Source organism: Corvus cornix, chromosome 1, assembly GCF_000738735.6.
Source record: "Corvus cornix cornix isolate S_Up_H32 chromosome 1, ASM73873v5, whole genome shotgun sequence".
Taxonomy (NCBI): Eukaryota; Metazoa; Chordata; class Aves; order Passeriformes; family Corvidae; genus Corvus; species Corvus cornix.
The window spans coordinates 69,179,659-69,251,345 of NC_046332.1; the positions used below are offsets into that span (position 1 = coordinate 69,179,659).

Here is a 71,687-nt window from a genome sequence, read left to right on the forward strand (position 1 = left end):
TCAACTGCCCGTGTATTTACCTCTGTCTTTATGTAAAGTATTGCTTTGAAAGGCATTCATATTTTTGCAGGTTTAATACAATCTGTATTAAAGTAAATGTTCTGCAAGATGGGTGCCAGCTTTAGATCTAAGCACAGATGCACTCATTATTTTTCCAGCCACAGAAAGAGGAAAAATGTTAGAAAATAAGGCGAAAGTAAGTTTTAAAGACGGACCAACATAACCTATGCACTGCACCAATTGTGTCTGCAATTGCAGAAATAGTCTCAAGCGCCTCTTCCCTCTAACTTGCCTGTGATACTTTGTACCATCAGAGGGAATTTCAACCAGCTAGAGGATCTTGTGCTTTTTATATAAATCTGCCAAAAACCAGAGCTTATCCTTGTATTAGCTGTAGCCTGCATCCTTTCCTCTTCTTCGGGTGTTTTCCATCATTTGCATCACACACCTGGGTGTCACTTGACCTGGAGATCAGGGGTAGGGAACCTGCCCCATCCACCCACATGGTCCCTGCTGCAGGATCCTGGCACACTGAAATGATCCTGCCCTCCCTCCTCCACCACTCAGTAACTTTCCTGAGCTGTTTTCCTGAGCTGCTGCTTTTATAACAATCTAGAATTTCAAAACTTTATGCAGCAGGTACCTGAACGAAAGGTCAGTCTCTTCAATGTTTCCTCTCGTTCATCGTGAAAGGAAAAAAAAATCCAGTGGTCGGGAGTGTCTCTTGCCGGGGCTGTGCCCCAAAGCGTCACCTACGGACTGGTAAAGGAGGTCCAGGAGGCGCCCGTGTGAGCATGTTCATTCTAAACCTGAAGACAAAGTCCCTGTCCTCCAAAGAAAGAGTAGAAACCAGACCTGAGAGCCCGTGCATCTTCTGGGAGCTGAACCTGAAAGGCAGAAGTTTAGGTGGGCACGCTCTGAGGGCTGCATGAAAAATTCACTTACAGAAGGGCTTTTTACACCACTCTCCTACACAGACTGCTTCTTCTCCTTTTCCCGGTAATTTTGTGGATCCACTACTTTTGTGGATCTCACGTGGGACAAACCTTGCTTGAAGAAATCATGTGAGGCAATAGGTAGGTAATAGGGCAGATGTAAAAGTAGTAAGGATGGCCAGAACTCTGGGGAGATGATGCTTGATTCGCTAGAAAAAGCCTTCTCCTAAGACACACCCTCTGCGAGGAGATGGCTGAAGGGGCGGACAGAGACCCCCTTTGTCACAGAAGTTGAGCAGCACCTGAAAACCAAATCCTTTGCCGGGGGAAACGTGACACATTCCCCGCTCCTGCCTCAAATATCGCTACCGACTGACCCGAGCTGGTTACACTGAGGGTATAAAAGAGCAGATCAAAAGAGAATTACAGCTGCCTATTCGAGGTACTTTATATCTGAGAGAAATGAAAGGAGAAAGTGTGCAGCAACACAGAGTGGGGTATGAAAAGCTCCCTTCCCCCCCTCCCCGCCTCTCCCCTCTTCCCTCTCTCCCCCTTTGATTAATAGATCCATGTGGCTAACGGCCTGACATATGGTGTGCGAAGCAGCTTGAGATGGTACCTCGGGCGTACCCTACGGCTATTAACATATTACAGGCTTCTGTGCAGCCGCAGACGGACGGAGGGAGAGTCAGGCAGACAGACAGCCGCCCCTCTCCCCGCGCCGCCCGCCGCGGCCCGGCAGAGCTCTCCGTGGTGCTGAAGCTCCGCCGGGCCGCTCCGCTCCTCTCCGCTCCGCCCGCCCGCCGCTCCGCCTGCGCGCAGCCCCCGCTCCGCCTGCGCGCAGCCCGCCCGCGGCGTCTCCGCCGTGGTAGAGTTCAAAAAGCAAGCGTGCACGCCCAGGCGGATTTGAAAGTCCTGCGCCGCTTTCAAACGAAGAGGTGGAAAGCAGCATCGACATTACTCCTTGTACATTATCTAGGGATTTCTCTCCTTCTTTCTTTTTTTTTTTAAATTCTAGATTAAAAAAGGTGTGGCTAGGTATATAACCCCTTTACCACGGAGTACACAAAAATTGCCTTCTGTGGAATCCAGTCGCATATAAAATGCAGTGCCAACTTGCAGTGAAGAAAAGACTTTTCTGCAAATGATCCAAAAGTTAGGGAACTGGCACTTAATGCATGTGGCGGTGTGAGAGAGAGGTTATTCCCAGCCGTGGTATTTGGAAGGAGGAATTATATTAGACAAAAAGATGGTTTAGAATGCAGAGAAACCTGAGGTTTATTTAATCCATTTCAAGCGTTCTGACAGAAACATACATCACTCCCTGCACTTTGCCTTTCAGTCTCCTGTAGATAACTGCCCCGGCTCTCTTTAACTTTGTTCTGCCTGTTTTGTTGGAAAATAAATGCCAACACCAGATTAAACGTTTCAGGTATCTTCATCTTCTGATTTCAGGAAAATAGTGTTAATAAGGAGCTTTGATGTTGTTTTACTTTCAGACTGTATGCCTTAAGGCAGAAAAGCGCATAAAGGTACCTGGGAAAGTAAATCGCCAGAAGCGAAGAGCATCCCCCTTTCAGAATCCTGTAAGTACTCCCTCTTACATCAAACCGACCCTATGCACAGCAGCGCTAGCTGTTTTGAGATTTCCTGGCTTTCACAAATATCTCTTCTTTCAACGCACACACGGCGACGTGTGCTCCAGTGTTTATGTGTGTGCACATTTCAGCATTAGCAGTTGCTGATGAAACTGAAGATTAGGGGGGGAAATACGAAAGCATAATTGCCATAGCTGCTTTTTTATTATAATTATTTTCTTTTCCCCTCATAAGACTACAAAATCCCGTGGGGTAAAGCCTCCTAGAGATTTTCAGTGAGGAGTAGAGCAACGTGAGTAGAGAACTGTAGCTCTCCACCACGCTGAAGTAGCTTGGAATAAAAGTTTCGTATCCTGTATGTGCATTTGGGGCTTTCTTAGCTATTTCGCCAGTAGCCTCCTCTATTCTTTCGGAAGCCCAGCACATCAGCATAGCAGATTCCTCGCACACAATCAATACATTTTGCATAACACGAGTCTCCCTCGCACGCACTCTTCTTCTCTTACTCCCTCTCTATTCTGCTTCGCCTCTCGTCGGTGGCCGGGGTTTCTACACGGGGCTTTTCTTTTAAGAAATTAGCGACGACGATGGAGAGTCTCAAAAGCAAAACCTGCTTGCTCGCATCAGAAATTTCGCTGGAGCCCACCACAGCAACCTTTCAAGCATGCGGTTTGGTTTCAGACACAGCTTGTCTCTCTCCAGCCTCTCCTCTCACCCCCTCCCCTTCTATTCCTCTTACAGCAGTGCTTTAATAAAGTCACATAAGTGATTGAAATTAACATAAATCATTATTAGTTATTAGGATTTGCTCTAAATTACTCTGTGAATATAACACCAAACCCCATCTGCCACTCCTGCTCTAGTAGCAATAGATTGCAGATAAAATAAATGTCCTTACCCCATTAGAATGTTCCTGTCTCTGTAGCCAAAAGCCAAACAAAAGCAATAAATACAGAGCTTTTTTCTCTCCACTATTCAGCTGTGACTGTTTTCATCAGCTCTTCCTCTAGAAAAGCTCAATAGCTGCCTGAAAATATTGCATTTTATATCACCAAAGGGCGATTAATATTGCATTAACTGTATTTAACATTTTTTAAGCGCGAGTAATCTGAAATGAGTAAGTTTCTGTTACTAAATACAGGGGATGTCAGAGCTGGTGAAAACAGCTTAAAATATCTGTATAAACAGATTATTTGTTTCATACTTTGTATTTTTATAATGTTATGGTATAGTGTGCTCTGTTTGAAGTAGAAGAAGCCATGCTAATGGTCTGTTTAAAGTATTCTGACACTGTCTGGAGACATCCAAGTCTCTGCCTTCATTAAATGTTTATTGTCAACACTTCAGTGAAAAAAAAGTCTTGTGTAAGTGAATTTCCACTGCTGGATGCTGTCAACACTTTGTTTTATTCTGATCCGCGTGTACAAAAGTTTGTATACATTATGCTGAAGTGAAGAGAGGCAGAGATTTAGTGAGCTATAGTTAGTTACCAAACAAACTTTTGTTAGTAATTCGGTTTATATAATGACCATAATCAAGGGCTAAGTTATGCCTATCGGCGCCTCGTCTTCTTTCCACACAGCCCGTAAAAAGATGTGCTCATGTTGACTTGCTATCCTCTTGTCAAGGAACACCTTTTTTAAAATAAAGTGAAAAAACAAACAAACAGAAAATCAAACCAAAGGCATTCACGCAGATCTTACATCTTTTAGCTCTGCCGCACAATTTTAAATTTCTTTCTTCCACCCGGGCAAGGGATGAAAAACCCCCTCCGCAAGCCGGTGTTTGCAGCATGAGCCGTCTGTCTGCTCCCGCTGCTGGACCCGGGCTCGGCGCGGTTTGTCCCCGCACCGGGACCCGCCCCGTGCTACAGCCCGTGTGAGCGGCAGGGTCAGTCGGCACTCTCACCCAAGGAGGCACTTTGGAGTCTTTTATGGCTCGCTTGTACAAATCAGTGGGAAGTTACAATTTATCTTCACCGTACCAGGGCCGAGTGCCTTTTAAAAAAATTATTAAATTAGTTTTTATATCAAGCCTTTTAAATACTTCAGTCTTTAGAGTGATTAACGTCTTACGACAACATTTTTTTAAAAGTAATTCTCCCTACCCCCGACTGCCTGATAAATTTTAATTTCATATATATAAAAAAAGAAGTGTTTAACCACTTTTTCCCCCAGAGTTAGAGATGCTTTGGTACACTTAGGTAAGCAGGCTGAAGGAGTTAAAATGCAGTTCAAAGCAGGACGCGTGCTTTCCCAGAGGGGCTGTGACTCCAATTTGGGAAGCAGATTTTGCATGTGCAGCTGTCCCTGCACGACCAGCCACGGCGAGCTCCCGAGCAGGGCTTGGCTGGCGACACGGCCATAAATCCGCACCGTGCAGAGAGCGGGCTCCCTGGCCCCCTATGCCCGCGGAAACTCCGCGCTGAGTCCGCCTCAAAGATACATCTTAAACCAGTAGGCGGAAAGGGACTCGGCGTGGGAGAGCGAGCATCCCGCGGCGCCTCCGCCCCCCGCGAGCAGGAGGCGCGGTGGGGGCCCCGCACCGCCTGCCGCTGCCATCGGTGGTGCGGAAGCAAAGGCGGAAAGTGCGCGCCTGTGCCCGCGGGCGCTGGCTGCCCTGTCCAGCACTGCCTGCCCCCAGCCGCTGCCCGTCCGCCCGGCCGCGGGGCTGGGGCCCGCCGGTGCAGGCGCTCCTTCTGCTACGGCTGCTTCTTCAAAGATTTATATGTGACATCTTATTTTAAATCAACTTTTGAGCCCCGGGTTTCATTCATCCCTCCACGCACCCACCCACCCGCCGCCTGCCTATCTGTCTTGCTACGATGCGAAGAGACTTGCTTGCAGTTTTAGCACCTCGGTCTCATCTCTGGGATCTATATATTCAGCTGACCTATATATTCATCCACTGCTTTTCTCCCAAACCGAGCCTCCTTCAGGTGCGAAGGGGTTGCAAAGGAGGAAAAAAAAAAGCTTTCCAAAAGCGGAAGGGGGAAGGAGGGGAAGGGTGGTGGGGGGGGGGGGGGAAACGTCGTGCAGCACGCCTCCCATCAAGCTGTCTTGACAACAATTACTAAAGTTTTTAATTAGCCTCTTGTTATAATTCATTTTATTAATTTTCTAAATCTCAGTCCATGAATTATTAACGGCGGCCCCGTAATTGTGTTTGCAGCGGCGCACGTGATGGCGGCGGCCCCGCCGCGCCGCGGCTCTCCCCGCGTGGGTCCCCCTCCGCGCCCCGGCTGGGGAAGGGGCCCGGCGCTGCCCGGGCCCCGCGATTTTATCAACTCCTAAATAACATAATTACCGATAATCAGACCCTCGTCTGGCAGGTGGAAACACGTTCCCAAGCGGATTAGAATTCTGCTGCTGATCTTTTAAAAATCAATTAGGCTTGCCTCCGCTTTGGAATCAGCAGGTAAATATAATAAAGCTTAAAAAAAAAAAAAAATAGCGCCGGCTGAAAAGCGAGATATAAATAACTGGAGGGATTTAAAATCGTTTGGGAAATGCCAGAATAACACAGGGCACCACCGGCGCTATCAAGCTTTATGCGCTCTAGTCCGTCAGAGTTAAAATAATTATCTTTCGACAAATCTATTTCTCTTCGGAGGAAAGGGGGAACACGGGGAGGCGGGGAGGGAGGCACATAAACCATAAAGTCAGTGCTGTAGGACACTTCATTCTCCTTCTGGGGAGCCTTTTTACTTGTTGAACCAGGACCGAATTAGTCTTAATATCACAGGAGAGTAAAAATCAATACGACCATGGCAGTGGGTGTCTGTTACTCACTTATGATGGCCTAATCTAAGTTGAAAGCAAGCGGAGAGCAAGTGTTAGGCAGAAATTCCGGGAGCCAAACCGCGTCTAGCAGACTTAGGACTGGAAAATCACACTAGGAAAGCGGCGAGATGCCTCGGTTGTGGAGAAAAAGACCACTCAAGGGATGACAGCACCGAAACGTTCTCGGCAAGGGGCACAGGCTGGAGTGCAGGAGTCGTCAGAGGTGGCAGCCGCCACCCGGCAGCGGCCTCAGCCCCTGGCACAGAGGGAGTGGGGGGGGAATATTTGTATTTTTTTGGTCACTAATGGCTCTTTATGCCAGAGGTTGCCTACTGTTGGGGAATAAATGCGAACACATGTTTTGCCTCTGGGTCTTTTATCTTACTTACTTTCCTCGGATGCAAAAGTTTTAACAGTCCTTAGGTTAAACCTTATAAATTCTTCTTTCCTTTTTTTTTTTGTTTTTTTTCTTTCTTTCTTTTTCTTTCTTTCTTTTTCTTTTTCTTTCTTTCTTTCTCTTTCTTTCTTTTTCTTTCTTTCTTTCTTTCTTTCTTTCTTTCTTTCTTATTTTCTTTTCTTTCTCTCTCTCTCTTTTTCTTTCTTTCTTTTTCTTTCTCTCTCCCCTCGATTTTCTTTCTTTGAATATTTTAAATGAGGCATTTATTAAAAAGGCCTCACTAGAATTTTGTGGTTTTATGAAGTATTCAGATTCATCTGACGGAAAGCAGGACGTTTTGGTTTTGCACAGTTTCCTACCATGAAAAATAGGAAACTCTGCAAAGCTTTTATTTTCACCATCTGTTTTATTAACATATTGGTTTTTTCTTTGTACTCGATAAAGATTGTACTTATTACAAAACAAACTCCTCAATTTTTCAATACATACATCGGCCATTACTGAATGATACAAATCTGGTATCAATTTCAACATTTCAATCATTTGGGGCAGATGAAAAAGAAAACCCAACATTTGTAATTATTTTTATTTGTTCATTCCTGACTCTCCAAAAAAATGATATCCGGTAATACTTTTCTATAAAATAATATTTTTACAAATGCATTTATTAAAAATTCTGATGACATTTCAAGTTAATAACAACAGAAACAAGTCAATTTCCGGTGGACGAGATCTATGGGTTTTTTTTAAAAATACCTTTAGTGCTTATTTTTTAACATCAACAGTTGTTTAAAATCACAGCTTTTTTGAACGTATTATTCTTTTCTGAACATCACGTGTCTTGATTCACAGATTTACCGGCAAAATGAAAAAGATTTGGCTAAAATATGTCTACAGAAGAAATAATCCCAGCTATTAAGTAACTTTTTACATTTGGCATCTGATCTAGTCACAGGTCATCAGAAAATAGAAAGAGGTTCTTTGATCACTTGAAGCAGTAGGTGGCATCCTATACGTTCCTAATGAACAATTGCATTCACAACATAAGGAGAGATCAGTTTAGGATTTTCATATTTATTAACCCAAAATAAAAATAAAGTATCTTGTTACATAATTAAGTGCAATTAGGCCAGTCAGAACAACATATAAACCTGAAACCACCCAAGCTTTTCTTCTTTATACATTTTTGTAGGTGCATAATCCTTTCCAGCACACTGAAAAGAAATACTTCAGAAGTCCTTTTTAAAATTTTACTTTGATTTATATTCTGCAGTTATAGAATAAACTTCAAGAAACACACGCAGCTAATATATAGTTAATTTATTCGGAGCACCGATTTTCACATAAGAGCTATCTCAAAGTAATGATTTCTGGATTTAGCAGAAAAATACATCTCTCACTATTTTCTTTTTGGTAGAATTAGTCTTATCGTCTAACGGCCATACCTTGAATTTACCAGCCGTGTCTCGGAAATATTTTTCTTTTTTTTAAATGCACCCAATAATAATGATAACTATTCTGTTTTCACGTTTGTTTTATTTGTAAGTATGCTGGGACACATCTCCCTGTTGTATTTTGGCGTACAGAAATATTTCTGATAGAAATTAAAGTAATAAAGACACAACCAAGGAGAAAGCTCAGCAAACATACATGGACAGGTAGATTATTCAGTGAGACATTTCAGGATCCACACGTGGTTGCAGTTTGTAACCTTGTTGTTGTTGTTGTTGTTTTGTGCATTAAAGAAAATATTTACAATCGTCTTTCTTATCTTTTTTTCCTCTTTTTTTTTTTTCTTTTTTTTTCCTCTTTTAAATCTAAATACAAGAACGTGACAAGAACGTTTGTGTTTTCGGTGAAAACAGGCAGTTAAACTGTGAAATTACACCATCCACAAAAGATTCTACCAGAAGCTAGTCTATTTAGTGCTCAGTTTCAAAATGCATAGAATGTTTGCGCTGCAAACAATGATACACAAAATAATAATAATAAAAATAAAAATAGATAAATAAATAAATAAATAAATAATATCGAGACTTTATCACGGATCTTTCTATGCCCTTTTTCCCCCTCTTTTCTTTTCCTTTTCTTTCTTTTCCCTTTTTTTTTTTTTTTTTTTTTTCAGGTCGTGTCATGCATAATTTCAGTCTATTATTTGTTTTGATTTAAACAGAATGGTATTTTCTTTTCAGAAATTCTTTTTTTATTTGAAAGCCTCAGCAGTCTCTCGGCAAGAGCCAGAGTCAGAGGTGTCTTCTGCACGTCGCTGCCCTTTTTACCTAACAAGCCCTGATAATTTTGTTTGTTTGTTTTCAATCCGCGAGACATATAACAGACCTTGACGATTATTAGCAATATCAGCATCGTTATTACGGAATAACATCATCACTTCCAATCCAGGAGACTGTGATAGTGCAAATTGAACCCCATACATCCCTCCCAAAAGCCATCCTCTACACAACGTTTATTATTTACAATAAACGACTTTTAAGCCCAAGTGGTTTTTTGTCTTGTGTTTGTTCCCAACATGCACACCCCTCAGAAACAAATGTCATTTCAGACCCATCACCAGTGATTTCTTTTGCCTACCGGGTGCAATAACCTCCAGCCCTCGGAGGAAACCAAGAGAGGACCTTAACCTAAATCCAGCAGATTTGGTGGGGATCCGGGGGGGCATACGGTTGGGAGCAGCGGGGAGGGAGGGAGAAGAAAGAACGTAGTTAACCACGAGCCTTAATGAATCTGAACGTAATCTTTTGGAGAGCATCCCCGCTCTGGCAGGTTTGGCATCTGCCTCCAGATGCATCTCTGCAGAGAGAGGGACCTGTCTTTGGACACAGCTAGAAACGCAAACCACGCAGGCGAGGGAGGAGAAACAAAGGGGTTGTGGAGTAACTTTTTTTTTTTTTTCTCCTTTTTTCCTTGAGCTAGCTAGGATTATTGAGGCAACAACGGAGAGCAAAGGGACTGCTCCCTAGCCTCGGGGGGCCGCTCCCCCGGTCCCGGCCCTTGCCCCGCTCGCACCGTTCCCCCGGCACAGACAAGACCCATGGCCAAAGCCTCGTGCAAAACCGCGTTCGAGGGAAAATCAAAAACAACAACAGAAAAAAAAAAACCAAAACCCCACAACAAAAACCCAAACCAAACAAAAAACCCAAGCCAACCAAAGAAAAAGTTCCCCCGCACCAAACCACCGCTGTCCTTATTCATTACCAAGCCGGGGGAAAAAAAAGAAAAGCAGAAAGTAATGAAAAGAGACCCAAACCAAACGTAGCATCATCATCACCGACAATTTCGCCTTCCGGGTTTGTTGGTCGGTTTTGTTTTCCTTCGGAAAATTGTGACTTAGGTTTCTCGGTTTGTGGTTGTTGCTGTCACGGTATTTATTGGTGGGTGTCTGTGTGTGTTTACGCTTTAAGTTGCTCTTTCTCCCGCTTTCTGTCGGGGGGTGGGGGGCAAAGAGGGGATAGGGCCACAGAAGTGACCCCCATGGGCTTCTAGAGCGTTTTTACCTCCTCTCTCCTCCTTCTTCTCGTTGGTGTTCCGGTGTCTTTTTTGTTTTAATAATTGATAGCGCACCCCCCCCACACGCACGCCCCCCCTCTCCCCGAGTAGTTCGCGTTTAATTTCTACATCGTCCCTTGGTCCCCAGGAGCCTCCCACGGCGTCTCAGGCGACGGTGGCGGTGCGTGGGCGTCCCCCGCGGCCCCGGCCCGGCCCTCCCCGTGCCCCCGGTGCCGGGGCCGCCCCTCCCGCCCGCCCCTAGTAGGTGGCGGAAAATTTCATCCGTTTCTGCTTCTGTCTCTGGTTGCAAAACCAAACCCGCACCACATTCTTTTTGAGGTCCAATTTCTCGGCGATGGCGGCGATCTTCTCGGAGGAGGGCCGGGGCTGGACGGCGAAGTACGCCTCCAGTGAGCGCTTTTCCGGGGCGGCGATGGAAGTCCGCTTGCGCTTCTTCTCGCCCCCGTTGAAGAGCTCGGGCTTGTTCATTTTTTCCCGCTGGGCACCCTCGGCCTCCTCCAGCCAGGCCTGCAGGATGGGCTTGAGGGCGATCATGTTGTTGTGGGAGAGGGTGAGGGACTCGAAGCGGCAGATGGTGCTCTGGCTGAGGGAGCCCACCCCCGGGATCTTCAGGTTGGCCAGCGCCGAGCCCACGTCGGCCTGGGTCACCCCCAGCTTGATGCGGCGCTGCTTGAAGCGCTCGGCGAAGGCCTCCAGCTCTCGCGGGTCCGTGTCCGAGTCGCCAGATGGAGGCCAGGCCGGCCGCTCCCACCACCGCCGCCGCCGAGGCCACCTGCCCCGCGGCGCCGTGGTGCGCGGCCACCAGCCCGGGGTGCGGCAGCCCCGACGGCATGTTCATGGCGGCCGGGTGCGAGAGGTGGCCCAGGCCGTGCATGTGCGAGTGCGGGTGGGCCGAGGTGGAGATGAGGCCGCCGCCGCCCCCGCCGCCGCCGCCGCCAGCCCCGCCGCCGCCGGCCCCTCCGCCGCCGCCTCCCGCCCCGTCGTGGCCGCCGCCGCCGCCCCCTCCGCCGCCGCCTCCGCCGGGCATGAGGGCAAGGGAGGGGAGGTGATGTGGTCGAGGAGGTCGCCGGGCTCCAGCGCCTGGTGATGGTGGTGGTGGTGGTGGTGGTGGTTGCGCCAGGGGCACGGTGGAGGTGGAGGTGCAGGGCACACTGTTCATGGTGTGGTACGTGGCGTCGGGTTTGAACGGGTGGCTCTTGCCCTGCGAGACGGCGATGTCGACGGCGGCCAGAGCCTCGGCCCGCGCCAGCAGGGTCTCATCGAGGCTGGCGAAGATATTGCTCTGCAGCTGCAGGAGACACAAAACAGAGCGGGGTGCGGGGAGAGGAGGGCAAGGGGGCAGAGAAGGGGCAAAGTGCGGAGGGGGAAGGGAACGGGCGGGGGACAGCGTGGGGGTTGCAGGAGCGCCGCGGAAAAGGAGGGGGAAAGTCGAGGGAGGGGAGAGAGAGGTGGGCAAAGTTGGGGTGATGGCCGGGAAGCCGGCAGTAGGATCAGCGTGTAAGGGAGTACGGGATCGGGGGGAAGAGCCGAGTGATTGAGGAAAGCGTGGTATAGCAGGCGACAGCCCGGGGAAGTGAGGGGAAACAGGGGGATGGGGTAGAATAATGGGGGGATGGGAGGGGAAAGAAGCGAGAAGAGGGAGCAAAACAGGAAAAGAAGCGAAGAGTAGAAAGGTAAGGAAGCAAGGGGGAATCGGAAAAGGAGTGAAGGAAGGAGTGAAAGGAACAAATAAATTAATAAATTAAAAGGGGAAAAATGGAACGAAAGGAGAAGAGAAAGGAGGAGAAGAAATGGATCTGTAACTCTCAGCTGGGGAATTGTGTCAAACACAAGAGCACATAAAACGCATTCCTTTTCAGAGGCCGAGTCATAAAAATTAATACAGAAAGTGGATGAAGTCGGAGACTCGTGTGAACACCGCTTTCAAAAAAGATCACAGGCACTCAGATGATTGCAGAGGAAGACATGAAAAAAACATTAAGCGCCGCTTGTCAAAATGTGCCTCGCAGCGGTTTTTTTATTAATGCACATACACATACATGCAGTATACAGAAAAGAGAGAGAGAAAGAAAGAAAAGTGTGTGCGTGTGTGTAAGGGAGAGAAAGAAAGAAGAGAGCTGCAGCTGTCTGTCCCTTACCGGTGGAGTTGGTAGACATGCTCTTCTTATTGCTTCCGAGCTGGAGTGTAGAGAGGGGTATTTGTGCTCAGGTAGGGTGGGATGCATGGCAAAATGAGGCTGTTTGCTGTTCATGGACATCATCTTGAAGGCTTGGCATGTAAATCCACAAACACTCCTAAAGTCGGGGGAAAAGTGCTCTCCGGGCTCTCTCCTCCCACTGGGGGAAGCCGCTGACAGCGGCGGGTGGCGGTGGCGGAGCCGGTGGTGGCGGCGGTGCCGCAGCGGACCCTGCCCCCGCCGCCGCCGCTGCCGCGGTGGCCGAGGCTGGGCTGGGTAGGCGAGGCGGCGGCAAGGCTCCCTCCGGCCCCCGCCGTCTCCCTCGCTCCCTCCCTCACTCAGTTCTCTGCCTGCCGCTGCCCGGCGCCGGGCGCGCTGCGCTGCGCTCTGCCCGCACCTGAGCCCCGCATCCCGTGGCTACCGCCGGGCGGGCTCTCGCGAGAGCGCGGCGGCTCCGGCTTTGACAGACATCAGCTGTCTCCCCCCCCTTCCCTCCTCCTCCCTCCTCCTCCTCCTCCTTCCTCCTCCTCCTCCTCCTCCTCCTTTTCCTCCCGCCGCCCCCGGTCCTTGCCTCCCCGCGCCTTGTTGCATCTCCCGCAGCCCTCACCCGTCTCGCCGGGGCGGCGGCGGCGGGGCCACTCTTTATAGCGAGCGGCACCGAGCACCGGGCGGCTGCGGCACCTGTGGCTGCCACACGTGCGCGCTGCGCGGGCCGCCAGCGCGGCCCGGGGCGCCCCGATGGGCGGGGATGGGCGGGGTGCGGGGCTGGGCGCCCCTTCCCTGCCCTCGGAGCGGCGGAGGGAACCGGCCCGGCCCTGGGCAATGAAGCACAAAGGTGCGCTGCCCCTCCGCGCCGCGGAGCCCCGCCACAGAAAGGGGCGTCCTCCGGCCGCTGCCCACTCCTGCCGCGAATTGTACACCGGCTCCTGGAGAAGACCTGCGGCGGCAGACTTTGTTTGAACCACTCAGAGGCTATTGTTTTCCCTGTAATTTAATTTTCCCCCACCCCGTGTAGTTTTATTGCACGTATAGCTGTGCCAGGCGCGGCAGGTGACAGCCGCTGCGCCCACGCGGGGCGTGTGTTGTGCGTGTGCGCTCTGCACGGGCAGCGCCGCGGAGGTCAGACTCTGCATCTCCTCCTGCTGCCCAGCCCCAACTCCTGCTCCGTGCGAAAAGCCAGGTTGCACTGGCGTGGCCTGAAGCAGAAAGCAGAAAACAATCAAAACCAGTCTTTCTCTTTTCTTTCTTTTCTTTCTTTTCTTTCTTTTCTTTCTTTTCTTTCTTTTCTTTCTTTTCTTTCTTTTCTTTTTCTTTTTCTTTTTCTTTTTCTTTTTTTTTCTTTTTCTTTCTTTTTTTTTCTTTTTCTTTTCTTTTTCTTTTTCTTTTTCTTTTTCTTTTTCTTTTTCTTTTCTTTCTTTTTCCTTTCTTTTCTTTCTTTTTTCTTTCCTTTCTCTTTCTTTTTCCTTCCTTCCTTCCTTCCTTCCTTCCTTCCTTCCTTCCTTCCTTCCTTCTTCCTTCCTTCCTTCCTTCCTTCCTTTCCTTCCTTCCTTCCTCCTTCCTTCCTTCCTTCCTTCCTTCCTTCCTTCCTTCCTTCCTTCCTTCCTTCCTTCCTTCCTTCCTTCCTTCCTTCCTTCCTTCCTTCCTTCCTTCCTTCCTTCCTTCCTCTGTTTCGTACTCTTCTTTCCCTCCATTTTCTGTGGTTTATCCTTAGAATACTCTTGCCTTTGAGTCAAACAGTTAAGGAGTGACACTGTTGGTGTTATGAGTGATTTGGGATTTCTAGAGTTTTAGAGTAGATTCTATTTTTTCTTGTAACTAGTTGCTTACGAAGTCGAAGGCAAAACTATGGAAGGAGTGAATCTGCTACTGTGCCTGTGAGATTAGTACGAATCCTTAGCCAACGGCCCAAGGTGAATCCTGTCCCTTGGGGCACGCTGGAGCCGTCCCTCGGTGACCGACCAGATGCTGCCTTGTTTGTTTCAGCAGGGCTGCAGGCAAGCAGGCAGCAGGGAGAGGCAGCGGGGTGTTGGGATCAGGGATGTGACAGCCTGGGAGTGCATCGGAATTGTTCTGTTTCTCCTGAACGCCTCTTATTTATGCACATAAACACAGCCGAAAGGTCACGCAGGAAAACACACACGCGCACACACAGCACCACCACAACCCCAAGTGAAGTCCACATTTGTCTTCATAAGCCTTTCCCTAGCTCCCCAGCCAGTCCAGGAGGAAGGAGGGAAACGTCTGCCAATTACTTGTGCGAGAGGGAGCCAGGTCTCCATCCATTACCGTGTCCCCTGGGGTGGCAGAATGCAACTTCATCTCTGAAGGGGGTGAACTTGAAACTGGGCTTGGGCTCTCCTTATTTATCGAAATCATCGTATCAGAATCCACAAATCATACTTTATGTGTATTTATTGACCTTTTTTTTTTTTTTTTAAGCCATGAGTTACTCTAGCTACTTCTCAGCTACCATGCATTGTAAAGGAAAACCCTCCTGAGGAAGGGACGGGGAGGAGTAAGGAAGTGGGAGAGATCACAAATTTTCGCCAAAGTTGCTGAAAAGCACCCGGCTCCAGGAGCAAGGCCCGAGCCGAGCAGGCTTTCCCGACCATGGCGAGATCCAGCCAACAGCCGCGGTGCTGCTGGGTTGAGGCCGGCGAGGCAGGGAGGCAGGTAACCGGGACCACGTCCTCGTCCCGTGGAGGAAGGCGTGGGATGCTGTTCCTCCTGGAATGCATGGGTGCTTATCCGTGTGCCTCTGCACGAACCCCACTCTCCAGGATGCTGTCCGGCCAAGTTCATCAGGTTTCCCTAAGGAAAACGCTGAGACAAGGTGCAAGCGGTGGCAAAGGCAGCGGAGAGGAGGGTTTCTAGGCTAAACGGTGACCTGCCTTCCGGCCCACATACCACCGGGCACTTGCTTTGCCTGTGGGGCCGGGTCTTTAACTTCTGAGCTCTCACGGGCTGGGTCAGGGCAGCGGGGGCAGGCAGGAAGTGCAGACAGCCAGGGCAGGCAGACACTAGAGGAATGGGAGCATACGGCTATGGCAGGTGCTGCTGGGCGAGACTTTCTCCTTGGCTGTAGGAACACCAACCCCCACTGGCACTTTTAAAACGACCCCTTCTGTTCACGGGCTTATTTTTGGGGGCCAAAAAGACAGAGAATTCAGCCCTTTTCCCGCCTCCGCCCCCGGCGCCCGAAGGCTGAGGAGGTGAGGACCTTTAGAAGTTCTAAGCGTCCCACCTCCAAGGTGTCTTCTGAACGCTGGGATGGGGGTGGGCACGCCGTCTCTGCAGCTTGCGGGATGCATCCTACTGGACTCTCCTCGGGGGCGAAGCAGTCCCGCCCGGCTGGAGACACACCCCCTGTCAGGGGTTCTTCGCTCCATCACTCAAACTGCCCGGCCGTGGCCGCCCGAGGGACGGGGGTGACGGCGTGCGGGGGAGCGAAGCCTCCGGACTCCGAAGAAGAGGCGGGCTGCTCCTGGGGCTCCTGGGGCGGCTGCTGCCGGCCCCCGCCCGCTCCCCTCTGCTTTCCCGGAGGCAGAAGCCTCCGTAGGGAGTTGCAGCCAAGTCTTCCCTCCGTCTGGTCTTTCAGGAGAAGAGAGGAGAAGGACAAGAGGGGGTTTTTTTGGAGCAGCGTTTGGTCTGTCACTTATCAAGTCCCGGAGGAAAAACTTTTCTTCGCAGTTCTTGGGACTTTTTTTTTTTTTTCCTTTTTAAAGAGCTAAAGCGGTAACTTTACGCTAACTTTTAAGGCAACGCTAAAAATTACAACCTGACCGCAACTCCTGCTCCTGCGGTGCTGCAACCGGTCCCGGCGCCGCCGCTGCCCTGCCCTTCGCCACACCGAGTGGAGGGGCTGCTGCCCGAAGGGGTTCCCCAGGCCCGCCGGGAACCAGCACCCCTTGTCACCAGCCCCCGGCGGCCTCCCTCTTCCTGCCACACACTGCCAGCTCCCGGGGCAGACGGCTTCAGCCAGGCTCAGAATCGCGCGGGCCTGGTAATAGATTTTATCTTAATGTTCGCTGTTATTTCTATTCCTCGTGGGTACGTCCAGCCTCATGAATACTGATGGCAATAAACTCGCAGGCTTCGAGGAGCGAGTTCATTGGCGACACGACCATGCTGTAGCCCTACGTTTAAGGCCCGAGATGCTTAATAAAGCCAGGGAGGTGCACACACACACACATATATGTGTATATGTATAGGTATATGTATATATATACACATTTACTTGTCTCCCGTAGTTTTCTCCGGCTTCAAATGCAAGAAAGAAATGCAGAATTCCTTAATTGACTGACTGCCTATCTCGAGAAAGCAATAAAGTAACCCCTTATTCCCACAGTGAAACGATTTATAAATTAATTACTGTAACCCATTGTATTTGATTTCTCTTTTTAGGATTCCCCAAAGATGAATATACTAAAGCTTATGATATTAACCATTAATGTCTTATCATAGTTTGCTATATATCCCGACTTAAGAAAAAATAGCTAATGTGGATCTCACTGCTCCCTCTAAACCTTCTGGATATTTTCATCTCAGCAAATGTTAGCTTTACATTTTGTAGTCGCGGTATTTGTCCTACCCTGAGTGTCACTGGGAGCACTGAGACAAAACCTACAGTACATACGTTATTTGGTGAAGTTCACAGAAAGTCAATATCCCATTTAAAGTAAAAGCTATTCTCCCTTTAAATGATCAAAATTAACCTTCAGAATTAAAAAACAAAACCCACAACAAAACACAACCAACCCTTTGGGTGAATGCACAAAAAGTATTTCCTTGTCCTAATGAGGACTTTCCTTACATCAGCAAAGACCTGCTAATTACTGATGTACAAGCCGCAATAATTGCTTTTGCAACCAAAGTGTAGAATGTTGTCATATTAAAAATTGAAACGCTTGATGGTAATTTAAGTCCCAAGGTAGTTCACAACGTCCCCTTTCGGGAAAGGAAGGAGACCGGAGCAGCTAGGCTGGTAGAGGTCCGGTGGAAAACACCACAGGTCCTGTTGGTAGTAAAGTTTCTCGCTCTTTCTTTCAAGTGATGCAGAGGAATTAAAAAGCACACCGAGAAGCCCCTCCAGCAAAACACCTCCCAGACCCTGCTTCCTTCCACCCCCGCTCCGTGGGCAAACCGGCTGCTGCCTTTCACCCGCGTCTACGATCGCTCGCGCTGCAAGGACGCCACGTTTCGATGGGGTAGCCAGAAAACGCAGCCTTCCTTCCCCCGAGGGAGGCAAGAGGAGGGCTCCGCGGGGGCAGGGATCGGTCGCCAGCCGCGTCCCACGGCACTCCGGGGTCCGCTCGGCTGCCAAAACAGGGAGAGGAGCGCTCGGCTCCCCCCGCCCCCCCGTGCGAATCAAAGCACCTTCCGAGGGGCTGGGAAGTAGTTGCCTTGTCATGTAACACATTGCCCTGATTTATTATAAAATTTTAACGAAATCATGCATATTTTAACAGCCTTTAATCACTGCATGAAAATTTAATTCATGAACTGTAGCGCGTTTAAATAAATGAAGTGTTAATTCATTAGGATTAATTAATTTGTTAAAGGATTGTGTGCAAGGTTAAGGTGGAAGAAAAACTCTTTGTTAGTTTCGAGTCTTAATCACCGGGTTTTGTTAACAGTGAAGGTGGGGAAAAAAACCGCAGTGAGGGTTTGCGTGGAGCGGGGGAGCCCGGGGAGGACAGCACCGGGGGAGGAGCGAGCCCGCAGCCCACGGACGGGGTACACCTCGGCCTCCCCCGGCCTTTTTTCCGAGCTGGGGACCGTAATCCTGGCCGAGCAGGTGGAAGTCGAGCCCCGGGCGGGAAGGGATGGGCCAGGCGCATCCCCACGACACCCTCCGGGCAGGGCATACGGGCTCCGTGCCGCTTTCCTGGCTGGCAGCCAGCGCCAACACTTCTCTCCCCAAAATCTGGCGACAGCTCTAAGGCGGCCACGATTAAAAGCATCCCCGACACCGTTTTCTGTAAGATGCGTGTGGCCACGGAGCCGCCCAGCCCTGCAGCTGGTCCCCACTGCTTTCCCAGGCATGCTACTACGGGGAGAGTGACTCGGGAAAGGGACAGGGACTCCTCTCATCCGGCCCCTGCGTTCCCCCGGCACTTTCTGCCGGCTTGGAACCCGATGGCCCCATGAGCATTAGGTGGGAGCAGCTTGGCTACTTGTCTGCTTAGCCTCCCTGAAAACCAGCAGACAGCACCCACACAGCCTGTAAGAGCTTTAGAGAGGAGATAATGCTTTCTACTGAGAAAAGCTGAAAAAACCACGAATACTCAACTTCATTTGTTTTACAGCCCAGCTTCATTCTCCCCTGTTCTCTCTCACTACATTCACGGCTGTCAAAGCACACACAAGCTTTCCCCTCTGCCAGCTGTGCTTTTTCCTCCACCCTTCAGCTAATGAAGATGGCTTTTCCAGTTAGAACTGAGGGACACTGAGGCAGCAACTCAACGCTAGGCCACAAACGCAGGATAGACAGACCACCCGTCTAGGCCACGCCTGACAAGCAGGTGGCTCGTCACAGCAGTAGAGGACTGCTGCAAGGGATCAAGGCACAGGGAGGGCTGGACCTGGATTAGTAGCCAGAGAGGCAATTCTTGGAATAACCACGAACCCCTATATTGAGTTACCTCAGAGCTGCTTTTCCCTGATCCAAACCTGGGAAGGAAGCATACAAGCCTTAGTCCATTTACATGGGGATGGCCTTATGCCAAAAAGTAGCAAGGAAGGAGTGTCCATGGCGTGCAAAACTTTAACCATAACCACAGCACAAAAGAGGTGTGTAAGGACTGTATTTCAAGCCTACAGTTGCTGGGAGTCAGAGGCATGACTTGGATGCCGTGCAAGAATTAGGACCAGACTCAGTCAGTTTAAACTGCCTTGAAAGGGCATTATTGGTTGATGGAAACAGTTGTGAAATGAAGAAGGTTGAAGGATGGGAGACCAAGTTAGCACACCCTGTACTGCATATACAAGCTATGCATTGTCCCCCTTGCCCCCATTTTAAAGGTATTTCCAGAAGAGACAATAGAGCACATTTAAAACCAAACACAGCCCAAGTCAGTATCGGGTGCCGGCAGGCAGAGTTGTTCTGGTATCCCCTCACCCAAGGAAGCAATACCAAGTAGAAATGGACTCTCACAAGGCCTTTAGGGAATGATGGATAAGCAGGTCACTTGCCAGACTTTGTGTAGGTAAAACTGTGGATAACTAAGCAAAAACCTGACTTTGGCATCCCTACTCTTAAAAATAACCCAAAAGATTTCACTAGCAACAAACTTAGGTTGGTAGCAAACTCACTTGCCTGAGCTACTTATAGCCCTGGAGAGCATTCTCATGTGTAAAAATCTGCAAATTGCCTTGTATTTAGTACAGTAGGTATTATTAGATGAAGTAAAAATTTTATGAGCTATTAAATATCATTAGACATCATAGATCTCATCTGTACATCACTTTGAAATGTCTATTGTCTTAATAAAAATTCTAATAGTAAAGTTTTAGATCTTGTGAATACCAGTTCTACATTACTACGTAACTAGGTAACTACTGTGAAAAATTAACAGCAATGAACTCTAGTTTAGGCCATTTTATCAAGTGCAGAAAGGCACTTGCAGATTAGGCAAACACAGTATCAACAGAATGCAGCCTGGAGAACTGAAACCCCGCGTACGGCAGAGAAATTTAAACGTGAAGAAACCCCAGGTTCTTCATGTATAGTTGAAATTTTTGAGTTGACATTGCACTGATCACACTACCAAGAGGAATGCAACCTTTTTAGCCTTAGGCTTGGCTCTTCTATCAGCTTGCAAGACATGTGTGGTCAAAACATCCATATTGAAAAGCAAGCCTGTATGTGGTGTTCCAGCTCAAAGGACAAGTAACATGAAAAAACTCCACTGTTTTCCTTTATTCCAGTTTGATTTCTGGCATGATGCCAGTTGTATTCATACTTCTGTAACTGGAAGTGAAACATGAAAAATCAGGGTATAGAATGAAGCCCATAAATTCACTCCCCCCATGCCACAACACAACAAACTCACAACATACAGCACGCACTTACTGTGCGTTTGTGATTGCTCTGCAACCTAAGGATGTTTAAATAAAGTGTTTGTCTCTTCTCCCAAAGAGTTGTAGCACGGCAGCATTTTTCGACTTTTAGGAAAACTAGCACATCATGTAACAGATCATTTCCAAATGGTTTTGAGAACTAATTTCTGAAAAATATATTAAAATTGAACAACTAGATTTTTCTGTGAAGATTAAAACTCAGGTGGTATACTGAAAGCAGTATATGCAAGCACAATGCCATACTGCCTGTCGCCACAAAAGGGTCCTTGCATGCATGGCTTGAATGATGATGTTTTGGTAAAGCTCAAAAAAGGAAAGTCCCATTTTAGAATGAACACATCAATTGCACAAATGTATGCTCACATTACAAGTGTAGTTCTTGTTCACAGTTTACAGAACTTAACTCTACAAGATGAGCCAGTGTATTGAAATTTTCCAAGTGGCTATCACTCTTTCTAAAGGGACAAAAGGCAGCGTATGGATTTTTCATATCATAGGTATTGATGAAGTGAGGACCTCTGTTTCTAAGAAATGCCATCAGAGGCCTATACAGAAAGAAAAAAAACCCTGCATCTTGTAATTAAATATAGCCTTAAAAAAACTTAAAACACAATAATGCAAAGAAACCAATTTTGCTCTGCTGCTTAATTAGGTCTCCTGCCTGTAGCAGGCCATCACATTATGTTGACCTATGCAATACTTCATGGAAGAGTCACCTCCAGAGAGGCCGAAAGCCATTTCCATCAACTGTATCGATGCTGACACTGGAATGGTAGCATGTCTAACAAGAAGGAGGAAGGGAGATTTTTTTTTTGTGAATAAGCTCACGTTTTTGCTTTACAAAACTTAGATAATCTATTTTCCAAATTACGAAAAAAAGTTTCCCCTTTTTTTTTTTTGCTAATTCAATATTTGAGGCAACATCAAGGATTACAGTTCTTATAACATGTTTTATTCAATTCACATAGAAAAGCATGCAGTATTAATGTAAAATGGTACAGTATTAATGTAAGATGTTCAGTGCACATTAGGTAAACAAATCATTAGCATACAAACCCATTTTTATGGTCTATACAGGCATACTAAACACATTTAGGATAACAATGCTTTTTGGGAACTAAATTAAAAATTGTGCCTAACTTCAAAAAAAGACAAGACATAATTGCAGTGTTAAAGAAGTGATGTTTTCTGACTGAAGTGCTGTGACCCTGAAAAGAAAGAGGCTGCTACTTACACCCACTTAAAACAAGAGTTTCAGTACAGTACAGCGCTATGAAACAGTCCAAGCAGGAACATTTCCTCTGGGAGGCAAGTTTTATGGCAAAACTGACAATGTTTTATAGCAATTTCACGATTCCATAGGATATATGGCCAGTAGCTGCCTTACATACACAAAATGTAATCTTTAAGAATGGGAAACGTAACCTTTAAAACTAATTCTTACATAAACGACTAATTTGACAAGACCACTTAGAACTGTCAAGAAGCCATTAGCTGTGCTGACAACTGAAAGATCATGTAATCTGAAAACTTAAAGGGCATCAAAAACTCCCAAGCCCCCAGGTAAATAAAATGCCCAGTCAAAGAAAATAATCTGGAATGGTTCTTCCTTGGGAAAGAGCTTGCAATGGGGAGGGGAACATTCGGTTTTCACACAGTCGAAAACAACAGGATCGGATGGCATGGAAGTCATTAAAAATTAAGTTCACCTGTAAATATTAAACATTTGCAGGTTTACAACTTTGAGTCACGTTTGATTTCCAAGCAGAATCAGTTTTTGGTGGTTTTTGATGGACTAGCACTGGAAAGGCTGTTTTGAATTTTCCTCTTGGTTGACTGACTGACATTTTTATTTTTCCTTTCAGCTGTAAAGGAAGACACCCAAGGAGGAATCTGACCTTGCAGATCAGATGGCATCTTTAAAAAACATGAACTAAACTTCTGTTCCTCAAATAACCTTTGTGAGTTACTGAACAGTACATCTGGGGAAAAGTCCCTTTGAAACAAAGAGTTTGGAGGTTTGGCATCATTAGCCACCACATTTTGGCCTGTAAACAGTGGAAAGTGGTCATTCATATCTAGGTCAGATGGGGAGAGGTTGGAAAACATAGCAGGTTTCCAGCCAGTTCTGTCAGCTGCCAGATCGCTTGTCTCTGGACTCTTCATACTCTGCTCCTCATTCATCTCTTCCAGATTCTTCTCAGTTCCATTCAGAAGCTTAGTGCACTCTGTTGACTTTGAAGAACCTTCAAGATCAGAGGATTTGAAATTATAGCACGGACTCTTGCTGTTGTCTGACTCAGACATCATTGAGTCCAACTCAGAAATTTTATCAAGGTAGGCAGCATCCATAGAAGCCTCGCTGGAGGTTCTTGTGCGGTTCATTTCGGAACAGCAGAGAGTATGTAACCTCTTAGGTAAGCAAGAACTTGTTTTGTCGCTGGACTTTGCTGTTGTCTGATCTGACTCACCAGCTACTGAATTTTGCTCTGATCCATCAAAATCTAGGTTCTCAGCAAAATTTGTTGGGCAGGTGCCCCAAACCCCTGATTTTCCCGTAGTAAAACAGTTTAGCTTCTTTCTGCTATTACAGCTGCTTGTGCTGTGCTCAGAAGAATCTTTGCTGCAATCATCTGAAGTGTCATGAAACTCTTCAAATTTCAGTTTTCTCAGGAATGTTGATGGTTTTCTTGCATTTTCTTTTCCATCAGGAGTGTTCAATTGAAGGCGACTGAGAGACAGAAAAGGAGTGCATGGTGGTGGAAGATCATAAAGTTCTTCATCTTTGTATGGGGTACATTCCTCAATTTTATTCCACTGGTCTTCTAAGCAGGCATCCATATTTGTGCTATTTTCATCCAGGAGAACCCTGTGACATCCTGGAAATAGTCCTTTCTTTGGGGTATTTGAGCTATTCAAGCCATTGTGACTAGAAGAGCTTAAACAAGTTCCACCACTTGTCAGCTGCTCAAGACTGTCAGGACTTTGACTGGTATTCAAAGACTTTTTCTCCTCAGCTTGGGTTTTCAAACAAGTTGTATCTTCACTGCTCTCACCTCCTTCAGCATCTGTGGAAAGCACTCTCTCACAAACAGCACTCACTGTCTGGCTTCCTTTGCCTGCATTTTTCAGCTGTAAAAGCTGACACTCTATTTCTTCTATATATTTATCACTTCTTTCCAGTGCCTTTTTCAGACGGTTTATTTCACGTTCACTTTGTTCCACTTTGGAATGAAGCGCAGCTACTGTAAACCTACCAAACCTGCAGTAAGTAAACAAGAAAGAAAATATTAAGCTGGAAAAAAACATTCTTGTGAAGGTTTGCAAGCTCATTTCAAGACAGAACAAAGCTATTAAACACTATGTAATTTGAAACCAAAAGTCAGAACTTTTCTCTGCTAGTTATGAAAAAAATTACTGAAATCATCACATATAACCAAGCATCACAAATAACATACAGGTGGAGGTGATACATGAAAAGACAAAATGGAAGTATTAGTGGTAGCAAGGCAATAACAAGCAGATTACCCTTCCAGGGGTTGGTTCTATCAATTCAACTCAAATATGCATGAAGAATTATCCCCTAAAACAATGGCAAAGATTTATGATAACATTTGAACAGTGGTCCACATCTTGAAATATTTACATTCAATCATTTTCCTACAGTACAGCAGTGTTTTACAATACATTTCTTTCACAATGTCACCTTGTCAAAAACAAAATGCTGATATGAAATGCCGAAATTGCATTAGTCCTTTGAGGCGGTTTAAATACTTACATAGACCATTTCAATTATGTTCCCATTAGATACACAGCTTTTCCTCACCCATCCTGTGCATGGTAGATCCACTTACTTAAGAGTTACCTGTTTTTCTGAGCTTTACAACCAGAACAATCTGCTTTGTATCTCGACTCCAATACAAAAACCTGCTGCTTGTGGTTTGTGAAAGTTGTGTGCTCGTGAGGTTTCCAGCTTGAGCACATTTTCAACTGCCAAGACAGCGACTTGCCTTCCCCTCATCCTCCACAAGCTTTCAAGACTGACCTTCCCCAGAGGGCAGGTGAAGGTTTCAGCTACATGCCCTGACTAATTCTAACCTGTCACTGACAGGTGAGCACCAGGGAATTCTCTGCTCCATCCAAGGCTTTCAATTTACAGAAAGAAAAAACAATTAAAGTTCTGATATTATTAGAAAGGAGGGAAGGACCTGCAGCCACCCTACAACTCTGGCAAATAAGGTTTTATATCACAAAGAAAGGACAATTCTGTATGTGGGCTTACACTGAATTTCCATTTTCCATCTTGCATCTCCATGTTACAGCACAGGTTTATATTTACTCTTTCAGCACAAACACTGCCTGAAATTTCTACCTTTTTTGTTTGTCTGTCTGCCTGTCCCTCCCTCATAGTCACACTGAATTCATATTCCATTTTCCCCATTCTGTCACCTCACCTCTTCACAAAATGCTCCCACTGCAACTCTTGGACCAGTGAAATCTGAAGGTGGTGTTATCTGTGGCCTGCAACTATGATGGCAAAATAGCCATGGATCCATGCATACATTTCCAGCAATCAAACCATATTCTGCTTCTTCAAGTCATGAGCCCAATGCAGCAGGAAGCTGCTGTGCGTTGACAATTGCAATACAATTAACTGGACAGCTGGGGAAAGCAGTAAGGGCTATTATAAGCCCAAAATGAATCGGGCAGGAGTGACCAGATCTACTGATACATTTCACTGTTCAACTGCTTCTGCATACTTAAAGAACTCTGAAGACTTTGGTGTAGATGGTTTAGGGATGGGTAAGATTCACACAACAGTCTAAGTCACTTCTGTCTAGCAGACCACTTTTTAAATCTGATCAGCCTAAGCTTCACACAGTTTTGGTGTATGCCACACACTTCCTTGTAGACAAGAAATGGCAAAGTAGAAGTTTTATATTTAGTAAGATTTCTTTTTTCCCTTAAAAGAAGCTATCTGGACTGCAGCTCAGTCGAGGCAAGGATCCCCTCACCTCCACAGTACCTCTACCCAATTATCTTCACCTTCATAAAAAAAAGAAGACAGACTGTTTTTAATTCGCTTACTCTCTGGAAAACAAATTTTCCCAATTGCTTATAGCAGTTGGCCCATTTCTAGCTGCACACAAGAGGGAAATAGGAGAAAAGGCACAGAAGACTTTCTCTCTCCCCTATGAAACTAGGTAAATGCAGAATCTCAGCTCAAGAATGTTTCTATTATATTTTCAGGGGAAGGGGGTTACATGAACTAAGCATCCTTACACACAACACATTTTGGCTTACTTCCTCTTTCAGTTAAAGGAACACAGATTTTGGTTTAACATACAGAAGGAGTCACTGTAGCGCAGCAGGGTCCAAGCAAGACCTTTTCCACTTCCTAAGGTGATCCAGACGTATTTATTTTGCCTTTCTCTAACAGACATTCACACAGTCTTACAGGAGCAAATCCTACACTCCTTAATAAAAGATAGAAGATGCAAAAATACAATTTAGCTGAATAGCCAAGTGAGAGAAAGCAAAAAATGCTTCTGTAAAATAAGCAAGATTTTCTGGAGTCTGCTGTAGCAGACACTCTGACATAAAAATTAAAACATGTTTACATTTATATGCATACCTGGTAATTCCTTTTTAATGGAAGAATGGTGTAATATGTTTATTTAATGCAAATAGCATTAGTGACAGCCTGAGATTTGCTTATGAGGAAGAAGCACTGTATTCTCAAGTGTAACTTTTATAACAAGTGTCCTCAGGTTAAAAAAATACAGTATGTTGTTCAAAGGCAAACAGCATCACTAATATGTTAATTGTTGCAGAGGGATGTGCTTGGGAATTTTGGTTTTCAGAAATGTAACATATGACAAGCTGCCTATAAAGTTACTTCTGCAGTTAGGCATTAGAATAGCAGTTGCTTTCTGTTCCTGCTTTAAGACTTGCATATATTTATTTCCCAAATTTTCAAGGCCATAATTTTATGACAGCCAATTACTCCAGATATAGGTGCTTTAGTGCCTGACCTAGCAAGTCAGAAGAGAGTTTAAAAACATTCATATTTTGGTTAAAGAAACCAGAATCCTCCCTATTTCCCCAAACCAAACCCCTCATAAGAAATTTCTTCTTTTCCCATCAGATGTACAGTGAGCTGCGCTATAGCCAAAAAATTATGGACTTATGATAGTAACACCAGAATGCAATACAGTTACATGAAAATAAATTTAAGTTTCACCTGACAATCTAGATAAATTTTATTTCCTGAAGCATTTGAATTATGTCACGCTTGGTAACAAGGTGATTAAATTCTTCAGTAGAACTTAATGTATTTAGTATACATGCAATAAAAAGCATATATATACCAAAAGGAAAGCCATTTCCTCACACATGGACAAAGACTTTTGAGTGTTAGGGTTTTGTTCTTTAGTCATATCACTGAAACAATAACTTTGGATCTCACTGCATTTGTTTCAAGTACATCCTTCATACAGAAAACTGCAAGCTCAGAAAAACAAATTGTCCCTCATAAAGTGAACAAGAACACATTTCAGGTGGGATTTGGATCCTTCAACACATCTAACAGTATTTTACATCGCTTAAAGTCTTTTATATGACTGTTGGCCCCCAGATATCACCCTGGAAGGACGAATCTACAGATCCTGTATTGCAGCTACCAGCCCCAGGAATGCGTAGTGAGTATGTTAGTGTCTGAGGTGACACTGGATGTCTAGGTGAATATTTGAAGCTCATATTTCAGGACCTTTCCTCAGTCAGAGTCCTTTTTCTTGTCCCAGCATGATTCTAACTTGACACGAATCAGAAAGCTGCAGTCATCTCTCATCTACAGTGAGCAAGAACTAATATTGTTGGAGTCACTCTCCTTTGCATTATTCCACAACTGCTCCCTCAGTTATATTTGAGTACTCCTATCCTGCTTTTAGCTGGGATACAGTTACTCTTCTTCACAGTAGCTAGTATGGGGTTATGTTTTGGATTTGTGATGGAAACAATGCTGATAACACAGGGATGTTTTAGTTGCTCCTGTGCAGTTCTTACAAGAGAGTCAAGGCATTTTCTGCCTCTCAACCCACCAGTGAGGAGGCTGGGGGTGTACAAGAAGTTGTGAAGGGACACAGCTGGGGCAGCTGATCCCAATGCACCAAAGGTATACTCCAGACCACAACTCATTATACTTAGAATATAAAGCTGGGAAAAGAAGTAAAGGTGGGATGTTCTAAATGATGGTGCTTGTTTCCTGAGTCACTGTTAGGCACAGATGGAGACCTGCTTTCCTGGAGATGTCTCAACACCTGTCTGCCTCTGGGAAGTGGTGAATAAATTCCTTGGTTTGCTGTGCTTGTGCACAGCTTTTCTTTCTCTACTTAACTGTCTTTATTTTAACCCATGTGTTTTTTCACTTTTACTTCTCTGCTTCTCTGCCCTGAGAGGGGAGTGAGAGGCTGTGTGGGACTTAGTTGCTGCGTGGGTAAAACCACGACAACTTCTGAAGAAGTCCATTTAGAAACTGTTTGGGAAGTTGAACAAATTTTTCAGTTGTTTCTTCTCTTCTTACCTATCAGTTTTGCAAATTCAGCTTTAGAGTTTTATTTTACACATAAAATAACACATCAGTGACCACTAACTGCAGCATGTCTGTCTGGTTGAGTCCTTAAGTCAGTTTAAACCACACAACCTCATACAAACTCTCTCTCTCTGGACAGCAAGCAGCTGCAACAAACAATTTTCTTGTATAACCACTTCCTGAAGACTGGGGCTGCATGGGTGCTATGGAAATTGACTCTCCAGTTCTAATCACCTGATGGCCCAGGCTGGGGACCACCCAGCAGTTCAGGATGCATGAGCATGATCCATCCTCCAAAGGAAACAAAGGGTGGAAAGTGGAAAACGACAAGGTACAGTCAGGGCTTATTACAGTTTGAGATAAGGGCAATGCCAGAGTTTATAACCAAACCCAGTCCCATCATTTCAATACAGATTTTCCCTTGGGTTCTGCAGTTAGATGGGAAGAAAGGCAGGATATTCAAGAACAAACCAGCTGAAAGACCTATTAGTTTCTCCAGTTCTTTGGTGATGTCATGTACCAGCTGTACAAGTTCTGCAATTCTCCTCTACATTACCTATGAAAGGTGATCTGCAGAAATCCCAGGTTTTACACAACTGCCTTAAAAGTATGTCATATTTGCATAGACATCAGAACTAAAAACCAGCTACTGTCAGATGAGGGCCTTTTCCTAGCAAGCGAAAAAAAACCCAAACACAAGAAGTCAAGACATACCGTCCACTGGGAACAGGCAAGTCAGGTACATTGTTTGAAATGAGCTTCCCCTTTCACTTAGGGAATTGGCTGAATTTAGGCAAATATGCAAAGCCTCTCCAAGCATTTTAACATCTTTCAGTGAATCATCCCTGGTCTTCCATGTAAGAAAGGCAGATTATCACCAGGGTCAGCAAATAGCACAAGCTACAAAGAATTACTTCAAAACTACTGAAAAAAAATCCCTACTGGAAAACCCACAAAACCAGAGTGTGATCTGAATGTCCTTACCCACCTGACTAAGGTTTAGATCTTCATGCCTGAAGTGGGCACTTTCTCAGGATTTAATGCTCAAGAACTCAGAGTTGTTTTGAAGGCTATTATATAGTACTTTCCCTTACTTTACTTCTAAGGCCACACTGCAGCTAGTCTTCAAAAATGGTCACTCCTCTGGACCAACAAACTTACACAGTGGTGAGACCATAGCCCAGTTTTCTATCAGGGAAGACACTAATATTTTTACCCTGTGCACCCTGGACACAAGTTTTTAGAAATCTGTTTGTAGGCCCAGTGAAATGCAGACTGAATTTAATAGCCTGGTATGTGCAGAAATAAATTTGAGTTAGGTGAAAATTGAACGTTGTAAAGAATGACCTAGAAAGTCAACAGCTTTAAATTTCAGTGTACCTGAAGTCACAAATCTAGACAAGATAAACAGTAAAACTGAAGAAGAACTGCTCCTCCCCCCCTAAACTGCAACAATAAAACAACTCACAAAACCAGACAAAAGAGATAATGCAACAATTTTATGCATGTTACAGATAGTTTCAGACTGGGATTTTAACTGGCAGAAGGAATTAAATATTTAGGGAAAAGACTCCTAGGAAGCCTAGAAGTCTGGTTCAAGCCAATCTGAATCTAACCATTCATAAAATACACTATACCCGGGAGTAGATGGACTTGCTAGTTATTTTCCTTCAGGTAAAAAGCAAACATCCCTTTGCCAAAAACGCTTTTAGATCCACTGTGTCCTGCCAACAGACCTAACAGTTTTCTATTTCAAGTAGAGCTGGAAGTAACAGGGCTTTATTATCTGGCAAAACTTAAGTTTTAGAAGTTTTTTTGTTCTGTATCGGGAACACGGAAGTCGTTGAAAATTCATCAGGAGAAAAGGTAAAGAAAGAACACACAACAACCACAAATCAGCCTGATTTGCCTGAGAAATGGAAGACTAATGCAGGTCTTCAGTAAGAATCAGAGCAAGAAACTTACCCTTATTTGTCTTTCAGACCTGTGTCCCAACTATATGATGGTATGGTATTCTGGTGAAAGTCTAGTCTCAAAAATGTTTCAAGGAAAAAAATAAAAAGCTAATCAATAAATCAGCATCATCAGTTTAAAAAATGTATAAAAATTCCTGACATGGCTGAAATATTGATTTTATTGGCATACATGACATTCAGGTTTTAATGGATAAGAACAAAGAAAAAACAATTCAAGTCTATGATAAAAGGAAAGTTTTTTATTGACCACTGAAGAAGGCTAATTATACTTTTCCCTGTGATGTAGGAGGTAGTTTGTGTTACAAAGGGATCATTCACCTGCCATTAGTGCTCCCTCTTCTCTAAAGCTAAGTCCACTAAAACAATTTATGTTGTGCTATTTAGCTCCAATGTCATCATGTGCAAAATGCACTACACTTGAGACACAGGGACTGAATACTGACAAAACCTTCACAAAATACTTTGACACCAGTTTTATTCAGTTACTTTAGTTAGTTGTTTAAGCATGAATCCATACCTGAGAATCTGAAGCTAAGGAATGTATGAAAAATGAAACAATGGTGGCGACATTAAATTACAAAGAGCCAATTCAGTAGCTATTTTAAATTGCACTAGAGACTCATTCAAAAACTTTTCCAAAAATTACCTTCTGAAAACTTCTGAATAAAGCCCACTGGCACAACTATACTGTCAAATCCATGTACTTGCACAGAAACATTTTGTTCTAGTGACATTGTTGGGCTCTGATATTTATGCCTTCAATTCTGATTTCATAAGCAAGTGAAAAAAACCCATTTATTGCAAGCCCTGTTCAAAGTGTGAAGGCTAGCTGAAAGACCCTTTAAATGTTAGCAAAGTTTGCCATCAGAGCTGAAACAACATTTAAAAAATGTCTTGATGTTAGGTCTGATTTGGATATTGACCAGACTAGTGACCACAAGGATGAAAGCTAATTTAAAAATTCTGCTACCAACTTTAACACTGGAGAGACTTCTCACCATCTGAAGGATGTACCTGGGATTTGAAAGAATGAAGCTTTATAGTCATCAAAACATCAACCTGAAGAAAGCCAATAAATGGGTTAATTCCCACACTTTGAAAGGGGACATTAAAACCACAAATGCAAAATGAGGTAGGAAGGTAACTTTCTAAATAGCAATTTGGCAGAACTGGCCATTTGTGGCAGAAGTGTCAGGTAAAAGGAAACAACAAAAAAAGGTATTGCAAATATAAGATGTTATAGAAGACAGAAGACAGTTTTTCTACTCTAGTTAGTGCTACCAAGACTTCACTTGTAGTCTAGTACCAGTTATAAGCATTATGACTTCAGAAAACCAACGACACTGGAGATTCTTGAGTGCAGAACAAAACCAAATAAACACAAGTTTACTTTCTCTCTCAAGTCACACGTATCTAGAAGACCTGGACAAATTCAGTATTTCAGACATGATGAGGAATGAATGGGTAAAGGCTGCATGAACCAAAATTGCTAAATTTAATGTGCTGAAGGGTTTCTTCCAGGACAAGTTTTTCCTTGCACATACCTAAATTCTTGTAGCATACCACTGGGCTCAAAGAAAAGGAAAAATTCAATATAGGAGAATCAGGGTACAGACATACAAACTCCTGAAGTGTTTGAACTGTTCCTAGCCCAGTTTAAGCCTGATTCAATTCATGTCCTAAGTCCCATACACAGCTCTGGAGTTACTATGGGCCAAAGATAATTCCCAATAGGAAGGCAGGATGTGGTATTTCTTCAGGAGACTAAAAAAATAATAATAAAAAAATAATAGCAGAGATACAGACAGGCCAATCTAGTGGGCATCTGGATTGCAAGACAGACCCCAGCACTGTCCAATTTGTAATAACATTTGGCTATCTCTGGGCTTCTTAAGAAGAAAGTGACAGGCTATTGTTTTAGGCAACACTGTCAAAAGATGGGAAAGTAACTGGCTTGCAACAAAGACAAGCTCTTCACACGCCTGTCCCTCTGAGGTATATTTTTTTCTGACCATGGTAAAGCATGAACAAGCTAGAAGAAAGGGAAATTGTCTCCAGTGCAGAGTTCACCTGATATCAGAAAAGTAAAAATCAATTTAGTTTATCTGGTCTCTTCTAGCTCTTCTTTTCTAGGATTTATTTAGTTATATCTATTTACTTTTTAAGTTTGCCATCCTTGCCAACTCACTCTTGAGTCTTACGGGAAAACATAATCCATGCCATAAAAGCCATTGCCAAGACTTTAAACTGGGCTCTATCTTATTAGGGGACTTCAGGGCAGAATGTGCTTTCATGTATCCACAGCACAAGGATCATGCATCTTCTTTCCTGTTGTCTCTAATGACAAGCAGTCTGGCAAGTAAGCTCTTCTATAAGTATGAATTTTATCTTGGAGCAGGTGTGTTGCCAGAACTAGAAAAAAATCCAGAGAGCTTTCTTCTCACATTACACAGGTGTCTCCCAACCCCCTTCCTCAAAAGCTCTGTATAAACCTTTGGCCAATATTGCTATTAGCTTTTTAATATCTAAACAAATGAGAGAAGAAAGGTAGAAAACCAATGAAAGAAAGGAAAATAATTTAAAAAATATCAGTATATTGCTTCATAAAGTACTCCCAAGAAGACATACCTTAGAACACAGCTCTAATGAGTATGGCAAAATTTCTGCTTTTTGAGGGTACTGTCATTGGTGTTTTAACTGTTTAAGACAGAGTACTAAACACAGACGTCAGTTCTGGGAATGATGTTCTCATGCTGCAGAAGCTCAATTCTACATACGTGGCCCAGACACAAAGCTATCAGGAGCTTTCCTTGAACAGGGAGCCCAAGCCCACAAAATAAACCTTGAAGGCAGCAAAAGGAAGAACAAAAAACACAAACACCAGCAACACCAGCACTTAGTAACGAACCTTCTACTTTGACCATATACCAGATTTAGAAATTTCCCAATGACAGCTGTAGAATTCTACTAATGAATCCAGTACTTCCAAAGTACCATGTAACACAAGGCACAGTCATATTCCTTCACTGTGGACTTGCTGTGATTCTCTAAGTTGCATTTCTCACCCGCTTGCCGCTCTTCTCTAAGTTTCATTCTTCACCTAAGTCCATGAGGATAAAAATTCCAAAGTCTACCTGGAGACACATATGCAACACCATGCACACCACCACAGTTTTAGGTTAAACAGTCCTACAACAGTTAAACAGTCTATAAATAAAAGATAGTAGCTTTTAAAATATTCACATACTTTTGGGGTGATCTACTATCGACTTCAGCTTTTAGTCGCAAATTCTCTCTTAAAAGGCTATTGTTTTCCACGCTCAGTTTCTTATTTGCCTAAGGAAAAGAAAAGGAAAGAAATAAGTATACAGTGAAACAGAAATGACTTCTAATATTTATAGGACAAGCTGTTTCTCTTTTTTAAAGAGACAGAACTAGAAATGTGCAGGCAGGAAACAGCCTTCAGACAGGGACACCACTTAAAAATCACCATGGGAAATGGTTTGCAAAAATGAATAGCGAACAGACATTTTTTATTTATATTCCCAAAATACATTGCAAGTGTCCTATCTAGGGAAATAAACACAGCTATGTTAGTTAGCACAGAACTTCATTAAGGAGATGTACTAATGGCAATTCCATGTTTTTTTTTCTACATGACTAAATACGTTAAGTACATTAACATTACAATGTGCAGGTATCAGCAAAACCAATGTTGAACAGCTTCCCCCATTCCAAATTAGAGCAAGGTTACTTTGTGGGTTTTTGGCTTGTTTTTAAAGCATAGTTATCCTGTGGATGTAAATCCATTACGACAAGCTATTTGCAGTCTTTCTTCACTTTTTTCCAGGACATTGTGATTAAGATTCCTGATTCACAACCCTTCCTACCCTTTGAATTGAGGTCAATTCCTTCTTATTTCAGGAGACACTCTTGTTAACAAGACACTTCATATAAAAAGAAGTTTTCCTGCACACGTGTTTCAGAACAATGAATGCCACTATCCTAACAAGCAGAATATACTCCTTGCACTTCAAAGTCTGCTCAACCTCCCTATGCTAAAAACAGCAGCACCAGTCCAGGGCTCGTAATTCATAGCCTCAATTAGGTAACGCTTCCACTGCACAATAAAAGCATGATCTAGAGCTAGATCTGAAGAAAGAGCTATGCAACTGGGCTCAGGAGTGAAATGTACTTTCTCAGAATCATCAAACAATGCAGGAAGAGAGGCAGAGAACTTTAAATGCTCATACAAATATCCCTAGCAACCTTGCCAGGTGAGGAGGAGGGGAAAAGGAACAGAAAAAAATAAACAAACACCCCCACTCCCAACACTACAATATTCCTAAGGACAGAAAGAATAACTAGAGACTTGTGGCCAACAACTGAAGGGTGAGCCCAGGGCTGACTGTCAACTACTTGGTATTTAAAAAATAAAAGCACAAAAACTATCCTGAAAGCAATGAATGAGAATTCAGGAAAGCTCAGTTTCAAAGCATCATCAAACCACTTGACAACACGTTGGCCAAGACTTTTCTCTCTTTCCACAGACACAGCTCCCCCAGCTACATAACCAAGTAAAAGATTTCTTTACTTGTGTAGCCCAGGTAGGCAGGGCATCCATGTGGCACATGGCAAGGACTGAACCCCTCTGGTATCCTTCCAGAGAGTGCTCTACTCTCCAAGTCAGTAATCTGCAAGGGATCCCTACTTGCAGCACAATGTCTACATTAATGAGTTCATGTAACTGCATTTTTAATGAGTATACTTAGTCTAGGCTTTCTCCTCTGGAGTTTGTTTCACCACTCCCATACTTTTTATGACTCCACTCGAAGTATTAATGCCTACTTTGTGCATTCCTTTATTTGTCTGCTCTAGAACATTAAATGATAAAGGTGGTTGCTACTTCCTGATTCAGTCTAGTTTTGAAAAAGTGGTGGCAACCACATTTGCTGAGGGATCTTGTCTCACTGGGAAGTGATGTCTGGTTGAAACTCCTGGGTCAGATACTTTCAGGCATAAGAAGGTTTCTGGTTCCAGATAGTGTGTGCATGGGAAAGAGGTCTTGCTGTTCAGAACGGGGATGGGCAGTGCAGGCTTACAAGTGAGACAAGGTCTAAAACAGCCAACTGACTTTAGGTACGTACGGGATTGAGCAGTTGTCAACCCGGGAACAGATGGGAAAAAAGGGTTGGACTCAACGATCTTAAAGCCCTTTTCCAGCCTAAATGATTCTATGACACCAGTTTAAGACTTCTTCCCTAAAACCTATCAAAGCCTCTATTTTTTTGTAACTCTTCACCAAGTTCAGAGATTGCCTACACTTGGACCTCTTTTCTTGCTAAGGCTAAAAATATACTGAAAAAATACCCAAGCAAATCCCTTCTTCAGTTCCTGTAAAATTCTTCTTTTTACTTACCTAGGAAAAAGTTAAAAAACTTAGTCATCACAAAAAAAAAACAAAACAAAAAAACCCAAAAGAGGCAGTACAGCTTAACTTCATAAAAAAAAACCTAACAAAAAAAAAGGCAGACAAGAACTTCCTGCTGCGACTCCTCTTTTGCCATCTACAAGTGAATCTGAAGCTCCTGGGGTCCTAGAAGTGTCCCATTAACAAAATGGCAGACCAGTACAATGTGTGCCTCCAAGTCTATAGCACAGAAAAAGTGTGAACACTATTAATGCTTAAAAAGTTAAAAAAAAAAAAAAAAGTCCTAAACACATCACACTTCAGTTTTGCAGGAAGTAACTCAGGATTGTTAACAGAAGAAATAAAGGCAGCATTTTGAATAAATACAAGTCCAGTTTTTTCCACTCTGATTTCAAATTAATCTGAAATTTCATTCTTCTTCAATATTTAAGGTGATCTTACTTGTGCCTACAGGTATATTTTGCAAGATACTTTTATTCAGATGTATTTTCACATGCCTGTCTCCTTCATCCTTGCTTCTGCAGTATCAGATTTACTTTTATATTACACCAAGATATATAAAAAGGCCGCAGATTTCCAGTAAAGGATCTTCTGGTCATAAAATGCTGAAGTTTGTCTATTTTTGGTCAAAGGGTCAAGTTACTCTGTCTCAGCAAATTGCACCAAAAATATCGGCTAGCAGGGAGGGCAATAGTGCAAAATCTGCCTCAGCCAACTGTACTGTGTCTGCCCACTGAATGTTGTAAAATAGATATATTATATAGATTATTGCAAGCCTGAAAAATCTGGTCATCAATACTGTCGACAAGTGCTACTATAATCCAATTACCCAGTCATAGAGTGACAGAGGAGTTGAAGAAGAGTCACATACAGGACTCACTAGAACAAGCAATAACATCTGACACTTGCAAGGGCTATATGGAAATACTATGATACACCAACAGGCACTGGAATTCAATTGTTTTCCTCTTTCTTCTAGATCTATGAAGTACCCAAAGGTCATGGTAGCTCTCACTCCCATTTAGCTAACACAAAACAGTTATGCTACAAAATAACTGAAGAAATGTGTTTGTTGCATTTATTACCTCCCTTAGCTTTTCCACATTATCCATCAATTTTTCGCACATATCATTGGCAGTTTTCAGCTTTTTGCTCCATTCCTCTGGGGTTTCTGGGCCACTGGTACTTGCTTCCTTTGCTGACTGGCTAGTTTCCCCATTTTGGCAAGACAAAGCTGATGCTGCAGGATCCAGAAGAGATTTCAGCTGTATCTGTAAACTGAGGTTTTTACCTTTCAGATCTTCTACTTCTTTTTGCAGGGATTCTATTTCATCCTAAAGGTGTCAGAAATTCAGAGGAATTAAAATAAATTGTGAGATTAATTAAATAATACTGGCAAGTTCCCACAGCACTTAGAAACATGGGTTCTGGCAAGCCCAGATGCATGCCTTCACTTACACATATATCTAAGTATGCTTATGTATTGTGCTTTAGGCAGGATTTTAATCAACCTGCACACTCAAGCATACTGAAGGTTTTAGTGCAGGGAATCCCTTGACTACATAAAGGACCCTGAACAAACTGTCGGGCAGACCAAAAGCTTCAAAGCATTCAGCAACATGAATCTATTATTAGGGCACTCTGTGGGAGGATTTCCTGTATCAAGAGTGTTAAGGTCATCCTCTGCTGACTCATTTGCTGTTATTTAAGAGTGATTCTCTCATATCATTCTGAAACGTCACATGTTAGGATGCTGAAAGTCTTCAAATTCAAAACAGACAGAACACTGCCTGGAAAAGGCCGCTCCAGCTACACCAAAGCAGCAACATCTTAGGAAAGACTCAAAATGCAAAGAATAAAGCTCTTAGCTGCATCAGTCTGAAGCCACAGGGAAGCAAAAACCTTCCAGAGCTTGTTGTTAAAGGGATAAAAGAAATAATTTATCCTGAAAACATGTCTTCTACACTGTTCACCAATTAAAGTATTTGAGTTGTTCATGGTCAGACTACTTAGGGAGGCCATACACAGCATTTACATAAGCATATTTTCACAAATAATCGCACCCACCCCTGCACCTGGCATGGGAACAAACATTTTAAATTAAGTTTTTTTTTAAAAGAAATTTACATTATCCTATAACTAGCTCTATGAATTTTGAGTTGATTCAACAGAAAGGCAGGAAGCCTCTTTTTCCTGACTCCTTCTCTCACAGAGAATAATAGAACCTGAGCTATAGGCAAGTTTGTCATAAAAGATAGCTCTTACTTCCCCAGTGTTAAGGGTATATAGAATCCATTTCCTTTCCTTCATTCTCCTCCCCACAACAGGTTTCCTCCAAAAATATGTGATGTCTTCACGCTGCTGCTACTGAGGAAACAACAGCTGAGAAAACAAACTAAGCACATTCCTTATTAACAGCTTTTCATCTTCTTCCCAAGAGAGTATTTTTCCAGCAGGAGACTGGAGCATTCAGCTCCACTTTCAAGCATTTACTCACTTTCAAAAAACAATAAAACAATAATGCTAAAAATTAACCTATGCCAGAAGGTTACAGCGGGCAATATTCTTTAACAAGGAATTTAGTCTCCCTGAGTAACAGGGGATTACCTCAGAAAATGTTTGTGTTTGTACTGAAGACAAAACAAAAAGCTCCCTACACCTAATACGTATAAAGAAAATGCTCCCATACCACTTGGGGGTGGAATTCCCACAAAACTAAAGAATTGGCAGTACTTGGCTACCTGTTGTCTAGAAAGACTATTACTGTGACATCAGTGGGACCACTTCAAGCAGCAGCAAATACTCTCTTGTAACCTTCGTCAAAAGGTGGCATTTTAATGCAACTGAGTTTCATGTAGGTACAGTATACACCTTTACTCAAATTAAAAATAGCAGGACTCAAAGCAAAAGGACCATTTGTATGTTGTAATTTAACAGCTGCAGTTCATCTGGAAAGTCACAACACTCCCCCTGTCCTTACCTCATATTCTTTGTGGAGCAATTCAAGCCTTGTTTTACGTAGGTGTTTTCTGACTGTTGGACTAAATATAGCATCACTTTCACTCGTTCCTCCTAAGGCAACATAGGATGAAAGAAGCACGAATATTGTTTCTTTTTCATTCAATTCAATACTAGTTATCCACCTCACAGCACCTTTCTTATTATCAACTACAAATGCAGCTAATATTGGACCAACTGGCTACCATGGAAGATTTAAAGTCCTTTCACTTTCAGAACAGGTTCAACATGAGTACCTACTAGTGATGTTTATTAGTCAAAATCTTGATTCACAACAGGAAGAAAGCTTCTACATTTTTCAACTTTTTTTTTCCTTAACAGAATCCTATGTTATTTAAGACCATGCTAATAAAACAAAGCTAAAGGGAAGGGGCAGGGTATCAAGCATACATTTAATTAGTACAAGTTAGTGTAAGTTTTTAAAGTGAGATTATTCAGATATATTTTTCTCTTAGAATAAAATAGCAGAGCTGATATTTTATGTCAAATAAGGACAGCAGTATCTCCCAGCTCTGAGGAAGTTAAGATTGTCATGCAGCTGTTGTAGCTTTGTTTTATTTCTGTGCTAAGAGTAATTTTCTTAAAAATAAAAAAAGAAGGAAGTGATGAACAAAACAAAACAAACACAAAAAATACCACATACTCATTCAAGATTCTAGATTGAAGTACACTAATTCTCAGCTGAATGCTCTTCTCTTAGGTCAACAGGTTGCAATGCATAGGTGAGAATGCATTTTTAATGCATTTTTTTCAGTTAAATGCACCATCCAACCAAGATTTTAAAACAATCATTAGAGCCATGGGGTACTTATTGTGTTTGAATAACCTAGCCATTAATATACACAATGTCTTTGGAACTTTCCAGTAACATACCTAATAGCTACAAGGTTAAAGATTTAGTTAATTCTTCCTTAGATGCTGGTAAAAAACACACAGAGGAAAAGGCATCCAGACATCTCTGGACTCAAAGCAATCTCCTCTAGCAGTAAATACCAGAAAGTTATTTCAAAGCCTAAACTTGTCCTTACCTATAATTTCCTTGCAGGGATTTTCAGGTGTGATGGGAATCCTGCAAGCTGGGCACTGATTATTGTTCTTCAGCCACACTTCAATACAAATGGAACAGAAAACATGGTTGTTCACACAGATAACTGGATGACGGACCTTTAAGCATCAAAGAGGAAATAAAAAGAAAAAAAAAAAAAACAGACTCTATGAATACCTTAAAACTCCTTCAAATAACAAAATACGAAAATACACAATTCCATTTCTCAGGGCAAGTCTGGCCTTGCAGGAAAGTGACACTGTTGTTTCACAGGGCTAGCTAAGAGCAGCCTCCTGACTCACAACACCAAATTTCCCTCTTATTGAAGGCACCAAAGCTATAACCATTTCTGCAGAATGGAGGTCCTTCTTTCCTCGTTAATAACCAGAGCAGCAGCAGTACCTTTCCTTTACCCCACAACCTCCAAGAACTACAGCCAACCACTCCAGTGAAGTGCATTCGACTCCCAAGGTAGAAGACAACCAAAGTATGTGCATTTTCAAAAGTGAGGCAAGGAGGGATTTCTACTGGCAACATCCAACACTTCAGTGGAAGAGGTATCATTGGAACATAAAGTGTTACAGATTAACTTTAGCCTGCAGACAATCAGCTTCACAGAAATCAGCTTTAAAAAGGATCAGGGCCAAAACCACAGAGCTGAAACATGAACCAGCAATCACTAATTCAAGTCTCCTGCTAGATATGCATTGCTACTAAATAAGTCATTACCCAAGAATGGGGCAGCTAACTGAAGGATTAAATATTCCAATCAGACACAGATTCTTTCAAGCTTTCCCTCCCCTTCCAAAACAGCAGGGTAAACAAACTTTTAGAAAATATTAATGACAATGCATTATTCTCTCTTGTCATTTAACTATAAACCCTGTTTGAAAGTAAATGTGCACAGAGGGACCAAATATGATGAAGAAGAAAAAGACTTTATTGCAGCTTGTTACAGCTTACTGCAATACACACTCTCGAATCTCTTACTTGTTAAAATTAGTATTTGTGTTAGGGGTGTTAAAATAATTATTTGTTTTTCTTCCACTCCTTCCTTTTCCTAGAAATGTATTTTAAGACACAGAAGTGTCAGAATATGTATTACTTTAGATTCTACTGTACTGCACTTAAAACCCAAGTTCAAGAGAATCTTCATCTTTAAATGAAGGCCTTACATCTCCAAGATACTCCTCTTCCATTCTATTAGTAAAGTAGTCAAACTAAAAAGGAAAAATGAAATGTTAGCAGGGAGAAGCAAACACCTCGAAAGGACAGTCAATAATCACTTGGGCCAACAGGTAAGACGTGTCCTGTAGCAATCGTACCCATACATCAGCGTTGCATGAGCTAAAACCCAAGTGTTTTACCACTGAAATATTCATGGATATGAATTAAGGTCCAGATCTGTCAGCTTCTTCTCCAATTCACTATCTATGCCTCTGTTACCTTACAGGAGTCACAGTATTTTTAAGACCTCCAATAAGACAGTCCTGGGATTCAAAGGAATTATCTATACATAAACAGAAACTCAAGTTACTGAAGGCATGAACAGAGAGGGACTGAACTTTCACCTCTAATTAAGGAGGCTTTTTTGTGATTATTGCAAGCATTAGCACACCAATGCTTTGGAAACATTTAAATATTAAAATTTCCATTATTTTTGATTTAAAAAATCTTGTTACTTATTGCTTTCCTTAACAAGAAAAAGAGCTTTCTCACCTGCAGCTAGCAGGAAAAAAAAAAAGAAAAGACTTTTTCTCTAGCCATACCTTTTTCTTACTCTGAAGAAGCCTGAGAATAGTTATATGGATGGTGATGATAAGATACAGAGCAGAATAACACAAAATAATCCAAACAGGACAAGACATTTCATGAGTGCAGGTTTTCCCCCCTGGGGAGCAAGAGACCCTCAGTTACCCCAAACCTGACACAGAAGCACACTTCTTGCACATGAATGATTACTCCATATCTCTAGCAAAATAGTAAGTCACATTTATTACTCTCCAGGGTACACTGCTTCTGATTTACACACCTTTACAAGTTTCATTTCAGGGCTGGGGTTTTACACTTTTGTTGGCTCAGGATCCACAAAAAGCAACCCATGCCACACCAGCAGAAGCTGCTATTGAAATGTCACACAATAGCTGGGGCTGCCACTGCCCTTCTCACCGACTGTGACAAGCCCAGGGGGTGGGGGATCAGGACACACACTTGAATTACAGCACAGTTTCAGTTCCTTAATTGACCATAATGTGTAGAAAGGCTATAGTTTATTTCAGAAGGCTTGATCAGCTAGGCGATTTTGAGCAATTTCCTAATTTTTCCCCTCCCACATAATCCCATTCCTATGCAAATCAATATCCAGCCCTGTACACATCTATGTCACTTTGAAGGCACTTCTGGGCCTTCACACAGCCCTAAGAGAGGAGCAGGAACATGGAAAATCAGACACACTCCAGTGAACCAATCCCCAGACATCCTACACTGTTTCAACCAACACAGAACTTTGTCTCGAGTCCAAGTAACCTGTCTACACCAAAACCAACAAGAGAGACCTTCAGACATCCTGGGACAAGTAAACCTAACAGTCTGAAGCAGATGGCTTCTGATCTGTTATCTAATTAAAAAATACAGTTATGTTAGAAGACAGCCCAGACTGTGCTAAAAGAATATTCAGGTAACAACCATGAAATTGATCCAAGCAATTCACTCTTATTTTAAAGGGTTATTTGTACATTTTGCCAATATACTTTCTGACACTGTTCAATTAACAAAATGGGCTAACATTCCCCTGCTGCCCAAGATTTCAGCTTCATTAAAAACAATGAGTGGCCAACTCATTGAATGAATTTCTCTGCAATATTTCCTTTTTTACCCCCTTACCATTACACACAGTGAATAGTTTGTATTTTGCAGTCAGACCTCTGCAAATTTTGCAGGGATAGCAAGAGATACATTATGAGTTTAGGGTGGGCCTTCTACTTGATTTGAAGTCTATGCTACAAACCACAGGGGTATCAGATTATGTCAACCCTCCATGATACTCCCTGCTCCCCACTAAAAGATAGCAAAACTTGACAAGACTTTTTCCTTAACTTAAACAACTTCCTTCCTCCAACCTTAATCCTGAGAAGATTGGTTGTTCTGATGGAAGTTTTTTAATGAAGTTCCAAGCTAGAGACAAAGATGCGCATTAAAAAGAAAGGACAGTCAGAGCTGTCAGCTTTGCCAACATTTAAACAGCTTTACATGTATAAAAATGAGCGCATTCAAATATCTTTATCACATGTCTCACCAATAGATTCACTTACATAATGTTAATGTATTATCTCAGTGCAAGAGAGCAAGAAAGAGTGTGGAAACCTCTTCCAGTACAAACTCGGGAACATCTAGAAAGGAAGTAGAAGTATGAAACAGTGGCTTGAAAGAACTCAGTGGCTTTATAGCAAGATATGAACGAATACCTAATCAAACTTTTAAGGGCTTAGATCAGAAAGTAACTAGGATTGGATTAAAATAGGAAATATCTTTGTCAGTTTGATTTCACACTCTTCTTTTCACTCTTTCCACTCTGCATTACAGACACAGTACACTTGGGTTCTCCTCCATTTCCATTAGAGAGATAAACAGAAAAAGAAAAGTAACAGGACAACAGCCAGGAAGTCTTGCTCGGCTTCCACAAAAAAGCCAAGAAATGAGTAAGCATGGTTGCTAAAAGTAACACACTGTCAGAATTATGAGACTTGAGAAAAGGGAGATGTCTGACTAGTTTCACTATCAGTGCGACACACCTACTTCAGACATCAAATGTGCTCTTGTTATCACTCCAGCAGAGAAGGTCTGGGAGTAAAGGCCAGGTGAGGTAGAAACAAACCAGACAACAAATGCCAGAGTACAAACATAAAATGCTATTTCTCCCCTTGTAATTATTGCTGTGCTTTAAGAAAAGAAAACAAAGGAAAGAAAAAAAAGAGTAGTAAGAATGAGCAAAGAATTTGAGAAGCAATTAGTGACAGCCATGAAATTAGCTCTGGGGCTTTTAGAGATGAACAGCCTAGCAAGAGCCCTCTGCTTCCCGAGGGAGAAGAGAAAGGAACTGAGAAAGGTACTGAGAGAGGAAGCGGAAACTTTTTCTCCAGACTGCTGCAGTTTTGCTCAATACTTTTTAAATCCACTTGGTTATACACCACGTCTTTGTTTCACTCGTCCTCCGCGATACAGCACCACGCTTAAACACAAGCTCCCCGAGCATTTTATAACAGAGTATCCCACTGGTACCGGGAGAAAACCCCCAAACCTCAAAGCCTGCACCTCGGGAGCCGCATACTCGCCTTTCAGCGACCTCGGGCCCCCCAGGCCCCTTCAACACCTCCCGGGACGCTCCCGCCGGGACAGCGCGCTGTTCCCAACATCCCAAGGGTGCCAGCAAACCTCAGCCAGTGCCGGGAACGGCCCGCCCCACCAATTTCCTTCCCCGCACGGAGCCGCAGAACCTTAAAAGACATAATGCCGGTGGGGGTCAGAGCGTCGAGCCGCGGCGGGGCCTCTCAGCTGCCGCCACCGGCCGGAGCTCCCCGCACCCACCCCCGGTCCGCGGCGGCCGGGCGGCGGCGGCGCCGTTACCTTGCCCAGGCAGATGTGGCAGGTGATGGGCAGCGTGAGGGACAGGGTGACGCTCGGGCCGTGCTGCGCCATGGCGGGCCCCGAGCGGCGCGGCCCGGCGCCAGCAGCACGGAAGTCCCGCGGGCGGGCGGCCCCGGCTCCCCGCCAGCCCCGCTACGGCAGCCGGCGAGGCCAAGCCGCCGCACGGCGGAGGGAAGCGCCGCGCGCTCTGGCAGCGCTCCCCTGGAGGGCGGGCGGGAGCCGCGGCCCCTCACGGCTCTACTCTGCCGCCGCTGCCCCCGAGGAGGTGACCCAGGGGCCCAGGGAGGTCTCAGCCTACGCACAGCATTCATGCGGGGAAGCACAGCACCCTGGGGAGGGCAGGCACAGTGTCCGGGCATGAGGCGGCCGACGCGGTAGCAAGGGTGATCTTTCCTCTGAAAAACCTATGCTGTGCTCAGGTTTCATCATGCTGAATTAAATAAACGGCTGTTCTAATTGTGTTAATTGCCCTGAATCACAGAATCATAGAATGGCTCGGGATAGAAGGGACCTTAAAGATCATCTTGGTCCAACCCCCGTGCCGTGGGCAGGGACACTTTTCACTAGAGCAGGTTCCTCAGAGCTCCGTCCAGCCTGGCCTTGAACACTCCCAGGGATGTGGCATCCACAACTTCTCTGGGTAATCTGTTCCAGGTCCTCAGCACCCTATATCTAATCTAAACCTACTCTATTTCAAAATGAATCCGTTCCTCCTTATCCTGTCACTACATGCCCTTGTAAGTAGTCTTGCCCCATCTTTCCTGTAAGTTCCCTTCAGGTACTGGAAGGCCACAATTAGGTCACCCTGAAGCCTTTTCCAGCCTGAACAATCCCGATTCTCCTAGCCTTTCCTCATAGGAGAGGTGCTCCATCCCTCTGATCAACTTGGTGGCCTCCTCTGGTCTCACTTCCACAAGTCATTGTCCTTCCTGGGACATAGGAACATGTTCTCCCAGAACATGTTCTGCAGGAAACTCCCAGGGCATGAGCTCCTCATCACCTCCAGTCCGCCTGCAGCAGCCCAAACCCGGCTGTAGTCTCACACCTGGCATCGCTGCTGGGTTCCCACGCTGCCGTCTCACTGCACAGACAGCTCGGGCCAGCATTTGCTTCTTGGCCCACAGCATTGCTTGTCAGCTCAGGTGGGATTTGCACAGCCCATGTGGCTTTGAGGGCAACAAGAAAATAAGGACTGGGATAAGCCCCCAAGCCCTGCAAGGTGCTGTGTGTGATGATGCTTGATGACGCCTAGTGGAAGATTCTGATCCATGGAAACCAAGGGGCCAAATTCAAGGATGAAGGTTTTGCATCTCCTGCCCAGCTTGTGCCAATGACTCTCCAAATTGTGAAGCCTTTGTGTTGCATTTTCTGGGCTGCTGGAGAGCATCTGGGAAGCAGTGCTAGTGGGATATGAGGCTCCTAGGAGTCTGCTCGCTTGACCTCAGTCCCAGGATTCCTGTAGTTTCTTGTAAATGTGCCACAGCATGCTGGAAATTATAGACCTGAGTGATTTAACATTGCACCACAAGATAAATGTTCATGATGCTGAGCAGCTAATTCAAACAAGCGTAAAGTTGTGGATGCAATGATTAACAAGGAAAGTATCTTAGACCGACATAGCAGAGTTGCACAGATGCATTTCAATTTGATATAGGTAAGTCACTGCAAATAAAGCAAGGAAACTAATGCATGGTGACATTCCAGCATAGACAAGGCCTTTGGTGGTGATGCAATGCTTGGGTAGGAAAGGACAGGTTTGAATAAGGTGTGCTTGATAAAAATTGAGTGCCTGCATGTTACAACACTTTTTAGTAAACTTCAGGAAGAATTACTTATTGTCAAATAAGAAAAGAACCATTTACCAACATAATGGACATACCATTAATTAACATAGGCTGGAGTGAGTGGGCATCTGCTGTGAGGAGATTCTTTTAGTCCTGGTGCTACTGATGTGCCTCTTAGGTAGAATGGTGCTCAGAGAAATTTTTTCAAGAGAAGTGTAAAATTTTTGAGTTTTTGAGCTTTAAAGAGAACCACTGGAGCCTGAAATTCATTGAGTGAGTTTATTGTGCAGCCAGCAAACTACATGGGAATGCAATGAATCCCTGTTATTTATCTTTCTTAGATTTATTTTTATATTGACTTTTATTGAAAAAATGTGAATAGACAATACAGAGAGTAGAAAGGGTAAATGCATGAAAGAAATCAAAAGCAAGGAAATGCGTCTTACATTTGACATGTGAAACTCTTTTAAATGAATCTGGGATAAAGCAGGAACCCTTTCAAAGACATGACTTTCACTGCTTCAAAAAAGTGTATGTAACTGGAAAGTGACCTGTTAGAGAACAAGGTCTGTTGGGATGAATATATTTTCTCTCAACCGAAAATAACTTGTAAAGGAGTTTATTTTTCTGAATAAGCTGCTAAAAGGAACGTGTTTTCTCTTAAGGAGGTTAAACATATTTGTTTAGCGGATTTCTGCTGCAGTTGTATGCCTAGTCAGTGAAGGAATACTTAAAAAATTATTTGTGATCTAGTAGTGCCTCAGGTTTTGTTGAAATTTATGGGTTGATGTTACCAACTCTTCAGGGGTATGGAAAATACTTAATTCTGTAGTACTGAGAGAGAGACCTCAGAGAGCAAGGAGAAAGGAGCTGGAGGGGTAACAATCTGCTGCAGCTGAGGGGAGCTGAGAAATACCATGTAAATGCAGGAGGTAACAAATGTTTAACAGGTCCAGGCTATTGAACACCACAGTCCACGTAGCATGAAGGATACTTTTGCAAGAGGCCTGGAGCCAGGATGAAACAGATAAAAAATTCCTGGAATGTCTGGCATGCCTCTGCTGAGGCACTGGGACATAAGGATCAAATAGTCAGGGAATTTTCCAGCAATCTGGCCACTGCTGGTAAATCTATAGAGAAAGGGTGGGTTAAAAGTCGAGACTCCAGCCATGAATGATCTCCTAGGATTAGGGCTTCACTTGTGAAACACTTCAGCCGCTTCACTACCTGCTTCCGAAATCTCAGAAATATGAGAGGATTAATAGTGAAAATATGAAAATAGCGTCTGTCACAAAATGTGAAAAGTTCTTTGATGAGAGCTTGAAAAGAACCAGTATAGGAAAAGAAAAACTGGTCAGAGTACTAAACTGAGACAATTAAGTATTTTCTGCTTGAGACATATGTTGTTTGATTCATAAAGATGAATAAAGTTACCATAGTTTTGGCTTAAAGTACATAAGTTCCTGTATCTTGGATCTGTGCATGTTTCCCAGCAGTGTGCAGAGAGAAGAAGGAGCAGGTGAAGGTATAAAATATCTGTCTTCTTGGCTGATTAGCCCAGTGATAAATAATGCAGTTGCATTGCTTCCAGTAATTTATATATATATATATATATATATTTGGATGTGGGGCTTTATGCCTTGAAAACCTAACCTAAAGGTCATTTTTTGTACCAACACAAATAGCTATAAAGCACTGGTAGCCAAACTATCCACCCTCAATGGCCACTTCTGCAACAGTGAAATCTGTTCAAGTTGGCCTTGAAGAGCTTCCTCTTCAAGAACAAGATTGGCTGGATCTTCAGCTTTTATAAAAGGGTTTCCCATCTGGTTTTGCATGATTTAGGGGAATACAGAGTGAAATTCAGACCTGTGGTCATTAAAGGGTGAAAACAGGTTCCCCCTGCTTAGGATTTTACTGTTGATGAGCCCTGCAGAGTGGTGGCCTCGCTGGCTCCTGTTGTGAGACACTGTCTTGGGGTTTCACTGGCTGCCATTCTGAGGCCATTCAGTGGAAATATGTGGCTCTCAGATACCCCTCTCTATGCTGCCTGAGGACTGTAGGCTGCTTTTGCCACCTGCTCTTTGGGAGTTCACATGTGGCTTTCATTTTAAAATGTAAGTAAATTTCATCTCTCTCTTTAAAACAGTGTTTTGGGGTTTGGCTGTGAAAATACTTTGGTATTTCCAGAAAGGAAATAAAATGAATGCTAGGGGCCAGAAGTTTAATCTCTGGCCATTGGGTAAGTGAACTGGGACAGAGAAAGAGAATAACTTTGTTGATTTAATAATGTTTGAGATTGACAGTCTTGTGGAAACTTGGTACAATTAGTCTTCTTCACAAGAAATAGTAAAAGATGACAAATCACTTTCAAAGATAGAGTTTTTATTTTGAGTTTAACCACTGTAAGTTTATCCTTTTAAAGAAGAATATACCTGCTCTCAAGTTCTGTGACCCACAAAGGAATTCAATGTGACTAGCTCAGATGTAGACATCTTGCTCTGAGGCATCCAAAGTTCAGTAAGAAAAACCTCATTCTTCGTGGTCTCTCTTAGATTTTTTGATCTCGCGCTTCTGGTGTTTTCCATTTTTATTGACATGTCAGCAAGGAGCCAAGCAAGTAAATAGATGATGCTGGGTTATACCTGAAGACAGTGCAGCTTTTATACTTAGGACATTATGCTGTGCCATTTTTTCTTTTTGAGGGTCATGAAAGAGGTTGATTTCTCTTTAGACCCTTCAGATATTTTATCTAAACAAACTGTATTATACTAGAATGACATCTGAGGGCAGGAAGAAGCTCCACAAGTATTGTGCTGTGCAGGCACTCTCTACCCCACCCATATGTCTAAGCCTAAGGATGTCTGCATGGACTTTTCACCAGACAGGAGACTGTCTGGTTGAGGGCTGGTTGCAATGAGCCACAGATGTACCAGGTGCGGTGCTGACCATCAAGAGGTATGGATAAGCAGACTTTTTAATCTTATTTGCTTATTTTATTTGCTAGTACATACAGAGCCATTGTGCAACAGGCAATATAACAGTGAAGAGGGGTGAATTTTAGCTACCTTTTATGTATATAAGGTCTCTCTCTAACCCATCCGCATAGATTTAACTGACTTAGGAGACAGTGCTTCTGCAGGGAATATATTCAAGGGCCATTATTCTGAAAATTTTGGTTGCTATTTTATCTCTAGCATTGCTCCAAGTGTTTGATGCAACAGGCCTTGATTTAAATCGTAATTATGAAAGCCTTTCAGAACACCTTGTGGTGGGTGCCTACTGCCAGCAGGGGATCTGTCCCCCCAGGATGTAGTGAAGAATGAAGCAAAACACTGCAAAACTTCAGAAAAGTTTGATAAAGTTGCAGAGATTACAGAAATCATGGTCTCCCCTTCCCTTCCCTTCCCTTCCCTTCCCTTCCCTTCCCTTCCCTTCCTTCCCTTCCCTTCCCTTCCCTTCCCTTCCCTTCCCTTCCCTTCCCTTCCCTTCCCTTCCCTTCCCTTCCCTTCCCTTCCCTTCCCTTCCCTTCCCTTCCCTTCCCTTCCCTTCCCTTCCCTTCCCTTCCCTTCCCTTCCCTTCCCTTCCCTTCCCTTCCCTTCCCTTCCCTTCCCTTCCCTTCCCTTCCCTTCCCTTCCCTTCCCTTCCCTTCCCTTCCCTTTTCTGTTAAGCAAGTGGAGGCTGGAATTAACAGTGTAAAATCTTAATGAGTAGATTGTGCTGAGCAGTGCGGTTCACCTCCGTTATTCTCCCACTCTCAAATGTTTACCAGCCAATCAGAGCATTCCTTAAAACCAGAGATTTATAGTGAAAAGTCAGCCCTAATTGAATTTCTTCATTAAGAACACCATCAAACAGATACAGAACACCTTACACCACCTTGTTTAAATTAGATTCATTTTTCTGATTAATTATTAAAAGGAAAGTTTAAAAAATCATAAAATCTTAAGTGCTATTAAAAATTGATTAGGAATGCATTTTTTCATTGACCCAGTTTGTATTTTTTTTAATTTTTTTTTTGTCAAAGCTAATACATTTGAGTAGCTGCCTCAGACAGTAGTTTGTAATCATTTGGTCATCAGTCAATTAATCACAGCTTCATAAATATTGATCTCAGATTACGTTTATTCTTCATTCTTGAAAGATAGTTTTTTATTAATTTAGGCTCACTCACATACATTGTGGTTTACGCTGAAATTATTTTTAAAAGTTCTATTAAAATTTAATTTGAGCAGCCAGTCAACAGTGCACTGCACATTGTGCCACCTTTTGGCAGGTTTTTCACCTCCTCCTGAAAGGTCCTGAGTGCCCACGGGTCATCCTGTAGGGCTTACTGACTGGCATCTGTCACCCATAAACCTCTTCATGTGGAAGATACACACCACTCATCCCAGCAGGAATAATTTGTGACTAAGTGTGGATTTTTCTGAGAGGAACAAAGAGGGCTCTGATGTTTCTCTTCCCACCCTCAGTGACCATGTCCTGATTCCTGGTAGTTCATCACAGATGGTGGTGTCTTCCTGATTGTCATACAGCACTTGGCTGCCCCTTGGCCTCTGCCAGACATCTCACAAGCCATGTGAGGGGTGTGTTTGTGGGTACATAGGTTGAACATCCTCAGCTCTCCTGCAGTCCCTGTCACAGAGGTCATACATTATTGAATGAGAGCTTTGGTGGATCAATGCTGCGTTTATTCCTCCTGGGTCCCTCGTGGAGACGCTCAGGCTGCGCTCTGCCAGCACCCACGTGTGCACACGATCTCACCTTCGCAGGCGGTCGCGAGCAGCCGCTCACACACACAGTCCATGCACGAGCTGGAGACAGAGAGGCGAGAGGGGCTCTCTGCATGCAGCTCCGAGGTGTTTAATGGCAACACACCCAAAGGGGGAAAAGGCAAGAGGAACCCAGAACTGAAAGCCTGCACCGGTTTTATCCCGAAAACTCCCTAAGGTGGGCAGAGCATCCAAAACCAATAGTCTGAGGGCTAGGGGGCACAGGCAAGGTTGAGTGACATAACAGGGGCCATTGGGAAAAGGGATGGGAGGGGGGAAAGGGCAAGTGACCAGCAGAATGTAGACAAAGGGAGAACTTTCTAGCACAGTGTTGTAGGGAGAGATCACTTTTAGGGTAACTTGGGGGGTGTAAAGTGGACTTAGCCACAGCAACGATACATGACCTGGTGACTCATACTAGGATGGTGAGGGTACCTGGGAGTGCTCTTGCAGGGCCTGCTACTGCCTCTCTTCTGCCTAGGAAAAAATCCAGTACTTTTGCAGAAGTTGTGCTTGAAAACAGAAATTCTAGGAATTTTTGAAGTGAGTTGCTGCAAGGAAGAGGAAGGGTTCTTTGATCCCAAGCATTTGGAGGGAGCACAGTCCTTCCTCTAGCATGTTCATCACACTGAAGCAATACTGAAGCAATGCAAGCAATCTTTATTAACATTTCTGATCCAGTTGCAGCTAATAATCTCCATCTTGACAATTAAATATATTTTTTTTGTGTGTGTGTTTGTGGTTATGCTTGATGTTGTAGTTTAAGAAACAGAGATATAGACATATTAGGGGTAAGAACACATATCTGAAGAGTGACCTGAAGCATTCCCCACACAGGATGCATCATTTTCTACCCCATACTTTGTATTTTACTATGAATGCTATACTTCACGCTGAGAACGACAAATTTCTTGGTTGGCTTCTGCAGTACATTTGGTTCTTTGTCCTATGCTCTGGTAAAAAAAGCATGTCAAAGTCAATGTTCCCTAAAATCTCACTTGACTGAGGACTTTGGAGTAATGGGATCATGTAGCAACTATTATCTTTTACAACTCTGAAAAATCCAATGATTCATCTTTAATGTCTGACATCAAAACTTGTTGCCCATTGTTGTCACTCCAAAACTCTTATTTATTCTGGCACAGCTCTTCTGAGAGGCTCTGAAATACAGCTTCAAATCATGAGCAGCAGAGTGTCCTGGTGTGCTCTTCAGCATCAGTACGGAGTCATGTGGACCCCTGTGAGCATTCCTTATTTTTGCTGACAGAGAATGGATCATTTTTGTGACTATCCATTTATCTAAAGTTGCAAAAAGCTGATGTAATTTCCAGAGTCCTATTCCCCAATCAAATATACTACTCGTTTACCATAAAAAAAGAAATCACACTGCAGCAAGTTATCAGACCCCTTCCTTTAAATCTCAGTCACATGCAGTGCTTTTCTGCACTTTCAGAAAAGTCAGCCTGTAAGTATCATGTGAGAAACACGTGCAGAGGGCATTCAGATAACTCATTTGTTTTACGAATAGCTGTGAAGATTTAAGATGTTTCCACCTCTGAGCTGTTTGCTCCTTCCGTTCTTATCTGTTTGCTGCAGTTAGACTTGTTTTTTGCCTTCATTATCAATGGGCTATCAACTTGCTGGACATAATTTGTTTGTTTTGCATTATGGAAAATCTAGAAGGGCATTGTCTGCTATGGCACAGTCATTTTCAGCAGAGAAATGCTAGCAAGTGTATGTAATGGGGGACATATTGAATTGCTCCAGCTGTAACCTTAAGAAATGTCTGTCTCTTCTCTGTATTGTATTATCAGAAGGGATTCTCAGGCCAGTTGCAGCTAACATCTTCAAACAGGAGGGATGCCAAGGAGATCCAATAAATATATCACCCTCTGACCAGTTCTTTGCAATTGTGTGATGGCTGGAACCAGGTTATCCAGGTTATACAGTTTATTCAGTGGTTTGACAGATGCTACTGTGAATTTGAGCAGTGTTTTAAGTTGTACCGAGTTCGGTAGTCCTGGACAATCTTTCTTGGCAGAAAAGAAGAAAAAGAAAAGCTGCAAAGCAATAGAGAGAGATGATTGTAACAGTGCCCCAGCTCTTCCTGGCTTTTTGCTGCAGACACCTGCAAAATGGCCCAACTGGTGTTTTCCCACTGAAGTATTGTATCACTAATTCACTGCTCAACAACTTCAGCACTTCTGAGAATGAATCTGGTAGTTGAATATAAGCTACCAGCTTATGAAATGGCATCTTTTTTTTTTAAATTCAATCTTTCCCTAAACATGCAGCATTCTTTTAGTCCAGAATATGCAAAGCTGTGCATTTTAATGAAATTATTTGAACTTCAGAATAATGTAAGAGAAAAACAATGTATTTCCTGTGAGTATATGCAGTAGATATGTGTTTCATTCAATTTTGCATTAATTGGATTGAATTTATTAAATTCAACTGATCTTTGAAAGCCTTTCTTGTTAAAAATGTAAAAAAGTGTAGTTTTGCATTTTATTAATATATGTATGGTTATCCTTGGCTCAAAGTCAGAGACCTCTGGAGTGAAGTGGCAACAGGGGCATTGTACATGTCTCCTTGCAGAACTAGGCATTTGCCAGAAAGATATAAAAGATGCTATTGATCCAAATCAGTCCCAGATCTTTCCTTCTTGACTTACCTCTGAAATCCGTAATCCCAGTTTCTCCATCTCTTCATTGCAAGAATGTTTAACAAAGATGTTCAATATTCAAGTAATTTTTCTTCTTGTCTGTCATGGTAATGTCACCGGATTAAATCAGAAATCTCCCACCCTGTTTTTAGTATTTGATGATAGCTTGTCAGACATGACTTCAGAGACTTCAGAGTGCTCCTGGGACACCACAGTTCAGGTAAATGTAGACTTAGCCTGTGAGGCTAGTTTCAGGAAAAACATAATTAAGAAGTAGACTGCTGTATACAGATCTGAAAAAAGAAGAGAGGGAAGGATGTAATATATATCCAGGAACAGCTGGAGTTTTATAAGCTTTGTGCTGTTGTTTTTCAAATCTATCTGAGGGGGGGGTTATGTTAGGAGGGAAATGGAGAAATGGAAGAGTAAAGAGAGAAGTAATTGGAATGAACAACCAATAGGCGGAGAGAGGGGCCAATGAGAAAACTGCAGATACTGTGATGATGTTATCAATATCCATCAATTCTGGCTTGAACAATGGCTGCAGCTGTTCTTGCCAGCTTTGCTCCTTACAGCTCATCCCTGCACAGCTCCCCTCACCCCTCCGTGCTCCTGGGGGTGAAGGAGGAGGTGTCCCAGTAGCCATGAGAGGGGGGATCTCTCGGTGTGTGTGCTCTTTTCAAGGAACCCATAAAGAGCCCTTTGAAGGGAGTGCAGGGTGCACAACTTCCATCTTGGCTGTCTGAAAAATGAGTAAGAAATTTTTTTAGATTCCTCTTCACCCAACAAAAAGATGGAGGTATCTACATATTAGCAGATGTCACCAACCATGCCTGGGAGTCACTGCCAAGAAACAGAGCTTTCTAGGATATGATACATCACATCTTCAGATAAACATCCTAAATAAATTTGATGAATTGTATTCTACAAGCGCCTAGTTTTAATCCAGGGCCTATAAAGGGATGCTAGAGTTGGCCAGACTTCATAGATTTGTCTTAGGGCTGACAAGGTGAATCCCACACTTAGGTATTAGAAAGCTGGGTGAAGAAACATCTGTGTTTCAATTTGACTGACAAAAAAAGGGAATTCTGACCAGTAACTAAAGATCTTGATTTCAGTGACATTTCTGTACTCATATCTTAAGGGCAGTGGGTTTTAGATCCAGCTGTTTATTATCTGGGGAGACACTAAGGCAGACTTTCTTACTATTCCTTTTTCCTGAGAGCAATCAGTCTTGCTTACTGACAAATCTATAAATGAACCATTTCACCAGGTGTACTGCACCAATAGATTTCTTTGTGAATCTTACTTGCTACAAAACATCCTTTAAAAAGGACTGTACTCTGGCAATAAAATTTCTCTTCTGGAACTTTTTTATACATAGTTTATTTTTTTTTTCATCTTATCAAGTATTTTCTAGCATTCAGAGAAAGATCTTTGGTAACTTTAAAGAGTATAATAAAGTTAGTTGATGAATACATGAATTTGTTGAAAGTGCTTGTAGGAAAGCTGGACTGCTGTATCATCTCTGCTGAAATATATGGATAATTAATTTGCTAAGTGCAATGAGGAAAAATCAAGGACTGTTTATGTCTGGCCTTGGTTTTGATTTATGTGTTAATGTTCATTTTAGGAAGTCAAGTGAGAACTTTGATCTTACAGTGTTCTGAAAAAAAAAATTCTAACTTTCACTGGAATTGAAGACTGAGGAGGCAGCCTCCAGTGTCTGTACCTGAAGACCTCTGTGCTCAGAGCTGCTACTGACTTCAGTGGGAATTTTGCCTAAGTACAAAGAAATGAGCAGGAACTAAGAGTGGGAGCAGAGGCAATGTTGCAGTTTCACCAGAAAATTAAGCTTAGAGGGGCTATAAAAATGTTGTAGGTTTATTTTTGTTTGGTTGGTTTTGTGGTTTGGGGGTTTTTTTAAAAATGTAATAGGCTACAGGTATTTTAGATTCAAATTGTACACCTTTAAGCTGAAAGGAGAACTGTGCTTAATAACTGATAACTCAATAGCACATCTTAATGTGTTTTAAAAGACTTCAATTTACCTATTAAGGCCAAATAGACTGTGTGTTAATTTGACAAAATATCCATGTTCCCTGAACTTAGGGCTATAAAAATTGTTCATCTGCTCAGTCACAGGCCATTTAATTTTGGATGCATCATTGCCAGTTGGTTACAGTAATTAGCATTCTCTGTATTGTAGCAGCTTCCCTGAAGCTATGCTAAGTAGGGTTACACTGCTGTATGGAAACATAAGCAGCCTTGTGCAAATGAGCCTGGCCACCCATCTTAGAGACAGAAGCCCTAGCTACAGCTTCTTGGCTCAGGGTGCCCTATATGCCCACCTGCAGATCTTATTTACTGGTTATTAATGACATGAAGTGTAGGCAGCTGTGAAAGGCACAGCATGGCAGCTTAAAGCCTCTGCTCCAAACTATTCTCTCAGCCTTGTCATTTCTTTGAGTGACGTTTAATTTCCCTTTCTTTTTTTTTTTAATCTTCCCCTTTATACTCTCTTTTAATGAAGGAATTGGGCAGAAATTAATTCTCTGTGTATAAGTTGTATATATATATATAAACCTGTGAACTGAGTCATAGCATTTGCTAACAATTACTTGCCACTTAAAACATGGGTTCTCAGATAAAATATTTTGATAAATCCTCTGTTACTATGAACATATGCTGCAGAAATTTTGGTTAAGTATGTTTTTCCGTATCTCCTAATGCCTAAAGTAGTGTTTTTATTGTATTTTTAATGGAGACACTAACTGCCAGCACCAGATTATGAGTAGTGCTGGATTTGTTCTTTTGTAAAGGCTAGAATAAACAGTACAATAGCTAAAACCATAAATAAATTAAAAAGAAGTCAAGATTTTTGCCACTTGTTCTGTAGCCTATGTGCATTTTCTTGTTCTGTGTGCATGTCTATGCTTTCTTTTGGTTTCCTGGGAAACAAGTAAGGGGTGGTATGCACTGCAAGACATACACTAAGAATAATTCTTCCCATTTAATCCACTCTGATTTTTACTTCTTAATATACTGGAAGGTAACTAATATTTAATACCATGAAATGTATCTGTGCATGTTTAATGATTCAATTAATCAGAGAGAAACCTTCTTTATAATTAAATATGGATAGGCTATAGTCTTTGCTTCTCATTGACTGATGCTACTGAGAATAAGGGATAAGAATAATTTTATACCATTATTCTGTGTGCCTTTTATTAGAACTCTGAGCTGTTTGGGTGTAAAATCAATGATAGAAGTACATTTTTTTTTAGAGTTATGCACTCTGTACTTTCTGTATTCCATAAAAATCTAACCATATGAATTTAGATATCAATACTACGAAGACTGAGACGTGTTTAAGCACAAGAGAACTTGAACTGATGCTAATGCAATAACTCACATTAAGTTTAAAGACTATGCTTGAGCCCCTGTAGGACTGTCTCTTTCAATTTCTGGAAGAGGCCCAATGTGAGCTTGGAAAAGATTGTATATACTTGCTCTGTAATTCTTGATTTGATGGTGACTGGCAGCCATAGCTCATTTCCTTATAAGTAGCCATTTTATTAATCTGGTCATGGACCCCTTTTGGCTTGATTACTTAAACAAAGGTTAAAAACCACAGTATAACTTATTCTTCTACATCCATACAAAATTCTATAAGTATAGGCTAAAAAAAGCCAACTGTTGTCAATGCAGTATGCAGATGGAGGGCATCTATTGGGAAGTTAATAAAAGAATGATGTACATACAGGCAGATTTAAATATGGAAATGGAGATTTCCTGCTTCTTGATTTTGTATAAATTGTTGAATATATTTGTTTAATGATTTATACAGAGCCTCAAGCCATAGCAACTAGGTGCTGTTTACAAAAGTTAAAGCATAAGTTACATGCACAGCCTACAATGGGCTTCATTAAATGACCACTTATGCTGCCAAGGGTGCCATATGTTAATAGCCATGTTGTGAGACCACTTTTCAAGTTTGTCATTGCTCATATTTCACATAGTCATTTTTACAACATATGTACCTACCATTTTAATAAGAAGATATTTTTCATTATCATTTTAACAGGGAAATAGTTAGCAAAAAAATCAAATGCCAAAATTTTCCCATATAAGTAGGCTAAGTTTACAATGGGTAGTAGGGTGCCTAGTCTGAAGAATAAAGAGGTGGTCGTACTATTTCTATAGCACTTCCGTCAAGAAAGACCCATTAATTTGTTTTGAGGGTGAACTTAAGCAAGAAAAATTAGTGTTTTGCTCAGTTTGGGTCTCAGTCTGGTTTATATCATTTAAAGTGTTTCTGTTGAGACTTTAGAAACTGTGGACAAAACCCTGGAATGCATGAAATATCACTGAGAAAAGTTTTATTTCTTAGGGGCAGTAGCATGCTGTATTCAGGTATTCATTAGGAAGGTAATATTCATTGAAAAGAAAACTAATAACCTTGTCTGGAAAAATAATCCAGTCAGTAAATAAGTAGGAACTCATGCCAGCTATCACGTTTGGAACACTTTTGTGCCTCAGTGTATCTACTTTAGAGATCAGTTGTCAAGGATTAAAGCACCCCTTCATTGCTGATGTTCCAATTTCTTTGACTGGAGTGAACAACTGAAATAGTGGTGTGCCATTAGAGAGTGAAATGCTGTTGATTGTGAGCAAACATGCCCCAGGTGAGGAAGCCAACAATTACATCCGTCCTGCAGGAAGTTCTTCTGTCAGTTATTATATATACAAACTGCAGGATGATCTAGTGAGGAATTTTGTCAACCTGCGTTTAGTGTAGGTGCAGAGTCAGCAGGTAGCAAAACCTCAAAATAAGGTGTGCAGGTCACCTGCAAATGAATAACAATGAAATGTTTGGACCACACCAAGCAGTCACATATTGGGAAAGAGTTTAAGTCAAGTTATTTTAGGGGAATTCACTATTTTAGAGTGTTCTATGCAACATTATTTACAGTATGTTTGAAATTTTTCCCTTTGTGAGGTCACCTTCAGTAGCTCTTCTGTGAATATGTATCATTGCGTGATTATGTCACCACTTCATTTATGACTATGTCACCACATCACACTACTGGGTGAGAAATGTGTGAAATGTTCCCTTGAAAAGTTGAGGTTCTCCTTCTCTTAAAACTACCATTTCTAGCATGAGCAGGTTGGGAAATGGTGCTTAAAACCCTAACATTTTTATGCACAAAAAAATGTTATCACTTTAGGATGAATTTTTTGCATTTGACTTATGGACATTTGCAATTGTGGTAGAAGTCCACTTTTGGTGAAAATTTTTTTAAAGGCAAATATGACATGACTATTCCCTATTACATGGTTGTGCAAGTTAATACTGCCGGGTAACAAAGGACTGCTTGAGGAAACATCCTCAAGTTGTGCCTTAGATTGGATATTTCTTCAATGAAAGGGTTGTCAGTCATTGGAACAGGCTGCCCAGGGAAGTGGTTGAGTCACCTGAAGGTATTTAAAAGATGTGTAGATGTGACACTTAGGGCCATGATTTAGTGGTGCTCTCAGCAGTGTGGGGTTAATGGTTGGACTTGAAGATCTTAAAGGTCTTTGTGAACCTAAATGATACAATGATTCTATGATTATAGTTTGGATCCAAGTACATCCTGCCTGGGCAGCAGTCTGGGATTCCTTATATTGAACTCAAGGTAATAATAGCAGCATAAAAATGTATAAGACTGCTGCATGCAGTGGCCTGGTGCTCCCAGTGTGTAGTTGAGATACAGCCAGAACATGTCCCTGGACTTTAATAATAGACATTGCTATTATGGGTAGTGATTTCTTCCTGTAAGTTCTGGCTTAAGCAGTGTAAGGGCAAACAACCTGAGCATGCTTTTTTCTGTGGCTCCAACTCCCTTATGCTACTTGCTGTCTTTGCACATTGCTTTGTAAGGAGTTCTAAAGCATGGAAATTGAAATTGAAAACCCTTACACTTTCTTGTGTACAACATGAATCCCAGTGACTCTCAATTCTGGCATTTTCCTGATAGCAGAACATTGCACATATTTTGAACTTGATATTTCAGCCTTTGAATTCAGTATTTGGAATTAATGATCTTTGTATGAAGAATTTTAATTCAGTGTTGGTTGTCACAGAGTTCCTCAAGTGTCTTTCTGGATTTGACTCTGTAGCCACGGTTTCCTAACCTTGACTCCATCATAGAAGCACTGTTCCATATACCAAAATAACAGCCCTGATTTGAATTTGTGGATTCTACAAACCTGTGTTTGGGATGCTGTAAATTCAGCTGTTTGGTTCAGCCTTCTGTGCCACTAGAAATTATTTTATTAATAACTTACCTAGGACCTGCCACTGTTTTTGTCGTATCTCTCAGACAAAGTAGTAAATTGACTCCACATTGTTCTACTCCCAGATCTGTCATTTTTTGGTTTTGAATTATGGTTGTATGAGTTGCATTCCTATGTTTCCTGTTTGGAAAGACTTATATTTCCATTCCTGTGGAATTTTATTAGTTTTGGCCCTCCAGTGAATATTTCCATTACTAGCTTCTTCCCTGCCTTTGACTCTACAAAAGTAAATTAGACTTGCCCCCTAGAGCTTTCTGAGACAGAGGTAATCTTCTGGTGTATTTCATAGTGAGGTTCTTGTATCTGATGGAAGGCTTTAGTTGTGACAACAAAACAAATAGTGAATAAATATGCTTTCAGGCTTGTAAGTGGATGTCAAGGAAAACAACTAAGAAGCAAAATCACCTGCAATGGCACTGTCCCTTTCATTTTCACTGGGAGACAGGGAATCAGAGAAGGGAAAACTCTGGAAGCAAAAAAGAGAACTGAGCAACTGTAAAGACCTGCATCTGTGTTAACAGCTTGCCAAGGAAGCTGATGCCTGTACATGAATCTGAATTATCACAGTCAGTTTTCCTTTTGTAACCAGCTCAATCACAGCATCATGATCTCATTCTTGAACTGGAGGTGAACTGAGCACAGCATGGTGACAGCATTAGGAAACCTAGAGAAGGAGAGAATAAAATTTACTGATACTAGACAATACAGAAACAGAAAAGACGGTGAGACCTGACACAGCTTTCTTTTCACCTAGGTATTAACATCATAATCCTGCTTTCTTCAATTGTCCGAGTTCTCTTTTATCCAAACAAAAATCTCTGCATCTTTGGAGTGTCTCTGTTATGTCAGTTCTTCCTGGCAGTTAATGCTTATTTTCCTCTTTATACGAAGTGTTCTTTTAAAATCCTATCCTAAGTTTCTAACTTGTGAGTAGCAACTCACAAATACAATTTTCCTAGTCATGTATTGAATGGTGTGTTGTGTTCAGCAAATATAGTCCCTTGATGTTGGATTGATGTTGCATTGTAACAGAGATTTAGAGCATTTTCAGAGTCATCCAAAAGTTTGTGAGAGGACAGGGGAATATTTGGCAGTGCAAATACTGAAGATATTAATTGTATTTTGGTTTTGTTTTTTCTTTTTAAACTGCTAAGGCTTAGTGATTGGTCCTGAGCTATATCCAAAATAATGTAGGGAACAAAGCTTTTATTCTTCCAGGATGAGTACACAGTTGTCTGCTACTTTCTCTCTGAGTAAAAGCGGTAAGCTAGCTATCCCCAAAGTAGCAACTGGATTTGTTGGACAGCTATGTTCTGTGGCTGAGCTTAGGTGTTTGAAGGCCCATTGCAGTGGGAAAAGTAACAGATCCCAGATTCTTTCTCAATGCAGGGTAGAAATACTTATTCTCACTTTCAGAAATGCTTGAGGTTTTTTCATCTTTCTGTTTGTGTGGATGTTCAGGTCTCCTATTCCTTCCTTAGGCAGACATCTGGAAAAGCTTGAGAAGTGGGCCCATGGAAATCTCTTGAGGTTCAAGTCCAAGTGCAAGGTGCTGCACCTGGCTCTGGGGCAATCCCCAGTATCAACACAGGCTGGGGGATGAACAGATGGAGAGCAGTCCTGCCGAGAAGGACTTGGGGATGCTGGAGGATGAGAGGCTGGACATGATCTGTCAATGCTCACTTGCAGCCCAGGGAGCCAAATGTGTCCTGGGCTGCATCCAAAGCAGTGTGGGCAGCAGGGCCAGGGAGGGGATTATGCCCCTCTGCTCTGCTCTGGTGAGACCCCACCTGGAGTGCTGTACCCAGCTGTGGGGTCCCCAGCACAGGAAGGACATGGAGCTGTTGGAGCGAGTCCAGAGGCGGGCCACCAGCATGATTAGAGAGATGGAGCAGCTCTCCTATGAGGAAACGCTGAGAAAATTGGAATTGTTCAGCCTGGAAAAGGAAAGGCTTTGTGGTGACTTAATTGCAGCCTTCCAATACCTGAAGAGAGCCTACAAGGAAGATGGAGAGGGATGATTAACAAGGTCATGTAGAGATAGGACAAGGGGGAATGGATTCAAACTGAAAGAGAGTAGGTTTAAATTAGATAGTAGGAAAAAATTCTTTACTATGAGGTGGTAAGACAGTGGAACAGGTTTTCCAAAGAAACTGTGTCTGCCCTATCCTGGGAGGTGTTTGAAGGCAAGCTGGATGGAGCTCTGAGCAACCTGATCTAATGAAGAGTGTCCCTGCCCATGGCAGGGAGGTTAGAACTAGATAATCTTTAAGGTCTCTTGCAACTCAGAGCATTCTATGATTTCATGACACTCAACAGAAACCTTTTCAGCATCAGGTCTGTAGCCACTGTGGACTACCCAATCCCATGTGCTGGGAAGGCTTGAGCAGTGTGTTCCCTTCATCACAGGGCTCTTGGCTGCATATGTACATGTTTTTGTCAGTGTCCTGCGCTATTGTGTCATCTGACCTCCTTCTGCAGGGGTGAGCCAGCTTCTCAGCAGCATCTGCAGTTTGAACTGTTTGGGTTGGTGGCAAATATTTTCTGCTGACATGAGCCAAGGGACTTTGGTAAGCATGGAAAAGTACTTTCAAAAAAGTACTTGCAGACTGAGCTCATAACACGTGGTTAGGATTTTGCAGAGACTTGGAGCTGGATTTTTAAAGGCACTTGGCCTATCTCTTGCATAGAGAGATTTTCCAAATCAACTTGAAGCAACAGAAGCAGGCCATTTGTTTTACCTAACTTTGGCTGTCTAATCAGCTGGCTGACTAGACTTTCTCTGCAGAGAAATGTAAGGACTTGAAAAGAAAGATTGCTTGTCTCAAACACTGTTAAGGCCACAGAAGGACTTTGTCATAATTTGAGCACAGAAGAGAATGACTGGGTGGTGCTGATTACAGGCCTGGCAGATGTGAGATCTGGTTAGCATATCCTGGGTACTTCATCCAGACAAAAATTCCCACTGTGGAAAATTTGTAGAGAAGCAGCTGCTTGCACACACATCACCAGTCAAACAAATATCACCCCAAGTTATGGGACAGATGGCATCTGTGACCACCAACAACCACTGAACCGTCCCCCCGTCTCCCCACCCCTTCAAATATACCTCTGTGGATACCTGAAACTTGGACTGTAAGATAAGATACCACAGATAAGAAAAAGGTGATACAATTGTCTGAGTGTTATCTCAGACCTAGGGGGAGGATAACAAAGCTTGGGGAGAAGAATGCATCACTGATAACGGACACAAAGAATGAGAATTTGTGGGCCACAAGGAAAGTCAACTGCAACTGTGCTGAAATCAGATCAGACTGGGTGAAAGGTAATTCCAGCAGGGGGAGACCATGATCACCAACTCTCAACCCATCTACCCAAGAAACCCACCAACTCAAAAGAAGAGAAAGACTGAACGTGCAAACTGATTAGCATTAGAGTCAAGGAAATAATTTAACCAATGGCATGGGAGAACTGTGTAGGCAATGAGCATGAATTCCTTTGTTTGCTAAAATGTATAAATAGTGAAAAGTTTTGAACAACCTTGGACCCTCCACCACCAAGAAGCCCACAGTGGAGAACTCGTGGGATGCAGCTGCCTCCGTGTGTCGTGACTATCTTCTGCTTAATCTGTCTTTCTCTCTCTATCTCCTCTCTTTTCTTTTTCTATCTATCTCTCTACCTCACATTCATGGTTAAATTAAATCTATACTATAGGCTTTGGTCTATGGTCTTGTTTGCATCTTTATTTGGGCAGAGGCATCTCTCACTAATTGTATCTTAACAAGAGACAAGAAATTCCAGATTTCATCCCAAGCAAAAATAGCTGGGATTAGACAAGTCTCTCATATCCCACTGGGTGACAAAAGTAAGAGAAAGTTAATTTGCAAAAACCCTTCTTGTATTACTACTATCAAGACAAAACCATGGAATTGTGGAATTTTGCCATTTGGAGATTAGGGAGGGCTAAACTTGTTAAAAAACATTTTCTGCCAGACAGTGTTCTTTTTGTGGCTATTGACCGGCCTCCTGTTCTACTCCTATTGCTTATCAACCAAAATACTTACTGCCATTCCTAATATCAATGAGTACTTCTAGTTGAAGGAAAATGCAAATACATTTTTTGTTTTTTTTGAGTTGGATTCATAAAACAGTTTCAGACATAAACCAAACACATTTTTTTTAAAGCTAGCATATATTCAAGTTACATTTTGTGAAAACTCTTTTTTTTTTTTCTTTTATTTCCCAATGACATATAATATCAAACTTTATTTATTTTTAGGTGATTGAGCCAGGAAATAAAGCATGAATGTTTTGCAGAGATCTGTAACCCAGTTATAAACTACTTTTTTGAACTACTTACAGTAGCTTTGCAGGATGATAACTGTTTTTACATTAAAAAATGTTCATGGAGGTTTCACTAACCTGAAAAAATGCTTTGCATTTATTTAAAATATGAGCAAGTTGTGTTCATGCTACATCTGTGCTGGTAAATGGCATTGGACATCTTTCAGCCCATGGTTCTGGCCCATGGCGAGTTACGCTTTCTCAAACTGCTCCTGGGGATGATATGGGAGATTATGAAGGGCACCTCATAATTATGAAGGGCACCTCTGATTCCCAGCAGGCAACTTGGAAAAGAAGGCCACCTTGTTGCAGTGAATAGTAGGGTTTGGGTTTAAACACGGTTACCTTGGCTGTGTGATGCAGGCTGACCACAGTACAAGGGAGTATTTGATTTACTGATGTAGCTGTGGCTTTGGAGCAGTAAGTAGTTAACACAAGCCAGAAAACAGAGAAGGAAAACCTCCCTAAAATGATAGTAATTCTTGTAAGAACACAAATGAATATACAGATAAATCTCATGGCAAGGTTATATACTTAACTTAGCCACAGTGATGGTAACCAGGCTTCCAAGTCATTCTATGGTAATAAGTGGGATTTATTTGTTTGTTTTTACTGCCATGTCCTGTTACAGACAACAAAATGCAAAGAGACATTTTAGAAACCTATATCCCAAGCTGCACTACATGAAAACTTCTCCTAACAGTGAGTGCCTTGGATTCTGAAAGCCCCTTCTTTCTGGAGTGTCATGTTCTTCAGTTTCAGTGGTTTTGTGAGATGACATTGTTCAAGTCTGTCTAAATGGGCTTTGGTTGTGATTCCTTCTTTCTCTTACATTCACGTGGAATATTCTCTACACTGTTTAATCTTGGCCCAGTAGTTTCAATATATATTTGATTTTGTCTTCATTTTCTCATTTTAAATTTTCCAGCGTCTTCAGTTAAGCTCCACATGGCTGGCAGACTTAATGAATGATCTCATTCTTGTGCCAGACAGACAGGTTCTCTCACAAGCCCACCCAGTCTAAGTAATGACTTCCACTTTCAGACAAGTCAAACTCTTTAACTTGCTACTGTACATATCTTTCAAGAGCAGTTATTGAGCTAAACATGTTCTTGTTACTTCTACGTGGCTTTGAGAAAGGAGGCAAGGGAGATGAAAACAGATTTTGTAGAATTAAAAAACCTCCCCATATTTGCACACACACATATAGGTAGGTAGGTGAAAAGTACTTTTAAATTAACAGGTGTGTTATTGTTCATCGCATAAAGAAAAACTGTGGGTTAGTAGGGAGCAGGAAGAAAGGAGTGAGATGGTGACTGCATTAAAAATTCTCCTGCTTGGAGCAATTCCTGTCTCTGGGTGTCTCCCACGCCTGTGTCCTCTGAGCCTGGAGCACCTCTCTTCTGATCTGTTAACTTACCACAGTCATTTTCACTCCACTTACGTAATGGTTTATGGTGACACAAATCTGCTCTGTCCAAAATAGTTTAGATTAAAAAATGTCTGACTCTCTTTGGTGGATGGTATATTCTGAACTCATTCAGGCAGGAGGGGTGACATTAGCAGTTTGAATACTGGTTTAGTACCAAAGATCTTCCATCTTGAGTACAACCTGTAAAATCCATGATCTTATTGTGGGATGAAATACCATGAATTTGAGTGGGAATATGTTCTCTAGTAGGAAAAGAAAGTAAAAGGAAATCTTCTTTAGGTGTTAATTAGAATTAAAATGGTAAATAGCTCTTTGTCCTACTTTGACAACTCTGTTTTGAAAATGCAGCCTCTGACCCATGACTGGTGCACACAGATTTTTTCTTTCTTTAGAGAAGACTATTTTTAATGTTTTAGAAATCTATCACAACATTGGACTTGTTTTGAGCCCCGTGGTGCTGGTGTTCCTCTTACTTCTGTTTGGATGAAATCAGAAGAAAGGTCTTGGGTTCTTTGGTACAAATTGAGTTTGAAACTGAAGGACAAAATTATATATTAGGTCTTTGATCTTATACATGTATCTTCCTACCACCTTTTCCCTTTATTTCATTATTTGTTTTAAAGTCATGCTTTTTTTTCTTGGAAAGTTTGCTGAGCCAATTGCATGCTTTTCACAGTGATGGGTATTTACTTCCCAATTAGTCCCACTGAGCCAGCAGGACTATTTGCCTGAGAGCCCTCATCACCATGAAAAAACCCCAACCACCCAACACAAAACAATGAGATCACAATCTGGCCCTTTGCAATTAGCTCAACACTGTCAGGGTTTCACTTTCCGGCTTAAATCCTGTAATGAGCAGCTATCAGAAAAGGAGGTAAATAAAGCTGTCATGCATATTGACAGTAATACAATATCACTGCTCATTTTTCCCCCCAAAGTTAGAGTTGCAGAATTAGTGTGGCATATGATGTTCTCCCCTCTCCAGCAAAACACATACCAGCTGCAGTCTTTTAAAGTCTCCTATCATTTTGTTAGCACAATGACTGCCTACGTGAGCAAAAAAACATGGAAACTGCATCCTACCACAGTTGACAAGATTTTTTATTTTCATGATTACTTCTCTGCCTTTTTTTATTTTGCCTGCAGGCAAAGGTTGGCATACATGTCAAGAGAACATTCTCCAGCTGGGGCCTGCAGTATAGAGAATTGTATACTCCAGAGGGCTCATGGGACCTTAGGCAGATTATTATGGTAATATTGGAGACTGCTGTCCTTTCCCTCCCACAGCTGGGCCGCCTCTCTCATTGTAAGTATTGAAGCAATATGTTTTGCAAATTATACATTGGGAACAACAGGGACCTGGGAAAGTGAGGGAGAAAGAGAAACATGGCAAAATGTTGCCTTTAATATGATATTTTTCTTGTTCATCAAGCAAAAATAAATTAGAGCTTTAATTTTTTTTAATTAAATGAGGCTCATATATTGGGAAAAACCAGCTATAATAGTAAAAAGTTAATATTGATTTTATTGAGTGAGAGTTTAAAAAAAATATTGTTTATTATAGGGAAATTTCACACAGTAACCTGATGCAAGAGAACTGGAGTAAGATTACATAATAGCTTTTATTACAGATTTCAGAAATCCTTTTGAGTCCAATGAAGCTGGATTAACAAAAACTGCACAAAAAAATATCATTTTAATTAGTGCTAATGTGATCTCGTCATGGTCCAGCTGTTTCACACAGGATGAAAATCTGTGTTGCTTTATTAGCAATTCACCCTCCAAAATAATGTCACTTCTGATTTTTAACGTTTCTTATTGATGTATATTTTAATAAAATAGCCAAATGATTTGGTGACTACCGTCATAAGGAAACTGAGGGGTTCTTGACTTGCTTGTTTTTAAATGAAAAAGAGTTTAAAACATTACTGGTAGATAAAGAAATATTTAATTTTTTGACCTTTTTTCAAAACATTACTATAAAAATCAGATTAAAGTTTTTATGGTTGCATTTTAAAGGTGATTCTTTATTTATAAAACTAATAAGGAAAGTCAATATTGCTAACTTGGTAACAAGTTGAAATTATGTCTTACTTGGGCCAGATGCTTTTCCTTAAAGACTTGATTTTGTTTATTTTTTAAGTAAGTATGGGCTTCAAATCACTGTCTTTAACCAATATTCCACTATTCTGTTAGCCAATAGTAACTTTAAATTTAGATCTCTGTTCATTTTTGACAAGACTGTTTCACAACTTGATTCCATTTGGAGCTAACTTCAATTTTAAGCTAAATTATTTTCAAGTTACTGAAACTTACTGCTTCATTTATATATGAAGCTGTAGTATATTGCCTTATACACCTGCCTGAATTCTACATTAAAAATAATCAAATGTAGAAAACCTCAGTACTCACAGCTCAATTTTCTTCTCCATTATTTTTATATGCTTTAATACAGTGGATATACCATTGTAGAGGAAGTCATTTATATTTTAATAACTTTATTCTTTTTCCCTATGTTACTTAAAATATTTCTTTATGCACTGTTGGTGATAATATATTTATCAGCTCTCTAATTTACCTTAGACTTTGCTAATGTATACCAGGATTCTGACCAGTTCTTGTATTTTTTTCTTAAGCATTGTACAATTTCTTTTCTTATTCTTAAATAGTGATTTTATATTAAACACTGTGTATATGGAAACAGTTTGCAATCTGGTGGCAATTGTTGTAAATTAAAGTGGGATTAATCTGTCTCAGTGGTGGATTTTTAACTATAATTTTCAATTATTATAATAATAGAAGAGGTTACTAAAGAAAACAACACAAGGACTGTATTGCACTGTATTGGTGCACTGTGTTGCACTGTATTGGTTGCTTGCCTTGTAGAGTCTTAAAAAGCCCCTGATGATACCATGACAACATTTCTCTTTCTCTCCTCTGTAGTCTAAAATGGCATTAGCAAAGCCACCCTTTGCTGGGTGTTGGTGTGCTGGTGAAGAGCCCCCAAATAACAATGGGTTGGTTCCATGTGTCTCTGGAAACCAGACAGCTGATACTCCTGAGCTTATGCAAAGACCTGTATTTCACAACATTTGATGCAAGGTTGTATGCAGCAGAATGAGGTGAAAAGGAAATTCTAAGGGTAAAGGATGTTGTTGTGTGGGATAGAGAACCCAGTGCAGTGATGCATTTTCTCTTTGGTTCTTTTGAATGTCAGAGGACTCCCAAACCTGAGCTACCTTTCACATTTCCTTCTTCCTACCCTGCATTCCTCCTTCCAGGTAGCACATACTGACTCCCACTTTTTTGGATTATGGTAACTCAGTGTTCGAGGTATATTGCTTCTGAAAATTGCAGCCTTCTCTTTTTTCCTCATTATCTTTGTGTTGGGTACTTTTGCCCAATATACTTGAGGTTTCTCAGCTGTTTTCAACAGCTGTTCTGGCTTTCAGCATTGTTGATGACAGACTGCATTTTGCAACCAAGTGTGAACAGTTTGCCTAACACCTTCCTAACGCAGAATTTTTCTGCATTTGTCACGTGCGACTAAAGTGTGGCATTTAAAAAGACAATCCAATCTATCTGGCTTATTCCTATCTTGTCTATGATGAAAAATCCCAGTGAAATGGAGAATTGAAGAAATTCTGCTTTTCTCCATTGGAGCTAGTATCTAAGGCTAAACCTCCACTTCCTGTGCACATTCATTGGATAGAATACAAGGGACTTTGATATTGTCAAGGGTTGCTCTAAAAAGGCAAAATGGAAATAATTACTTTAAGGATAATAAACTGTGTTGGGGAGTGAAGGAAATTCTGCATATTTCAGCAGATCCCATGATTTAAACATATTGAGAAATTAATTGGTGTGTAACTCTTTCTTTTGTCAAAGTGTGGAGACTTAACCAACATAAAATGAGAAATCCCTCTACATAATACCAAAGTTCTGATTTGTATTTTCATCTAGGATTTAAGTAGTGAAACCCTGACTCTCTTTAGGGGAACAGGATTTTTCTTTAATGAATTTGCCCCAAAGACAAGGCTTGGGGAATCCTCTGGAGAAATTCACTGGGCAGTGATGGATACACATGCTTTTCTGATAGTGGTGTACAGTGCATGTTCAGTATTTGTTCCAACTACCTTCTCCCTTGACTTGTCTTTATTGGCAACCAGGCCCTGGCCAGTGTGATGTGATAGGGAAGACTCATCATAATGCACTGTAGCTTGCCCATATAGTGAAGGGTGGGTGTTACAACAGATGCGTCAGACATTGTCCTAAAAATGTGTGACATAAATGTCAAGATGTTTCATGGCTGCTGCCACGTTTGAGCTCCAGTCTTCTTGCACACATGAACACAGATAAGTCTTCCTTTCAGTAGTCTTTCTTTACAATGGAAGGATGCTTTAGCCTCTGTTTCTCTCTTGTCTTCTATGACTTTAAATAACATTTGTTTTGGTTTTGTACTGTACTTGTTTCCTTATATTCTTCATGTTTTGGTGGGGAATACATGCATTTTTTTACTGTGATATTTTTATTATACAGCTGAAGAACCCCAGATCAACTCTGTGTCTCCAGACTTTTAATCTCTTATGAAATTAGAGTTATCTAACTTACTAGCATGTGAGAAGCTGGAGGTACACAAAAGCTTTGACTGCAGATGTTGAGATGTTGTCATCATGATCAAAATATGAAGGGACACTGTCTCTAACTCTGGTGAGCCCTTATGTATTGCATTCATCAGTTCATTGAGAACACACAGGAGCCAAAGTATAATGGACAGTTAGGGCGGAACCATTTGTTCTGAAACAGGATTATCTTTCCTGTCCATGTCAGCTTCATGATAAATTTATTTTTATTTCCATTTCCAAATTTTCTTCCATTCAAGGAAACCCAGCGGAGTACTTGAAAGCCCCTCTCCCACAGACAGTTTTTATTAGGTTAGTAATCTTTTACAATAAGAAAATCCTTCCATTGTCATGTGCACTTTTCCTCTGAAATCTGCTTCTTTCGTTCTCAAGTTTTGTGAAGGTCATTCTAAGAAAACTTTGGCCAATTTCTTTTGATAAGATTCACAGCCTTACTAATTTAGAATAATGATATTTGATTGGAGTTGCTCTTTCTTGTATTTGAAGGCAAGTTATTGGGATAATCCAAAGTGTGTTACGTGGTTAAATTTATTAGCAGAAATTCTTGCATATTTAGGGATATTGTGATGAAATTTCTGGCTATTTTTACATGCATTTTTTTTTCAGACAGAAAGGGCAGGTAGGGTTCATTTAATCAGATTTTAGTGAGGGGGAAAAAACAACATAAAAATCTTATCTGGAGCTTTAAGAAATCTTAATTTAGAAAAAAACTAAAAAGCAACTTGAACACTTTTAATGGGTGTTGCTTCTGGTAGAATGTGGCTTCAATTTTATTGACTTCCAGTTCCCAATAAAAGGGTTGATGTTTCTGTTTCTTTGTGCTGGTTACTTCATTAATTATATTCAAAATGTAGGTCTGAAAGCTGTTGCTACCCTCTTATGTTTTGAAAGTGGGTACTAGTAGCCTATCTTCTTCATCCAATAATCTATAATAAGGATTTCATCAACAAATCAGAAGACCTACTAAATTAAACAGGAAAATGCTGCTGTAGGTAGTTTGCTTAAAATTTTTTTGTGTATAGATTGGAGCCTCCACTGGAATACATATGAGGGATTTTCAGTATGGTAAAAAGTCTGGAAACTGCTGCTGTAGAAAACCACATTCTCTAGATATTAATCTTTAAACTAAAGACAGGCCCATCTGTGTGCACCACTAAATTGGAATTGGGAGATATAACTCAAGGGTAGGCCTCATGAGCCTCCTCCAAAGTGTAAATTTCACTTGTTTCCACATTGTGAAAACAACATTTTGAACATTAAAGGAAAAAAGTGCTTTGTTCTGTTGAAAGTCAAAAACTTCACAGATACTAAATAAAATAGAAGTCAAAATACTGAGTTTGAAGAGCTTAACAACTTTAACATTCCAGCTGTAGTGTTTTAAAAATTATTTAGGATAAAATACATGATAATTCTAATACATTTGTCTGTATGAAAATACTTAAAGTTACATTTGTAGATAAATAATCACTTACTATAGTGAGTAATTTTATTTACAGTAAGTGAA

At 42.2% G+C, this 71,687-nt stretch overlaps 2 protein-coding genes and 1 long non-coding RNA gene across 4 annotated transcripts in view; 1 reads left to right on the plus strand and 2 right to left on the minus strand.

Moving 5' to 3' along the window:
• LOC120410047 overlaps positions 1–4,029 on the plus strand; it is a 180,081-nt gene extending 176,052 nt beyond the window's left edge. The window contains exons 3-4 of the long non-coding RNA XR_005601980.1: positions 2,435–2,521; positions 3,106–4,029. This is a non-coding gene — a long non-coding RNA (uncharacterized LOC120410047). The remainder of the gene's footprint in view (positions 1–2,434; positions 2,522–3,105) is intronic.
• Positions 4,030–10,440: 6,411 nt separating this feature from the next.
• POU4F1 (POU class 4 homeobox 1) lies at positions 10,441–12,856 on the minus strand. The gene is given in 5 exon segments (XM_039552666.1): positions 10,441–10,957; positions 10,959–11,281; positions 11,284–11,347; positions 11,349–11,525; positions 12,376–12,856. Coding segments are annotated over 5 exon segments (1,170 nt in total). The 5' UTR covers positions 12,499–12,856; the 3' UTR covers positions 10,441–10,474.
• Positions 12,857–21,426: 8,570 nt separating this feature from the next.
• Positions 21,427–44,543, minus strand: OBI1 (ORC ubiquitin ligase 1). Of its 2 annotated transcripts, XM_039552744.1 has the most exons (6): positions 44,181–44,319; positions 39,541–39,676; positions 38,475–38,566; positions 36,580–36,828; positions 33,311–33,399; positions 21,427–23,758 (listed from the first exon to the last, which is right to left on the minus strand). In XM_039552744.1, exons 1-6 carry the CDS (start codon positions 44,250–44,252, stop codon positions 22,267–22,269), a joined length of 2,130 nt encoding a protein of 709 aa, XP_039408678.1. In that variant the 5' UTR covers positions 44,253–44,319; the 3' UTR covers positions 21,427–22,266. The 2 variants fall into 2 exon arrangements, with proteins under 2 accessions (XP_039408678.1, XP_039408748.1); XM_039552814.1 differs by lacking the exons at positions 33,311–33,399; positions 36,580–36,828; positions 38,475–38,566; positions 39,541–39,676 and having other exon boundaries at positions 44,181–44,543.
• Between the last annotated feature and the right edge of the window lie 27,144 nt (positions 44,544–71,687).

Bases quoted from the DNA above. Each gene is read 5' to 3' on its own strand.
- OBI1 (XM_039552744.1), bottom strand. From the start codon at position 44,252: ATGGCGCAGCACGGCCCGAGCGTCACCCTGTCCCTCACGCTGCCCATC. The intron at 36,829-38,474 runs GTAAGGACAGGG...TGACACCTTTAG, and splicing joins TGCTCCACAAAGAATATGAG to GATGAAATAGAATCCCTGCA. The intron at 33,400-36,579 runs GTAATAAATGCA...TCTTTTCCTTAG, and splicing joins ATGTGGAAAAGCTAAGGGAG to GCAAATAAGAAACTGAGCGT.